General features: G+C 48.9%; 2 protein-coding genes across 2 annotated transcripts; one reads left to right on the forward strand and one right to left on the reverse strand.

Annotated features, from left to right (window-relative positions):
* Window positions 1-15140: 15140 nt before the first annotated feature.
* LOC136492165 (uncharacterized) lies at window positions 15141-17326 on the reverse strand. The gene is made up of 3 exons (XM_066488281.1): window positions 17244-17326; window positions 16527-17160; window positions 15141-15380 (listed from the first exon to the last, which is right to left on the reverse strand). The coding sequence occupies exons 1-3, from the start codon at window positions 17324-17326 to the stop codon at window positions 15141-15143; spliced, it is 957 nt and encodes a 318-aa protein (XP_066344378.1).
* Window positions 17327-27216: 9890 nt separating this feature from the next.
* Window positions 27217-29226, forward strand: LOC136493634 (uncharacterized). Its single transcript, XM_066489734.1, has 2 exons — window positions 27217-27691; window positions 28858-29226. Exon 1 carries the CDS (start codon window positions 27322-27324, stop codon window positions 27688-27690), a length of 369 nt encoding a protein of 122 aa, XP_066345831.1. The 5' UTR covers window positions 27217-27321; the 3' UTR covers window position 27691; window positions 28858-29226.
* Window positions 29227-72089: the final 42863 nt, after the last annotated feature.

The following is a 72089-nucleotide window of genomic DNA, read 5'->3' on the forward strand; positions in this document are numbered from 1 at the left end:
ATTGCACATTCAAGTTGTAATCTTTGATCAATTCCAACCATCTACGTTGTCTCATGTTTAGCTCTGGTTGGGTAAAGATATACTTAAGACTCTTGTGATCCGTGAAAATATTGCACACATTACCAAGTAGATAATGTCTCCAAATTTTTAGGGCGTGCACAACTGTAGCAAGTTCAAGATCATGTGTTGGATAGTTGACCTCGTGCTTTCTCAATTGACGTGATGCATAAGCTATGACTCTCCTTTCTTGCATAAGTACACAGCCTAACCCAGTTTTTGATGCGTCGCAAAACACATCAAATGGTTTCTCAATATCTGGTTGTGCTAGAACAGGAGCAGTGGTCAACAGTTTCCGCAAAGTGTGGAAAGCTGCTTCACACTCGTCTGTCCACACAAATTTATAATCCTTCTGAAGGAGACTTGTCATCGGTTTGGCGATCTTCGAGAAATCTGGTATAAAGCGACGGTAATAACCCGCTAGTCCTAAGAAACTTCTAATCTCAGGAACTGTGGTCGGTGCTTTCCAATTCATAACTTCTTGCACCTTACTTGGATCGACTGAAACTCCATTCTCTGACAGAATGTGACCCAGGAAAGGGACTTCCTTCAACCAGAATTCGCATTTGCTAAACTTAGCATACAATTGATGGTCTCTAAGTCTGGTCAAGACAGTTCTCAGATGCTCTTCGTGATCTTTCTCATTCTCGGAGTACACCAGAATGTCATCGATGAACACTACCACAAACTTATCCAATTCTGGCATGAAAACTGTATTCATCAAAAACATAAAGTATGCGGAAGCATTTGTCAAGCCAAAAGACATGACAAGATACTCATACAACCCGTATCTGGTGGAAAATGCAGTTTTTGGTATATCCTGTGGCCTAATCTTGATCTGATGATAACCGGATCTCAAATCTATTTTTGAGAACACCTTGGCCTTGGATAGTTGGTCAAACAGAACATCAATATGTGGCAAGGGGTACTTATTCTTGATGGTCACAGCGTTGAGTGGCCTATAATCTATGCACATTCTCAACGTGCCCTCTTTCTTCTTTTTCACAAACAAAGCGGGACATCCCCATTCAGACTTGCTTGGCCGAATAAACCCCTTTTTTGACAATTCTTCTAATTGCTTCTTTAGCTTAGCTAACTCATCTGGAGGCATCCGATAGGGTCTCCTTGAAATCGGAGCCGTTCTGGGGACTAACTCAATTCCAAACTCAATCTCCCTATCTGGCGGAAGACCAGGTAGCTTATCCGGGAATACGTCCGGGAATTCACACACTACCGGAATCTGATGAATAGGAATGACTGCTGTAGCGCATGTAACACTTATAAGGTCTGTTCTCCGAGGCAATGGTACTTGGAAAGTACCCTCACCCAGTGGATCCTTAAGGGTAAGTACTCGACTTCCCGTATCTATGACTGCTCCCCAATCCTTCATCCAATTCATCCCTATAATGACATCCAAGACTAACCCAGGCATAACTATCAAGTTTACTCGGAACTTCCTGCTACCTAATTCAAGGGTTGCCCCTCGAACCATCCGGTTGGTCAAAACATCAGCCCCTGCTGAACTTATACGGTAACCATAACCCAATTCTGTGCATAGTTGTTCATGTTTCTGTGCAAATGCTTGACTCATAAAAGAATGCGATGATCCAGAATCAAATAGAACAACTGCAGGGTTTTCATTGACAGTAAACTTACCAGCAGTGACGGGCTCTCCCTCTGGGATTTCATCCACTGTTGTACTGTGCACTCTAGCATTATAAGTCTGCTGCTTCTTCTTGGGCGGGTACGGACAAAACTTCGAGAAATGACCGGGTTGATCACAGTTATAGCAGGGTCCTCTCACTGTCCCGGCAGATCCCACAGCTCCCTTGGAATTGCCTTGTACCGCAGTTGCGGCTGCTTTGTGGGGCTGTACTGCCATCTTGTACGGCTTTTGAGGTCCATGGAAATTCTGGCTTCTTGGCTGAGGTGGCCTGAATCTAGCACCAGGTGCCGATGGGCGATATGGGGGACGACCTCCCATAGGTGCTCTAGCTTGAGACGGCCCACCTTCAAAGGCTCTTTTGCGTGTCTTGGCTGCGGTGCTAGCGTTGTTATTCTTCTCCTGCTTCAGACAGTCGCTGATGAAGTCATTGAATCTGACGCGGTTGTTGGTACTGACATGCTTCATCATTTTTGGATTGAGACCCCTCTTAAAACTGGCTATCCTTTTAGCATCTGTGTCAACCATGTCGGGAGCATAGCGACACAAGTTGTTGAAAGCATGTAGGTATTGCGTCACGGTCTTGGTGCCCTGGTTTAATGCCAGAAACTCTCCCAACTTCATTTCAGTCAGCCCGGGTGGAATATAGACTCCACGGAAGGCCTCAGCAAACTCTCTCCAAGAAATCTGAGCATTTGGAGGGAAGGTGGTGCGATGGTGCTTCCACCACATTCCCGCCGGTCCCTGCAATTGAAGTGCAGCATACTCCGTTTTCAGAACCTCAGTCATCCTCAACACACGGAATTTATCTTCCATCGTGTTGATCCATTCCTCAGCATCGAGTGGCTCTATTGCTTCCTTGAATACGGGTGGCCTGGTGTCCATGAAATCTTTGAAGCTGCTATATTGGTTCACTCCCATGCCACCGCCTTGATTGTTACCACGTTGAACGTTGTTGGCGATGGTGCGCAGAAAATCCTCCATATTCTTCTGGGATTGTTCCGTGTTGCGCTGACTCCCAAGCAGCTGTGCGAGAAACATCTCGGGGGTAAATGGGGGAGGAGGTGGCAAATGTGGTTCATGGGGAGGTTCATTGTTGTTGCCATGATTTCCACCACCACCACCGGTCCCCGTACCGTTAGCACCGGGCTCAGCGGCTTCATACGTGGTTCGGCGAGTGTTTGTCATCTGCATATTTCAGCAACAAGTAACGATTGAGTGAAGCTGTAATAATTGCGAGGGAAGGAAAACTTATGCCGTACTAAATTTACTAGAGAGAATAAATTCATACAATAAAACAGAGGCACAACAATCGCATTCCAATTAAAACAACAGCACTTAATCAAAATACTTAAACGGCAAACATCGCGTCCATAAAATCACATTGCCAGCATACATACACTGGACTTTTTATGCGTTCAGATATCGCATTTGAAACTCAAGTTCCAACCACATGCCAAGTCTCATACGTTCGAAGCAACATACGATAGATTACATGCCAACAAAAGAAAGGTCATCGCGACAAGACATAGATACTAGCGTAAAGCAACTAGCCTACTCCTCGGGGCCATCGTCGGGATCGGAGACATCACCATCGCCTCCAGGTGAAACTACAGGCTCGTTCTGGTTGTCGTCGTCGATGTCCATGCCAGCGGCGTTCGGTGGAGCATATGGGACAACCCCATTGTAGAGCGCGTGAAACTCCTTGTGCAGGTTGCCGTTGTATTCCTCTAGCTCATCGACTCTCTGCAACAGAAGGTTTCTTGCGTTCCAGGCTTCATTCCTTTCCTGAACCAACTGTCCAATCATGCGGTCTGCATTGTTGTTGGCTTGAGTCAACGTATGCACTTGCTGCATAGCTCTATCACCTCTCTCAACCGCCTGATCCTGTTGTAAGTTCATATCAGCCAACTGCTCCTGCAAGCTAGCTATAGCACGTGCCTGTTTCTTCTTCTGCTTCCTCCCTTTGAGCTTATCCTCACTACGCAAGCCAGTCAAAGTCCAGTAGGTACTCTCGAGACCCTCATATGCTCTGATGGCGGCGAACATAGCACTCATTGCCTGGTTGTCGCTAGCCTGTCCTTCAGCTGGACCTCTGACCAATGCACTTCCTCGAGGCTGAACCCAAATGGCATCGCGAGGATCATCCCTAGGAAAAGTACCAGCTAAAGCTGCTGCAAGCTCACTGGGAAATCTGCTCATAATGTCCCTGATCACACGGAAGGCTGCTCCCTCTGCACCCTCAGCTGGAGTGCGACCCTCAAACTCCAAATGCCAACCATCCCAATCTGGAGCATCACCGAGAGTAGGAACCATGATCTCCACCACTGCGAGTCCATCCTCTGCTAACTGGCTTTCATTCCAAGAGTACACCGGCTCTTGACCCTCTGGGTACCCCACATCATGGAGCACTCTCCAAAGCAAGGTCGGCATGCCAAACTCGCTCAAGAAGGTGTCCGTGGTGCGGTGCTCCCTCAGGGCCAACGGACGTCGAGGTGCTCTTCCTCCGGTGGACTTATGGGCGGTCTGCTTCGTGCGGGCCATCTGTAGCAAAAGTTCCTTTATCACTTTGGGGAAACATATTTTAGGTGATACAACTTTTATCAAAATGAGATAGTCAATTTATAAGGGGAGGTATGCATGAGATGAATGAGATGCACAAGTAACATGATGTATGTACGTGTCGTACGTTCTTACAAACTTAGGAAATAATAATTTCTAACGACTAATTCGGTGGCATACACGGTCTCTCAATACGTAGCTAATACGTTCTACACGATAGCGTTGTTATGTACCTGCAGAAAATTCATTTCAGCCCAATTCCCAATGAATGCATTAAAGCAGTAAAGTTTTATCTACACGCTCTACATGAATCCCCAGATACGTGTACAACGATAGTAACTACCCGAACCATCGTCCTATTGACGGCATCGCCTCCATAGACGGAAGACCCATACATGAGATACCTTTGTAAAACATGCGTAGAACATGTAATTACTCCAGCATCATATAAGCATTCACCCTAGATCGGCGGTGTATCCGATCATGCTCTCACAACTCACACTTACCGAGGCGTAGAGGCAAATGATCCATTCATTACCACTCAAACAAGTGGCACTCATACAATAGCACGCCGTATGAGCGACGAAATAGAAATATGATGCAAGAACCCCAGTCAGTACTTAATTAAGCCACCTAAAGTCCTTAACTAGGCATAAAGGATATGATCACCGGCACACTTTATAGTTTTAAAATCACGTTTTCCAAATGCCTTTTTGTTTTAAATACACTTGTGAACAGTAACACGCTAAACCATGCTCTGATACCAGCTGTAACAGAACCGACCAATTATACGAAATTAAGTAAGAAAATCATCCACCAGAGCAGACGATTGAGCAAACTTAAGCCCGTATAACCCGGTAGTCCGTGAAATCACGAAGGATTTCAAACCAACTCGTGTCCCAGCCATGATCGTAATAAGTTTAGCGGTCACCATCACATATTACATAAAAGTTCACAACCTCAGATACATCAGAGTTTCAACATAGTTATTACAAACCAGTTCGAATAAAAGTAGCGGAAGTCATTTGTTCAAACCACACACACACTCACGCGGAGTTTAAATATAGTGCCAGCGAATGATCATTTCCAACAAAAGCATCAGATAAGATGTAAGGAATGACCATGCCCATGGTCCTAAGCATCACCCATCGCAGGATACAGGCAGTTGATACAGTAGCCATAATACATCTGCCCATCTGCAACAAGTGGGAATAAAACCCTGAGTACGAGAAGGTACTCAGCCAGACTTACCCGACATAACCGAAAATAATTGACACCAAGGATTATGAAGGGCTTTATAGTAGGGTAGCTGACTCATTTGCAGAAAGAAGCATTTTTAGCATTTCAAGAACCTTTCTAAAAGCATTATTGCCAAGTTAATTATTATTAACCTGTCAACTAAATTTTTCACCTATACTAGAGTAAACATGTGATTAAGCAGATAATGATAACCAATGATCATTAAGCAACTTCCATACTGTCATATTCATTATAACTGTCCAAGTGTTCCATAACATTTACTACGATGAAGTAACTCAAGTCAAGTGCTCACTATCCAGGAGCGATGGCGATTCGAATTGATTCCTAACCAGCTGGTGATTTGTTCCTTACACAAATCTCACTCACCCGCTAAAGTGAGATATTGATCACCGAGTCAACTTTCCAGGAACCTCGAGTTTGCCAAGAACCACATGTACCCGGGGGCCGACCGACTGCACTTTGGCCTTATCATCCCGCCCCCGTGTCCTACCACACCTGCTTCGGCACAGTGCGCTGCGGGCAATTTACTCGGCCCGAAAAACCTCTCAGCTTCGCGGTCGGAAGGTACTTTATCCGGCCAGCTAAATGTAAGGCATGCGTTCAACATGACTCGAGGCCCAACAACGGCCGGTCCTTAATCGACACAGACAGAAAACACTACAGTCCAAAACACTGCAAGTCTCCGTCCGGTCTCAACTTCATTTAACACTTAGTTATACCATGACTTCAGAGCCATCCAAACAGATCCAGGTAACCACCTATAGCTCGTAGGTGACAGGAAATCACCCGACTTCTACCGGTCTAAGCCAGCTAAGCATTTACTCGACTGCGGATACCAGGGTAACAAGGATATAGTATAACAAAGGTAAGCAAGGTATAATGCAGCAACGGTTGCAAACAACTCCTGAACGTAATGCATCAATTAAAGTAAAGCATTTAATTAAATAATTGCAAACCGGGAGAAAAATGCTCCGGGGCTTGCCTCGCTCGAAGGAGCTCGGACGGTGATCGGGACACTCTGGAAGTTCCTCAACGTCCTCCTCGTCGGCTTCTGGCACTTCCTGCTGCTGCACCTCGAGCTGCTCCTCTGGCTCCTCGGGTATGACGACTGGGTTCTCGGTTTGCGATCCTGTATGATGCAATGCGCGTAAGTGATTATGCAAACGGTGCATCGAAGGAGATGAATGCAATGGATATGTTGAAATGCAAGGTAGCCAACATCATCCAAGAAACTATACTACAAGCACATGTCATCTACTGCATTCTCTTCTACTACTAATATGTTAAGTTAACCTATCTCATGAAATGCTTCAAAGATACACCAAAGCTTTACTAATTTCTTAATCACACTTAAAGCGACACTTGCTTAAACTCTAATTAATAATAGGTTTGAATAGCAACATATATTTCTGATGCTCCTAAAAATCTGAGAAAATTACAGTAGCATAATACTACCCTAAACAGACTACCATAAAAATTTCATGGCATTTGGATAAGTAAACTATCCTACACAAAAATGACAAGCTATAGCATAAAAATGAGCATGAAATTACTTTGTACTATGAAAAGTGTCAAACAACAGAATTAATATTTTTCCTAGGTTCTTAATAGCATATAATGACTGTCCAAAAATTACCACATGCATGTTTTATACAAAGTTTGCTCTCTAGCAAAAATAACAAAAATCAGCCATTAAAAGTACTTGAACTACACCTCAAAATTTTCCCACAGCACACGTATGAAACATATTTTTCCTAGGAAGTACATGACATAATAAGATTAACAAACTTGGAATCATATTTTTCTGAAGACGATAGATTTCTCTACACATTTTTCAAGTTATCAGCAATATTCATGATGAAATAAAATCCTACAGAAAAGTATATCAAAAATGACATGCACTATTTTTCCCAAGTAGATCTGGTGATAAGGAACCTAGCAAATTTTGTTTCAACAAATTTGGAACAAGTTTGATCATCCAAACATTTTTCAAACCATTTTTGATTTCAAATAACAAATAATAAGGAAATCAATTCACTTTAAACAACACTGGGCCGGCCTGAAGGGAACAGCTGGCCCACGGCCATCACCGGCCTGCGTGGCCCGAGCGCGAGGGAAGGAAGACGGCCCAACAGGGCGTCAACCCCCGGCCTGGCTCGGCCTGACCAGCCGAGGCAGAGCGCCTTGCCGGGGCGCGCGCTGGCGCGGCGGCGCAGCTCGGCCAGCGGCCGGCGGCCATCTCCGGCCACGGCAGCGCAAGCGAGCGAGCGCAGGAGACGTGCGAGGAGAAGGTGAGCTCGGTAGGGTAGCTAGGCGAGGCTGGAGGGGAGAAGGAAGACGGATTCCATGGCGGCCGAGCACGGCGGCGCCATGGCCGTCGGCGGCGAGACGCGTGGAGGCCCGACCTGTGCTCGGAAGGCGGAGCAAGCTCGAGCGCGACTTGAAGGAAGGCGAGGCGGAGTTGCGGGCGCGAGGAATTGGAGAATGGCGCGGTGGTGCGGGAGTTTGATGCCGGCGGAGCTGCGGGCGCGGCGAGGGCGGAGCTCGGGGCTCGCGGCTCTGGTGGAAGGAAAAGCAGCGCGGGAGGAGTGAAGGAGGGCAGAGCACGTGCGGCTGGCAGCAGGGCGCGCTCCTCTTCAAGCCAGCCAGCGCGCTGCGTGGTCAGAGCTAGCCGGGCGCGTGGCGGACACGCGGCGGGCGTCGCCTGACGCGGTCGGGACGTGGCGCGGCGACGGGCACGGCGCGTGGGAGAAGAAGGCACGGCGCGCGGAGGCAGGCCGGGCTGGCGCGGCGCGGGGCTGGGCTGGGCCGAGGCGAGGCGCGCGGCGTGCGGGAGCTCGCTGGGCCGGCTTCGGCTGGCGGGCCAGAAGCGAGGCGGCGGCCCAGAAAAATAGAAATGGAATTTTTCAATTTATTTTCAAGAAATTTTTAAATGCCATCTTTCAAACATTATTTTGAGCAAGAAAATGACCTCTTTTGAAAATGTACCAAAAATGAAAGTTGCTTAGTATTTAATTCCCTACAACTTTTCTCGTATGACCAAAGTCCAATTCTACCTAGATTTTAAATTATAGAATCAAAGTTAAATTTTAACTCAAAACCCTAATTTTGGGAAATTACTTTGGAAGCAAAATTTTGAATTAATTTGAATACAAACCTTGCTCCAAAAATTGTGCTAAACAATTCTAGATGATTTACAAGCATAACCAACAGTTTCTACTCAACTAGTAAGCAAGAATCAGAGCAAAACAACTCTAATAAGTGTATGAAACATTCCGGTTTCACAACATGTTTCGTATGTTTCGAAGCAATGTTTCAGTTGTTATTTGCAAGATTATGCATGTATGATTAGCAATGCCTAAATGCAGGCATAACACCGGGGTGTTACACAATCGCTCCTCGCCCCACGAGGAACTTCGACGCCTAGACCTAGAGCAGCTCCATGAGCTTCAGGCCAAGGTCGAACAAGACTGGCTCCTTCTATAGCAGCTCCGAGACACTCTCGAGCAAGAGCAGTGGGGTCACGGTGATGGCGCAGTAGCCCGACGGAGGGCTCACGACGTCAACCACTGCATTAACAACGACGAAGGGGGCGAGCAACCCCCTATCTTCAATCGTGCTAGCCAGACATCGCGGCAGCAGCAATGCTACTCTAGACAATGCCCGAGCCCTCTACCTCGGAGGGGCGATGGGTCCACGGCGAGCTCTGAGACCTCCTCGAGACCACCGCGGTACAGCAGGCCGAAAGTTCTACCTCTTGACGGTGCGGGGGCGCCTTGGAACTACCCGCGGCACCGCCTCAGTAGGATAGAGAGGCCTCGGTTTGTCCTGAGCCTGCTCGGGCACCGACAGCCAACAAGGCCCCCTCAGTGCACGACCGCCTCAGCGACCGACGTGAGGCACAAAGCAACCACGATGTGGTCAGTAGGCGACGGCGCCACGACAACGATGGGCCCACCTAAGGCTACCACCTGCACCGAGGTGGTCGCTATGATAGTGGGGAGGACCACAGTCCTTCTCCTAGGCCACCTGGCCCTCAAGTCTTCAGCAAGGCCATCCGCGGTGCCCACTTCTCGGCCCAGTTTCGGCAACTGGCCAACCTCTCAAAGTACAGTGGCGAGACCAACCCCGAGCTATGGCTGGCCGATTACCGCCTGGCTTGTCAGCTAGGTGGCACGGACGATGACCTGCTCATCATCCGCAACCTCCCCTTGTTCCTGTCAGACTCAGCGCGAGCCTAGCTCGAACACCTCCCTCCCTTGTAGATCAACAACTAGCGCGACTTGGTAAAGGTCTTCGTCAAGAATTTCCAGGGCACATACGTGTGTCCCGGGAACTCCTAGGGCCTCAAGAGTTGTCGCTAGAGGCCGGACAAGTCTCTCTGAGACTTCATCCGACACTTCTCCAAGCAATGCACTAAGTTGCTCGGCGTCGGTGACTCAGAAATTGTCCAGGCGTTCCTCTCTGGCACCTCCTGCTGAGACCTAGTCCATGAGTTAGGCCGGAATATACCGACCATGGTGGCCGTGCTCCTCGACATCACCACCAACTTTGCCTCGGGCGAAGAGGCTGTCGGGGCCATCTTCCCCAATAATGACACCAAGGGAAAGTGGAGGGACGAGGCCCCTAGGCCTCAGCCCCCACCTCCCCAAGAAAAAGAAAAAGGGTCGCCAGGGGAAGTAGGTGGTCCTCAAGGCCAATCTAGTCGTGGCCGTAGATCGCAAGAATCCCTGAGGCCCCACCAGAGGCCCCGGGCTCTTCGACGACATGCTTAAGAAGCCCTGCCTTACCACCAAGGCCTGGTGAAGCACACCCTCGAAGAGTGCACCATGCTTCGGTGTTACTACGCCAAGCTCGGGCTCCCTAATGACGATGCCAAGAAGAAGGGCGCCGGCGATAGGGACGACGACAAGGATGACGGGTTCCCCGAGGTGCACAACACCTTCATGATCTTTGGCGGGCCTTCAGCGTGCCTCACGGTGCACCAGCGAAAGAAGGAGCGCCAGGAGGTCTTCTCGGTTAAGGTGGCCACTCCCCGATACCTCGACTGGTCTCGGGAGGCGATCACTTTTGATTGGGACAACCACCTCGATTATGTCCCAAACCCCAGGCAGTACCCACTCGTCATCGACCTGATCATCGGCAACACTAGGCTCACCAAGGTGTTGATGGACTAAGGCAGCGGTCTCAACATCCTCTACGCCAACACCCTGGAGCTCCTGGAGCTCGACTAGTCACGGCTCCGAGGCGATGCCGCGCCCTTCCATGGCATCGTGCCAGGGAAACGCATGCGACCCCTCGGGCACATCGATATGCCCGTCTGCTTCGGCACTCCCTCCAACTACCACAAGGAGGTCCTCACCTTGAGGTGGTTGGGTTCAAGGTGACCTACCACGCCATCCTGGGGCACCCGTGCTATGCCAAGTTCATGGCGATCCCAAACTACACCTACCTCAAGCTCAAGATGCCAGGCCCCAACGATGTCATCACTGTCAAGTCCATATATGAGCATGCATACGACTGTGATGTCGAATGCATCGAGTACGCCGAGGCTCTCGTGGAGGCCGAGACCCTCATCGTCAACCTTGACCGACTTGGTAGCGAGGCGCCCGACTCCAAGCGTCGTGTCGGGACTTTCGAGCCCACAGAGGCCGTCAAGCTCATCCCGGTCGACCCCACCTGCTCCAACGATCGGGCGCTGAGGATCAGCGCCACCCTCGATAGCAAATAGGAAGCCATGCTCATCGACTTTCTCCATGCGAATGTCGATGTATTCATGTGGAGTCCCTCAGACATGCCAGACATACCGAGGGAGGTCTCTAAGCACGCCTTGGACATCTGGGCTGGCTCCAGACCGGTGAAGCAGCGCCTGCGCTGATTCGACGAGGAAAAGCGTAGGGCCATCGGCGAGGAGGTGCAGAAGCTTTTGGCAGCCGAATTCATCAAGGAAGTGTCCCATCCAGAGTGGTTAGCTAATCCCATATTAGTTAAGAAGAAAAATGGGAAGTAAAGGATGTGTGTAGACTACACCAGTTTGAATAAAGTGTGTCCAAAAGTCCCATTCCCATTACCCCGAATTGACCAAATCATTGACTCCACTACGGGATGTGAAACCTTATCTTTCCTTGATGCGTATTCTGGTTATCATCAAATCAAGATGAAAGAATCCGACCAGCTTGCAACTTCTTTCATCACCCCATTCGGCATGTACTGCTATGTGACTATGCCATTTGGCCTCAGAAACATAGGGGCCACATACCAGCGGTGCATGACCTAGGTCTTTGGTGAGCACATCGGGCGAACCGTCGAGGCCTACGTGGACGACATTGTGGTCGAGTTTAGAAAGGCCAGCGATCTCATCGATGACTTGGAGATAGCCTTCAAATGCCTCAGAGAGAAGGGCATCAAGCTCAACCCCGAGAAGTGTGTCTTCGGGGTCCCCCGAGGCATGCTCTTGGGATTCATAGTCTCGGAGCGCGGCATCGAGGCCAACCCAGAGAAGATCTCGACCGTGACCAACATGGGACCAATCCGAGACCTCAAGGGGGTGTAGAGGGTTATGGGATGCCTTGTGGCCCTGAGCCACTTCATCTCGCGCCTTGGTGAAAAAGGCTTGCCTCTGTACCGCCTCTTGAGAAAATCCGAACGCTTTTCTTGGACCCCCGAGGCCAAAGAAGCCCTCACCAAGCTCAAGGCACTGCTCACCAATCCTCTCGTCCTAGTGCCGCCGACCAAGGGTGAGGCCCTCTTACTCTACGTCATCGCAACGACCCAAGTGGTCAGTGTGGTCGTAGTGGCCAAGAGGCAGGAAGAGGGGCATGCTCTACCCGTCCAACGACCTATTTGCTTCATCAGTGAGGTGCTCTCCGAGACTAAGACATGCTACCCCCACATCTAGAAGCTGATCTACGCCATAGTCTTGGCTCGACGCAAGCTGCGTCACTACTTCGAGTCCCACCCGGTGACCGTGGTGTCGTCTTTCCCTCTGGGAGAGATAATCCAGAACTGGGAGGCCTTGGGTAGAATAGCCAAGTGGGCCGTTGAACTCATGGGGGAAGCCCTGTCTTTTGTGCCTCGAAAAGCAATTAAATCCTAGGTCTTGGCCGATTTTGTGGCTGAGTGGACCGACACCCAACTGCCACCTGCTCAAATCCAGGTGGAATGCCGGACCATGTACTTTGACGGGTCCCTGATGAAGACTAGGGCAGGCACGGGTCTGCTCTTCATCTCACCCCTCAGAGTGCACATGTGCTACATGATTCGGCTCCACTTCGTCGCCTCCAACAACGCAGCCGAGTACGAAGCCCTCGTCAATGGCTTGCAGATCACCATTGAACTTGGAGTACGGCGTCTCGACATACGGGGCGATTCGTAGTTCGTCGTCGATCAAGTGATGAAGGAGTCGAACTGCCGTGACCCCAAAATGGAGGCATACTGCAAGTTGGTACGTCGCCTAGAAGACAAGTTTGACGGCCTCGAACTCAACCACATTGTGCAAAAATTCAATGAGGCCATGGACGAACTGGCAAAGATGGCATCGGCATAGGCCTTGGTCCCCCCAAACATCTTCACCAGAGACCTCCACAAGCCTTCCATCGACTACGCCTCAGCGGCAGAAGAGGGCCCATCGGTCGAGCCCACCGCAGGGCCCAAGGCCCCCTTTGTCACCAAGACCCCTGCGGCTGAGCCCAAGGCCATGGAAATCAACACGGAGCCTCCCGAGGCCAACCAGGGCATGGACTGGCGAGTCCCATTCCTTGATTGCCTCGTTCGAGGAGAGCTTCCTGCAGACAGGACCGAAGCTAGATGGCTTACACGATGAGCCAAAACTTATGTCCTCAACAACGGCGAGTTGTACAGGCGAAGCCCATCTGGCGTCCTCCAACGGTGCATCTCCACCGAGGCGAGCTAGGCCCTACTTTGGGACTTGCACGCGGGAGCCTGCGGGCACCATGCAATGCCTCGAACGCTCATCGGGAACGCCTTCTGCCAAGAGTTCTACTAGCCAACGGCGGTTGCCAATGCCACCAAGCTGGTACGCTCTTGCGAGGGATGCCAGTACTATGCGCGGCAGACACACCTCATGGCCCAAGCCCTCCAAACCATCCCAATTACATGGTCATTCACCATGTGGGGGCTAGACATGGTTGGGCCTCTATAGAAGGCCCCCCGGGGGCTATACCCATTTGCTGGTAGCGATCGGCAAGTTCTCCAAGTGGATCGAGGCCCGTCTGATCACTCAAATCAAATCCGAGCAAGCGGTGTTGTTCTTCACTGATATCATCCATAGGATCGGGGTTCCAAACACCATCATCACTGACAATGGGACACAATTCACCGGCCACAAGTTCCTGACGTTCTGTGATGACCACCACATCCGTGTGGCTTGGTTGGCCGTAGGACACCCTAGGACAAATGGCCAAGTAGAACATGCCAACGACATGATCCTACAGGGCCTCAAGCCAAGAATATATAACCGGTTGAAGAAATTTGGCAAGAAATGGCTTGCCGAACTCCCGTCGGTCATCTGGAGCCTGAGGAACACTTTGAGCCAAGCCACGGGGTTCACACCGTTCTTCCTGGTCTATGGAGTCGAGGCCATCCTCCCCACTGACTTGGAGTATGGTTCCCCGAGGCTATAGGCCTACAACGAGCAAAGCAACCACACTGCCTATGAGGATGCCCTTGACCAACTGGAGGAAGCCCGAGATGTTGCGCTGCTACACTTGGCCAAGTACCAGCAAGCCCTATGATGCTATCAAGCCCGGTGCATTCGAAGTCGAGACCTGAAGGTGGGCGACCTAGTGCTGAGACTGAGGCAGAGCAATAAGGGCCGCCACAAGCTGACCCTACCATGGGAAGGGTCGTACATCATCGCTCAAGTACTAAAGCCTGGGACCTACAAGCTAGCCAACGAGAAGGCCAAAATCCTCACCAACGCTTGGAACATAGAACAACTACGTCGCTTCTACCCTTAAATTCCCAAGCATTGTATACATTGTTTCTCGAAATACAATAAAGAAGCGTTCTTTAGTTGTTCTAATTTTTTGAGAAACCCCCCGAGCCCATCGATGGGGATCGGCGTTACGATAGCGCTATAAGGGAGACTCGACTCTGCCTCTGTAGAGGTGCCCACCACGGGGCCCGAACAAGACTCGGCTCTACCTCTGTAGAACCGAGCCTCCCTCAGGGGCTAGAAGGAGGGACCCCCCTAAGTCCCAGTCACCATTTTTAGTCATTTTTTGAAAAAAATTCTACGCCAAACTCTCTCGCGTGCTTTGACAAATTGATTGTAAAAAAACCTAAGGACCAAAAGTCTATCTCAGGGCCAAAAGGCTGACCTAACCACGAGACGGCCTATGCCTCTAGGCTATGGCAACTCCCTCACCACCTTTTGCCCGACAGGCAGCTTAGGCTCCGAGGAAGTTTTTTGCAAGAGATATGTTCGAAGACGAGACAGAGGGAAGAGGCTCGGAAATACAATAAAAATGATTAAAAAGCATATACACACAAGTACTTTAAAAGGCCTCGATGGCCACAAGCATTATGGTACAATAATGTAAGTCCTAATCTATTTACATGGCCCCTTTGGCCCAGGTCAAAACTCAGGGTCGCCAGCGTCGGCGGTCGGCGTAGGAGGAACCACCTCCTCTTCGAACAACCTGGCCAGTGCCGTGCTAGGGGCCTTAGCCACCTCCACTAGCTTCATGACCTCCTCCTTGGCCTTCTCATCATCCTCAACCACGACGTAACCATCGCTGATAGCCTCGAGGTCGATGCCGGCGTAGTGCGAGGAGACGACGGCTAGGGCACGCTTGATGCCCGTATGCAGCGCCCCCTAGAGCCGCTCATAGACTCGGCCACTCAACGCGATCAAGCGGCTCCCGAGAGAGCTACCTGACTCAACCCCCTGACCTCCAAGGCCTCGCAGGCGGTATGGGCGGTGCCCTGCAGCGCGTTGTGCTCTCAGATCTCGGCTTTGAGCACCGCCTGCACTACGATGAAGGCCTCAGCTGCTCGGGTGACCTCCTTCTCCAACCCTGCGCCAAGACAGGCGGGATGAGGTTAAGCACGAAAGAAAACAAGCCAAACAAGGGTGCAAGCCTATGAGACTCACCCTCGGCTTTCTCCCTCCAGTTTTGGACCTCAACCCGAGAGGCCTCGGCCGCCCTAGAAGCCTCCCTCTCCAGCTCTGCATCGCATCGGGGAGTCAGGGGTCGAATGCAAGAAAAACAAATAAAACAAGGGGCGCGGCTCAACAGGACTCACCCTTGGCCTTTTTCTTCTAGGCTAAGGCCTCGACCCAGGAGGCCTCGGCCACCTTGATAGCCTCCGCCAGGGCACCTTTCGTCAGCCGATGCGCATCCTGCTCCGCCTCTAGCTGACCGGCGATGGCCTTGGCAGAGGCCGCCTCTTGTTTGGCCTGAGACCTAAAGGTGTCCCGCTCACCAGCCACCTAGGTTAGCTCCTCCTCTAGCTCCTTGATCCACACCGCCAAAGGGGCGGCCTACTCCTGAGCCATGGCCGCCTCGGCCTTCATATCAGCACAGCGAAGGCGGAGGTCCTCCACCTCCGCACTCCACGCCGACAGAAGCTCATTAGCATTGGCGAGCAGGTCCTTCTGCTACCGGAGCTAGTCCCAGACGTCCCTCTCCCGTCGGAGGAACATCAACTTCCCGAGGGACTGGGCCTCGAGCTCCTGGATAGGTAGAACAGACGTCAAGCACTGTGAGAAAACTCAGGAAAAAGACGACACAGCACAAGAAAAGAAGGCGCGTACTTGGGCAACGTCGGGCAGGTCATCAACCATGACGGACAGCGATGTCCGCAGCAATCGCTCTGCCAGCTGGCGGAATTGCTCAAAGGATCCCCAGTGCCTCCCCTCATCTATGTCCTCGAGGGCGAACAGAGGTTCCCCCTCAGGGTCATCCCGGCTCCGCCACATGACACACAGGCTATCCCACCCGCGGGGCTCGGGTCATACCTGGACGAGGGCCGAGCTCCCCTCGCTGGAAGTCAGAGCTGGCTGCTCTGCGGTGCTGGCCGCCTCGGCGTCTGCCACCTCCTTTCCTCGGGAAGTATCGCCAGAGGAGATTGAATGAACCTCCACCTCCTGGGCGCTCTCCTGTGAGAGCGACAGGTCTTGGACTAGGGGTGGTACCAAAGCTTGCCCCACCCCCATCTCCGCATCATGGGCTGCCGGCTCTGCCGCGCCCAACCCAGCCTCTGCCACCTCGGCCTTGGTGGTCCCGGGAGCTCTAGCCTTCGCCACCTCGGCCTCGGTGGTCCTGGAAGCCCCGGCCTCCACCACCTCAGCCTCGGAGGTCCTAGGGGCCTCGACCTCGCCCTCGGTGGCCTCAGCGATGGAAGGCGCCTCGGCTTCACCTGACCCGAGGGCCCCGGCCTCACAGGGCATAGGCACCGCCTCCCCCGCCTGCTTCGTGGCCACCTCGGTAGCCTCTCCTTGGGTGATCGGCTCCTTCAGGTTGGCCCTGGCCGACGCCGCGCCACGCTGTATGGTGGCCTGCACCTCCACCACCCATCGGGCGGTAGAGCTGGTGCTCACCTTGAGCACCTTACATGGCGCCAGGGCAGGCGTTTCCGCCTGACGCTTCTGGCTGAAGACAAAGCACTCACGAGGTCAGCATACGACCAAAGAACGAGTGGGAGATGCTGCAAACTCCACTGACAAAACACTTACCTCGAACGGGGACACAATAGCTTCCGCACCGTGTCCCTCATCCTCTGCAACGGTGGTGGCGGCGGCGGTGGCACGGCCCCCATGTCCGCCGGTACCGGCCGGCCCTGGTCGGACTCCGATGCCCCCTTGACCCTCTATGGAGGCGGTTGGGACGCCCCCGCCATCGCCAACGCCCGTGTCTTGGGCGTGTCGGCCTCGGCCCCGGGATGGGCGATCGCTAGCCCCGAGGCATCCTCTCCTCCTCCTCCTAGAGACGCCAGGCCGCTTGCCGACACCCTAGGCGTCGTCTCCCTAATGTTAGGGAGATGGTCCAGGGGACCCCGCCCCGCCTCGCTCTCGTTGTCATCACTCGAAGAATCCATCGATGACGATGATGGAGACAGCTCCTCTGGGAGACCGTCGTGCCTCTGTTGCTGGCGATGTTTCTCTAGCTCATCGCGCTCGAGGCTCTTCCTCTTGCGCCTTGCCTCCTCGATGTCCTTCTGCTCCTTGTATGCCTCGGCGTATGCCCTATTCTCCGCTCACCACCCTGCGTCCTCGGGAATGAGCGGTGGGGAGGCTCGCACATCCCTCATCCCCTGTAGGAACGACAAATGCAAATAAGGGAACAAATTGAAAACATAAGGAGCAAGGAGGCCTTGAGGGCCGCAGCGACGCATGACTCACTAGAGAGATGTACCCCGCAATGGGTGCATCGGGAACGGGGTCAGATCACCGCTCCTCTGCCGCCCCTCCACCGTCTCTCTCACCCGACATAGAATCTCCTCGTCGGAAAGGGCGGCGGCGGACAACTGGATGCCATCGATCAGCTCACCCGGTGTCATCTCGAACAGGCATTATCGCCGAGCCATCAGTGGTAGCACCCTCCGGTGGTGGAAGGTCGCCACAACCATGGCCGTCGTAAGGCCGCGGCTACGCAGCCTCTCCAACGCCTTCAGGAGCGGCTGCAGCTTGGGCTGATCAGCTAATGGGACACCGTACCTTCACCTCTCCGGCTGGCTCTCCACAACCCGCCCGGTATAGGGGGTTAGCCCGCCGTCGTCATTGCGGAGGTAGAACTAGCTGTTGTACTAGCGGCAGTTGGACGACGTGAGCTAGGCTGGGATGTAGAATGACTGCCTGTCTTGGCACACTTGGAGAGTGCAGCCGCCGGCCCTCAACGCCTTCCACGTGCCCACCGTACCCACCGGCTTGGTGTTGAGCCCCGCCCAAAAGAAGTGGAGCCACAACTCCCAGTGGGGAGCAATGCCCAGGTAACCCTCGCAGACGGCGATGAAGATGGCCGCCTACGCGATGGAGTTGGGGTTGAAGTTGTGGAGCTCTACGCCGTAGTAATGCGGGAGCGCCCGCATGAACCGGTCTGCCGGCAAGCCGAGGCCGCGCTCGTGGAAGGCCACGAAGCTCATGATGTAGCCATCGTGTGGCCTCAGCTCTGGCTCACCCCCCAGAGCAATCCACTCTAGTCTGTTGGGGTCGGTGACCGGGCGGAGGAGACCATCATCGACGAGCGACTGCAGCATCACCGTGGACACATCGGATGGACCCCAAGGATCCACCTAGAGGACACCGATGCCGCCGGCCATGGGTGTGGTGCAGAATGTGGCTACGGCGCAACCGCTCGAGGGTAGAAAGGGCGAACGCAGGCAAGGTAAGGAGGGGCGGGGCGCGGCTCATCATGTATTTATGAGGGGGGAAGAGGGCCAAATGGATGGGCGACGAAACCAGGGAAGTTTCCCTCAGATCTAGCGTAGTTAATCCGGATATGACAAAACTGCCCACGCATCCACCTTTTTCTTATTAATCGCACGCACACAGTAACGTCTCATCTGCAGACGTCGCGTCACATTCGACCATAGAACGGCAGGCGCCGTTCCGTCTCCCTGAGGAACCGCCTCAAAAGGCGCACCCGTCATCATCAGCCAGTGGGAAGGGAATATTCCCCAACTGATTCCTTTCAGACTAAGAAACTGGGCACCAAGCACGTTACGGTCCAAGGGTTTGAAGGCTGGGCCCCTAAGGGTCTCGACAGCCGTCCTAGGACAAACAGAGTCAGGGATGACTATGGGCGAGCCTATACATGGCCAAGGCCCAAGCAATCAGTTGCTTAGGATGCCCTAAGTCATGTCCGAGACCGGCAAGGAGGTCTCTGAATGGGATCCCACCGTAGGGAGGCACCGAGCACCCGGGGCTAATCGAACGGCCCTGGGACCCACTAGAGAAGCCCTCTGATACTTTTGGAGTGCATCTCTGGACCGCTAGCCGACCCCTATCGAATGGGGCATGGGCCTCCACTCGGACTTACCTGGTAACAGCTCACCGGAGGTGTCACTGCTCGCCCACCGGAGGTAGCCTGGCATAATCCACCCCTCCTTCTGAATGAAAAGGATGCGCGAGGGCCGCACAAAAAAGACAGAGAAACTCCTGATCGCCCTCTCACTCTGGGCAGAGGCTCGGGGGCTCTTCCTGCAACCAAGCCGAGACCCAGTGACCCGAACTCGCACTCGGGGGCTCGGCAAACGTGATAAAACCCCTCCTTCCAAACGAAAAGGATGCGCGAGGGCCGCACAAAAAAGACAGGGAAACTCCTGATCGCCCTCTCGCTCTGAGCAGAGGCTCGGGGGCTCTTCCTGCAACCAAGCCAAGACCCAGCGACCTGAACTCGCACTCAGGGGCTCGACAAACGTGATAAGCACCCCTCCTTCTGAACGAAAAGGATACGCGAGGGCCGCACAAAAAAGACAGGGAAACTCCTGATCGCCCTCTTGCTCCGAGCAGAGGCTCGAGGGCTCTTCCTACAACCAAGCCGAGACCCAGTGACCCGAACTCGCACTCGGGGGCTCGGTAAACGTGATAAAACCCCTCACTCAACATGAGAAAAGCCCCTGAAGGAATAAATCCACTCCTCCAGGGCCTCGGGGGCTACACCCGGCGGGTGTGCTCGCGCGCACCCATCGAAGCCTCGAGTACGAAATGCCATCCTGCTAGGAGCTGCCACGAGCCAAGTCTCATCAAAACCTCAGGGAGAGCACTCACACTCTCCCCGAGGCTCGGGGGCTACTGTCGGGTACCAATGAAAAGGGGTCCCCTAAGTAAAAACCAAAAAAATTGCTTAGACCTCGTAAATATCGAAGCCAAGAGACAACCACCGGCAAAACCCCCACCTTATCCGAGCCTCGACTAGACCGCCCGGCCCACCTCGAACAATATCCAGGCTCACCCGAAGCGGGCTCGGCCCAGAACGAAACCACGAGGCCTCGGACGAGGTACCGATTCTCCGATTCGCCCGAGGCCCCGCCCGTAAGGCCTCAGATGAGGTACCGATTCTCCACCTCGCCCGAGGCCCCGCGCCACAAGGCCTCGGATGAGGTACCGATTCTCCGCCTCGCCCGAGGCCCCGCGCCACGAGGCCTCGGGCGAGGTACCGATTCTCTGCCTCGCCCGAGGCCCCACGCCACAAGGCCTCGAACGAGGACGTCACATCCAACCAACGCGTCCAACCACTCCCGCGACGTCAGCCAAACGACGGCTCGATACAGTGGAGTGGCCAATGAGATGGGAGTCACATCGACGCCATGCCGTCCGGGACGGGACGGGGCAGGGGTTACCGGCCACTGTGCTCGGCACTATGCCCACGACTGACACCCGTGCTGCACTGTGCTGCCTAACCCCTGCTCCAAGGATAGCGTGGCATGGAGAGTCAAGTCCGGGTCCCTGTAGCCTCAGAATCGACGTACAAGACCAACTGCTCCCTCTGAGCCTCGGCTATCCGCTTCCGGGCTCCTGTAGCCTCAGGACTCGCGCTCGCCGAGCCCCCCACAATGGTTCAGCCTCTGCACCGACTAGGCCTCGGCTCTCTACGTTGTCAGCACTCTGGGACCGGCACGTCGTCCGCAGTACGCGCCATGCCCTGCGTCAAGCCGCAGGAGCTCCCACGTCATGCATAGGGCCAAGCTCCTGTATCCTCGGAGTCTGTACACCCACGTCGTCGCATCTACCCCGCCTTGGCTCTCCACGCCGGTCAAACATACAGTGACCAGCACGCCTCCAACAGAAGAAGGCGCGCATGCCACCACAGGAGCTCCCATGTTGCACAGGATCAGGCGTGACCGGCGCGTCGCTCCAGTGCACCGAGGACAAGGCTGCTCCACCGACCATGCCGCCACAGTGACGAGCTACAGGGCTCGGACATACCGCTTCTGCTCACAAAACGCCATGTAGCAAATCCATGTACCGCCCCCATGCCTCCCTTCGACTATAAAAGGGAGTGACCGGGGCCGCTTCTAGGCAGGACGCACACGTGCAAGCAACGCACAACGATCTGTAACACACACGCTCCCTCACTACAAGAGATCAACATCTCAAGCAACCCACGCCACTCCACGCAGAGACCTGGGACTAGCTCCCTCTCTCACTCAGCTTGTAAGCCTCTACTACAAGCACCTCGGTGCAAGGACGTAGGGCACCTATTGTCTGAACCAGTATAAACCTTGTGTCTCTTTGTATCACCATCCGAGATTAAAGGCACGCAGTACACTTTCACTAGTCGGTTGAGGACCCGCCAGACCCAAAACACCGACACAAAAAATCTCACAATCATAGATTCTTATCCAAACAGGCTATATTTTGTAGGGATTTTATCTCCCAGATTTTTAGAATCTCGAAACCCAAGAAAACTGTTGGGATTTTTTTTATCCAGATTCTCAAAGTCAAACGACATCTTAATCGTCTACTAGTATTATAGATTAGTATAACTTTTGACTTTTGAGAGTTTCCAAAATTTTTGGAAGTTTTTCGGTCATTTTGATTTTTGAATCAGAACATTTCGTGTTGAGTATTTGAAGTGTCTAGTGCCATGTGGGCCCGGCCGCTTGGGAGAGATGGCTCTGAACTTGTGATCTAGGGCCTCGGGTTTTGGCTTACAGGGAAGGCTATTTTTTCTTGGCTCGGTTTCTAGGTGAAAACTGTTTCAGGCTTCGTTTTCTATTTGGTTTTGAATTCACAAACTATTTTTACGTGTGCATAGCAAGATTTTTAAATTAAATTGGTGAAACAGTAATAAAAGCCTTGTCAAAGAGGACTCTTGACTTGTGTTTGAACCAAGGTACTCCCGCCATTTCAAATTATATGACGTTTTGGTTTTTCTAGATCCATTGATTTTTTGACATAAGTGTATCTCTAGTTATATAGAAAATCTATGTATCTAGAAATATCAAAACGTCTTATAATTTGGATTAGAAGGAATATTAAATTGCAGTTATGCCGCAATAGCGGTAGCGGTCTCCTACCACGTAGCGGACTATATTTAGGGTGTGTTTGGTTGAGCTGTGGCTGTGGGAAAAAGCTGCTGTGGGCTGTGAGCTGTGGGAAAGCTGCTGTGGGCTGTGAGCTGTAGAAAAGCTGAAAGCTGTTTGGTTAAACAAGTATAAAATATACCTTTTATCTTTATCTCTCTTGAAACAACAATGGAAGAGCTTTTTATTCCACCAATTTTGAAAAGCAGAAAGCCAAAAGCCAAAAGCAGGGTCAAACCAGCTTTCAAAAATGAACTACGGAAAAGTAGCTGCTTCTGAAAAAGCACCCTCCAAAAGCAGCCCCTTTGGTTGGGCTTTTGGCTTTTGGGGCCAAAAGCCAAAGCCAAAAGCCCAACCAAACACACCCTTAGCAAGTTGGAACTTAGCTTCTGAAAATTTGAGTTAGTAGCGGCCTATATTTCTGCATAGGGGGGTCAACAAATAAATAATCCTAGCCCACTTAAGATATGCAGAAGGTTTAAGTGACCATTAGACTGATGAGGTTGCTATCTTTTTTATAATAATAATGAATGATGGTCTTAATTATGAACTATTTATGACACATAATATATTTCTTAATAAACTCTGATATATCATGGTTTATATGTACTATGTGAAACATCATGTTTTTTTCCTTAATTTAAGTATATGGGACATCGGTTCTTTGAGTATAGTTTAGGCCCTGTTCGCTGGTCTGAAACTTGGCTGAAAAACACTGTTCCGGCTGGTTTGTTGTGAGAGAAAAATACTGTTCGGCTGGTTTGATGAACAGTAAATTGTGAGGGTATTCAGCCGGCCGGCTGGTTGGTTCTAGACCAGCGAACGGCCTCTTAATGTCTATCTATACCCATTATTCACGATATATGCGCTTAAACTTACATGTAATTATCATATGCCGTTATTGAAACTTAGCGAGTTAGCGTCCGCAATCGCATCTGCTATCCGTGATCCGCTACCTCGACATTAATCCGCTATCAACCTGCTATACGCTGGTTTGATCTAGCAATAGAGTTCCAATCAAGCCTACGGGCTACGACTATGGACCTATGGCTTGGGCACTCAACTCAATGACAAACCTGACATCGTGTTAAATTCTGTTTCTAAACAACGTGTTAAACTCTGACCCTATCGATGATTCACACACACGCATGGATGGTTCAATACTAGGAAGTGCTAGCGAATTTGTTAGAGAGAATTATGTATTTGGCACTGAAACAAATCAGTCTTTTGTATTTAGCACTTAAAAATTTGAACTTTCTTATCTGGTATCAAGTTAAAATTTCCTTCCCTATATGGCACTACCGTCCATTCCATCTATTTATCTGTTAGTGGACTACTTTGACTGTGTCAGGTTTTTCATAGTGGGACAGCACTGCCCCTCCTCCTTCATGAATCGCACGAACAGGCACTGGAAGCAAAACGCGTCGGCCTCCTACACTTTCCGTTCCGATTCGCAGCCTAGGGTTAGGGCGGCTGCCGGCAGCAAGGCGGCTCCCGGCGGCTAGGCAGCGCGTCGCCCTTCTCCTCCACCCCCCCTCGGCTCTAGGGGCGGCGGGTGCCCCAGGCGGCGGGTCCGCCCCGGCCATTGGCTGCCGGCGGAGACTCTTCCCGGCGGCAAGGCGGATCCCAGCGGCGAGGCTGCGCGTCTCCCTTCTCCTCCCCCCCGGTTCGCGCCTCAGTTCGCGGCAGGTGCCCCAGGCGCCGCGTCCGCCCCGCCCGATCCCCCCGGCGTCGATGCGGCACGCCTCACAGAAGTTCAGAATTACAGGTAGAGTTTCTTTTTTTTCCACTCCATGTGCTTCTTTGCCTTGTGAGATTAGAAACGAAATGGAAAGCGCGGACCAATTGATCTGTTGTGTGCTAGTAGTAGTATGGTAGTGTGCATCTCAGATTTTCAGTGTTGAAAATCAGTCAGTTGCCTGTTTGTGCTTGTAGATAGTTCTTGCAGTTTGACTTTACTGATCACTTTTGTTTCCCTGCTTTTGTAGAATCTTTGCCTCCACATGGAATGTTGGAGGTAAATCCCCAAGGGGATTGAATCTTGATGAATGGCTTCATTCTTCACCTCCGGCTGATATCTATGTTTTAGGGTGTGTAGCGCCAAGGGTTTCTAAATTTTAAACAAAATTTAACTTCACGATATGGTCTTGAGTGCTGGAAACTGTTTAACTTCTTTTTCTTGTTGTCAGATTTCAAGAAATTGTTCCTTTGAATGCTGGAAATGTTCTTGGCATTGAAGATAATCTCCCAGCCAAAAAGTCAGTATCTGCCATGCCATCTGAGCTCATGTACTGCCTCCAGCGGTCCAGCCCCACCCATCCTGCTGGTGCACTTGCAGGCAGTGGAACCCTTGCTGCCACCTACCACCGCTGCCCACTACTCAGGGCCTCAGGGGACTTTGTGAAAACCCAAGACAAGAAACTCACCAAGTTGCAGCTGGCTGTTGTGTTCAAGTTCAACTATGCTTTCTATGGCTACGGGACAACATTGTTGTGTGAGAAGATAGAGTGTTTACTTTGCACATGAAAAAAAATCTATGCCTCTACGTCCTGGATTGATCTTGTTTACTTCCAACAAAACAAAAAAGAACCAGTCTCATGCAGTCATGCTGTTGAAATTTATTTTTCCTCTTCGGGCAACCAAATTAAATAGCACTTTTTAAGAGATATTTTTCTGAATATATTTCATGTGTTTCCAAAATGAAATGTGTTCTGCTAATCTTTGTGGATGCTTTTCTCCAGTATCGTGCAGATTTTCCTAGTGATCTACAGAAACAGGTTGTTTTTGTGGATTTAGCCCCAATCTTCTCCCAGATGGCAGATGCTGTATTGAGAAGACAAATACAACTCGCTGTTGATACTATAAGTGAGGTCATTAGATCTTTCTAATTATGAAGTTCTATTCCACACACATAATTACTTCTAGTTTTGAGCTTCTATTTAAATTTTCTAGTTCGTTGCATTGTTTTAACAGGCTATAGATGGCGCTGAAGGTTTTCAGAACACACACCAACCTCAGCATTATGAGTCAGCAAAATTTAGGATCGAGCAGATCTGTTCCACTTGAACCCTGAAAAATGATGGGGACTTCATACATATTTACTTCAAGCTTCCCTGGATCTCCAATGAAATAAAAATTGTCTTCTTCATGATGTGCCAAATATCAGCAGCAATCAATTTCCATTGTTGATGATTTTTTTTTTCAATTTTTCATCTAAATGGACATTTGAGTTAAACATCATTATTTACTCTGCTGACCTTAGCCAGAGTTTAAGAGTTGAAGGGAACCATATGCTGCCACACCCAAGGTTGGATCGTAGGTTCAGTGTCTGTGACCCAGTTAGCTTGGGATGCAGGCAACATTGCCTCTCTTTACTAACATAGTTCGCTTTTTTCATATAAAGTGCAAGTGCTTCAGGAAGGGGAACAAGGAGGGAAAGAGGAGCAACTTCTGGGAGGCTTGCTACTTTATTAGCTTTCAATGCTTGATATGTAGCTCACTACTAGTTGCCTAGAGAACTCATTTAGGGACAGAGGGAGTAATTCGTAGTTTCGGTGATTGAGCGAGAAATATGAGTACTTGTATACTTCTGATGTTCAATTGCGGAGAACTCTAGATGATTGGCTAGCTGTGACACCAGATGCTCAAACCTGTACTATTCTAAGCATTTATGGAGAAATATCTGTTTGTTGTTGCCTTCGTGTCTTGCGATGATCTGACAAGAATATAGGATTGATCAAACTGAAATGAGCGAGCTGCTAAATTGCATCAAACAATTTCTGACCAAGCTAACTAGACAGGGCAAATCCCTCCCGTGCTAAGCCTACCCCAGCGGGATCTGCTCTTGCCTTAGATTATCAAAATCCCATGTTTTATTTGAAATTTATTATTTATTTATTTGCATACTTCGATTATCAAAATCTCATGTTTTAGTTCACAATATAATATTTATAATTTTCTTATTTGACAACATGTCCATCTATTATTTCCCTATTTGGCATTATGTATTTCTGCTACAAAGAAGGGCATTTATGTCATTTTACCAACCACTTGACGCCGTTCCTAGCCCAAATGGACGGCAGTGCTATCTAGGGAAGGAAATTTCAACTTGGTGCTGAATAAGAAAGTTCAAATTTTTTAGTGCTAAATGCGAAAGACTGATTTGTTTCGGTGCCAAATACATAATTCTCTCAATTTGTTATTAGCATCCCCCACCTTTTTCTTGTTATAAAATGTTGGCCTAGCTGGTTGTTACATGACATATTGCCGTCCTCCGAGATGAGAAAGATCCAAAGAGTTCGTGTAACGGAATATGTTCAAAACAATCTTGTTGTATTAGAAAGGCACGTTTCAACATTACAATAGACAAAAAAAAACATATAATTCATTAAGTGGCCGTTCGTTTAGAAAATTATATAGAAATCTGATTAGTTAATGGCCTAAATTTGGTTTCAAAACTTGGGCATGCCAATATTTTGAATGCCACTTGGCCTGTTATTAAAATTTACCAACATATATGTTTATTATGAAATATGCTTTATCTAATGATACTTATCATATCTCATAAATATTTATGATGAAAGTTTGATTTTTTTCAGAAGCCAGACGTGTGTTTATTTTGTGAGTAGCGAGTAATTTTTTTTAATGACTCAACCGACCTCAGTACGATCGGCAACACCATAAACGCCGGCGTGAAGCGGCCGCGCGACGTACCGTTTCGATCTCATCATCTCCGTCTCTGTCGACTCTCGAGTCTCCACCCCAGTTCACCCGTTCCCCACTTCCCCATGTCGGACGCGTACAAGAAAGCCAAGCCCGGCCGCCTCGTCTTCAAGGGCGGCGAGGCCGCCTCCATCCACAAGCCAAAGAAGCACAAGAAGAATAAGAAGCCCGCCTCCGATGCCCCCGCCGACGGCGACGTCGAGGCCGCAGCCGCGGAGGGAGCTGAAGGTGGAGGAGGTGCCGCCAGCGGCACCGGCGACGACTACACCATCGACGCGGCGAAGAAGATGAAGTATGAGGAACTCTTCCCAGTGGAGTCGAAGAAGTTCGGGTACGACCCCGCCAACGCCGCCCGCGCCGCCGCCCGGAACCGCACTGTCGAGGAGGCCCTCGACGACCGTGTCCGCAAGAAGGCCGACCGCTACTGCAAGTGAGGTGAGGCGATGGAATATAAGTTAGGGTTTTCGTCCGTCCGAATCAGACAATTGACTCCTTAGATTGCTTTGTCGAGTTGATCTAGGTACCTGTTCAATTGGCTGTTGAGTGATTCGATTTGTGTTGCTTGTTGCTGCCCACTTGTGAATCTGGCCATGCCCTGGTTCTGGTCATGGCCAAATTTTGTCTTGGCGCACTAGTGCTGCAAGCAGACCCTTAGGAATTTTGATGAGCGACAGGTACATGATCGACTGCAGGTCATCTTACTAACTGTTCAAAGTGTTCATCAATGTACATTGCAGCCTTAATTATTGGTAGAAAATCTGCTCTGTGCAATAGACAATTTAGAAATTCTTACATCACTGGTATGGGAAATGTTCTTCTCAACCAATGTTTGAGCATGACCTTGAGGGACACTTTGGACTTGAGAATGCTGTTCCTGTTTTTGCAACAACGTGACTCAAGGAATAAGTCATGATGGGGTGGATTAAGTCATATACATGGTATAATATTGGTGAAAATATTTGGTAAGAACAAGAGGAAAATCAATGGCCTTTTAGGTTAGCTGTAGTGATTTTAGCAATGGCCATATGGCTTAATTGTGTTATCTTTGCTGCTAATGGACACAAGAAAGATGTATTGGATCCTATACCGCATAGATTTGGGCAATCTTGGCGATAGCTTCTTGACCAAACAGGTCACATGTTTTTGCTGCATCACAGAGGACCTAGCTGTGTATCAGGAATTCAGAATACAGAGTTGCTAATCTAGTAATCTAACTCTACACGGAGGATGGAAACCTCCCGTATGCTCCTTGAGTTTAATTATTCTAGGTGCTGTATATGGATCATGTTATTGGATTGGTTGTTCAATACTGACACCACATTTGGGTTCTGCTTTAGGGTCAATATATATTCGACTCTTCATTATTTTTACTTCCTCTCTGTGAAATCTATCCTAGTCAACTTTGTGGAGAACAGAAACATAGGGTTCTTTCATTGTATCCTTTAGCTTCAAGTTAAAAAAATTATGGCTACTAACTTCATCATATTGCTTTATTAGCATGCAAAGCATCTTATGTATGAATTATATAATACGTAGTAGTTATTTTTCTTACTGTTATGTTTATGCTGAATGTGGCCTGATATCCTTTCTCTTCTTGACAGGTCACACTCATTGCTGTTGTTTGCAGCTGTATTGCTCAGTGTATTGCAGATGGTATCCGTAGAGAATTAAGATTCATGGAGAATTAAGATCCTCCATGGCATGTTGTTTAGTAGTCAAAGTACTGGCTAAGCATTTTCCTTATGCATATTTGTTCTAGTAACTAGTAAGCATAAGGATTCTTGCACCTGTTATTCTGATAAACTTGTTCTGCCCTCATTCTGGGTCAATTAAGAGAATACCGCCAGTGTTATATTGCCATATGGCCTGGAAAGTTTTTACTATGTAGTGTTGTGTTTTATGCTAATGGTTAACAACTTAATAGAGACCAGAAGATGAAATTGAGTAGCAACTGTGACTTCTAGTGGTAACTCTGAGTGCTGTTTAACTCTTTGTTTTGGGTTTGTCATGGATATCAACTGCAGAAGAAGCAAGTACCATTCCGATCCATGAAAGGGTTTTTGGAAATGTATGCTTGCGTTGCTTTTAGACATTATTGCATCTTCACATACAAGTCATTGAATTTGTCCAGGTTTGATCTTAGAGGCAACAGGCAAGTTATGGATATGAATCGATTGGGCCTGCAGCAATTGTCTTCTGTGTGAAAAGTGCTTTGGTTTTTGTATATTTGAACAGTTTGGGAGCAGTATGCATACTTGTTGCTAATCTGATTGCCATACTTGTGGGAGTCTAAACATTACTATCTGGATAATTCTTTCAAGAGTACATTGATACTCGATAAGATTTGGAAGGAAGACGATGGTTTTATAGTGCTCTCCATTAATTGTAACAGGTTGTCATTTAATAGTTCTGATATATTGGGCAGAATTACAAGTGACAGATCATGTATGACAACATGTTTTACTTAAATTGAAGACACAAGTTTACGGTTGAGATGAACTTGTTCCTAGTGATTGACACGGAAGGTGTCAACATAGAGTAAACAACAAAGGCGCATTCGGCTTGCTGGTCACTTGACTGTTATGAGGGCTCTTAATACACTTCACCTCTTATTCAGTTATTCGTTTTTTAGATCAAGGTGTAACCCTGCATTTAGAAAGCAAATGATCTATACCTTCACCTCTTTTTCTCCTCAATTAGAATAAATGGTACGCGTGCTCAGGGCTGGATATCCATGCTTTGCCTCTTGTCTCTTTTCTGAAAGTTGACCCCTATGTAGGGATGAAAACGGATCGGATACGGACGGATATCACCGATATTACATTTGTTTTCATATTTCTGTCCGGATTTGGATTCGAATACGGATAGTGTCAACTATGTCGGATATGATACGATTGGATATCGACATCATAAATATGCGATTTGAGTATTCGGATACGGATACGGTATCGGATGTTGGATATCCGGACTCGGATACGGACAGATCTCAACCCCTCTAAACGGATTCGGTTTCGAATACGGTCGGAAAATATCCGTACCGTTTTCAACCCTACCCCTATGTCCGTCTCTTGAAAGTGAAGATTATTGGTAGTTCCGTAGTTGTGATAGCTTCAAGTAACTGGTTTTGGTTCTTGGACCATATCATCTCTAGGATGTTTTTTTCGGGTCTCTAATAAAGGCCGTACTGAAAACTCTGGTTTCAGATTTGAGTTGACATTTCATCAGGCATCATTTATTTCGTATCAATCCCTCTCACACAGCCTCAGGCGCATCCAGCACAGACAAACTCGCCTAAAGTAGGCAATGGACGTCCAGCACCAGCACAACTGGAGGGGCCTAGTTGTGCTCTCTGCGATGGCAACCGGAGCGCGTCGCTCGCCGAGCTAAGCACGTCTGAGGTGCGGTAGCGCCGCCGTAGTCGTGTGCCATGTGAGCGAGGCCAGCCTGCCCCCGCGCCTCGCCGCGTGGGACAAAAGTTCGAGACGCTCGCGGCCAAGATCATGTATCGAGAGCCAGGTGCAGGGCTGCGCCTTCACGTTTGGCCTCGTTAAGCCCGACCTCACCGGCAAGTCCGTGCTCGAGTACACGACCGCGTTTGACGGATGAATCTGATGATGAAGCCGTGCCCGACGACATCAACGAAGATCCGTTCATTCCCTTTGGCTATGGCGACGCGTGGGCGTTTAGCCTCTTCTAGAAGACTTTATAGAGGATGAACATTGTGCTAACGAAGCTCGGTTTGGGCACCGTCAACACGACGCAGGAGGAGAAAGGGCCAATTACGCCTATACTTTTCACCCACTCGCCGATAACCTGGACAAACTGTCGGGCACCTTGAAGGCCGCCTCTAAGAGGAACACGACAGAGCTGATGGAAGAAATTGACCTACAATTATAGCTAACTCTTGTGTGTGTGGATATCTTTTAGTGGGCCTAGCGAGGATTCCTTATTGGTTCAATTATAGTGTTCTTTATAAATTTCGCCATTGTTTCAATAAAGAAAAGTTTTACACTTCCACTATCATGTCTTGAATAATAATTGTTTCACCCTCCACTTCATGCTTAATGCTTAAACATGTCTTTGTGTAAATGTTTTATTTCTGTCACAACATGTTATGTCTACCTTACCTTGCAATTGTAAATATGTTGCTTAATAAACTGTTATTTTTCCACTGTTGTATTAAACTTGTTATAATAACTTTGATTTTGCATCTCATGTGATGTAAGAAATAGTGTTGATGTTTAGAATTTTTATTCCCTCGTTTATGGATTCTGGATTAAAAGTGCATCAATTCGAGTTCGCTCTTCAGGTGCGCTCGACAGAGTACTGGATTTGGCTACGTCTCTTGGGCACTTAGTGTCAAATGGTTGATAAGTGTGTTCAGGATTAGGTTAAAATGGGCATTCTGTCACATTGTGTATTTTTATGAAGCCTCCAATAAAAACTTTGCCTAAATTTTGCGAATTCTGGTAATTTTGTTGGTGGCTAAAAAAATTGAAAAATGAAATAAACAACTCTGGATACAATCATATATAATAATGTCTTGTAACTGGAACTTTTTCTTGTCCTTATTTAGGTTGATATATACAGCTTGGCTGTTATATTTCTGGAGATTTTCCATCCCTTCCAAACAGATTTTGAAAGATTTTCTATTTTGTGGGGCATAAAACAAAGTAAATATCTAATAAATTGGGTTGGTAACAACGTCGTCTTCAAGAAACACTGCTCTAAGTTCTGTTGAGCGTGCATCTATAGATTAAACGATATACTGCTAATTCTTAGTTTGAGCTTTATTTTCAGCATCTTGATGTTAATCGAGCTTGATTTATTTGCAATGAACGCGCCATAAATCATATCATTTTTAGTTGCAGCAAAAAGATGAAATTTGACTGCATAACTAGTACCTTTGTGAACTAATGAAAACACAAAACAGTAACCATTAAGTAATAGTGTTGCAGGTAGCTAGACAGTACAAAAATGAACTAGAAATCTCTTGCACATACTTAAGTACCACTTTTTCTAATTTTTTTCTCGAACACGCACACACTAATAGCATGCTCTTTCTCTCTGTCACGCTCCTTCTGGCAGGTGGCTGGTTGGGCGGCGCAGCTAGGGCTGGTGGGCAGTATGGGGAGTGGTAGTGGCTAGCGGTGTGCGGTCAAGGAGGCAGTGACGTGTGCGTGGGCGCACGAAAGAGGGGCGGCGGCACTTGTTGGAACAAGAGAGAGAGAGAGGGAGGTGATTTGTTTAAAGAGCAAGCCTCTATTTCCTTCTTAAGTTGGAATAGTCACAATACCCCTATATTTATAGTCCCTAGCGTAATTACACACCAAGCAATCTATGAAGAAGTCCTTATAGGTTTTGATTCTCCTTTTCCTAAAACAAACTCTCTCTTTTCCTATCAAAATCTAAATCCTTTTTCTAAACAAAATATTTATCTATTTTTCCTAAATATCTTTATTTCCCTAAACATCTAGAATCCAGGATAATGTGGAGGTAGAGGGGCCGCCGCCCCCTAGGCCGCGCCTCCTCCCGGCGCGTACGCAAATGCCACGGCCATGGTTGCCACCGGATTGCGGGCCCTCGCCGGCCCGCTCGGCACGCTATGGGGGGTCCCTTTGGGAGCATGACATCTCCCTCATCTCCACTCGGTTCGTCCTCGAGCCGAATCATTAGCCAGTCATCAAGGCCTCGAGGTGGTGGAACTGATCTACGGACTCACTCAATGTGGACGAGTAGGTCACCATGGAGGACTCCTGTGGATAGGAGGTTGCGATGGTCGCTGTTGATGATGAATTCGAAGCAGTACTAGAGGTTGTTGATGTGGCTGTGGAGCCAGTAGTGGTGGGCATCTATGTCTTCCTGGGGGTGGAGCTTCTGCTGTGTTCCCACGAGTGTTGCCTTGGAGATGCTGGCATCGATGTGGAAGTGCTCCTTGGGCTACGGTGGTCGCTCGAAACCTCGTGCCTTATTGCTCGCGTTGGGGAGGATGTAGCTGGGAATCTTGTGGCAGATGGCAGGCGAAGGTACATGAGAAGCTAGCGTGGTTGTCAAGTAGAGCATCTCACCAAATATGAAGTTCACACCGTTGAGATCGTACGGCGAGATCGACTGGAGGCGACCGTTGGCGTTGATGTCGATGGTGGCATCGATGACGGTCATGCAGCGGCACCCCATGTTGTCGAAGAAGGTGACTGCCGCCATCAGTGGAGTGCCCCTATTCCATGGGTGATAGGTAATGAACTATTTCAGTACGGGAGTTGGCCCAATCTTCACGACAGTAGGTCACGATCAAGATAACTTGCAACAAGGCAGCGGGGATAAAAGGATAACTTGCTGAAGAATAGCGGAGTAACTAGCTCTATACCTGACCAAGGTTGGATGCGACCAAGCGACGGGGAGAGAGACACCGAAACCACGAAGACTTCGACTCGATCTCAGAACGACCGTAGAACCACAACCAGAGCTAATCCACACAAGGCGGGGCAGCCATACTGGAACCCGCAGAGCACAAACTAGTGGATTCCAGAGGAATCTATTCACAAGTCCAGGAAGAACAAGGAAGAATAAGGGTTTGAGTAAGCACTCGATAGCTCGGCTACAATATCACTAGGATTATCAAATCATCAAAAAGTCCTTTTCTAGTAGCCTCGAGGTCGTATTTATACTTCGAGAAGTCTCTTAAGATAGATGTGAACTGAAGCAACCACGTTGGGGAGGTGGAAGATCAACTGACTAGAGCTTTTATGAGGTGGCCTTTAGTTTCCGTGCGTCTTCTGGGCTTCTGTGCAGTCTTCATTATTTTGGTCATAACTCCTTTAGTTTTGCACGGGATCTTTAGCTTCATGCAGACTGTTGAGCTTCGGAGCAGTCTTCACTAAAACTGGTCGGACACCACACTAGATTGACTCGAACGTAGCTCTTCTCTCTGATCCATCCTTGATGTATCCTTGTCTTCCTTCTCGAAGAACCTGAGTAATAACAACATGCACGACTTAGGTAGCTCGAAATTACCATCAATGTTTAATTGAAATTCACAAAGTAGCGCGTGCACCTCTTGTTGTATCTTTTTAGCGCGGCTACGAGTGATTGGTCTAGTAGGGACTTGGAGCGGTGTATCAGCCGGTGAGGTGGTCGGAGAGGTCACCGAGGTCGGTGAAGTGGTCGGAGAGGTCGCCGAGGTGGTCGGAGAGCTCGCCGAGGTGGTCGGAGAGGTCGGTGAAGTGGTCGGAGAGGTTGCCGAGGTGGTCGGAGAGATCACCGAGGTGGTCGGAGAGATTGCCGAGGTCCCCGACGCTGGCGTGGTCACATCATCCTCCCCCCTTGAAAAAGAGTCATCCTCGACTCTTCCAATCCAAAGAATGGAGATAAATCGGCCACATTAAAACTAGAACTCACACCATAAGTACTAGGCAGATCAATTTCATAAGCATCGTCGTTGATCTTGCGTAGCACTTTGAATGGACCATCAGCTTGGGCTTGCAACTTGCTTTTGCGTTGTTCAGGAAATCTGTCCTTGCATAGATGCACCCAAACCAAGTCTCCTAGTTCAAATAACACCTTCCTTCGACCTTTATTGGTGTGCTTCTCATACATCGTTGTCATCTTTTCAATGTTTGTCTAAGCTCTATCATGAAGGTTCTTGACAAACTCGGCTCGCTGGCTTGCATCGAAGTTTACACGTTCCTGCATAGGTAAAGGCAAAAGATCTATGGGAGCAGTGGGTTTGAACCCATATACAATTTCAAATGGACAAAATTTAGTGGTCGAGTGTACTGCCCTGTTGTATGCAAACTCGACATGTGGCAAACTTTCTTCCCAAAGTTTCAAGTTCTTGAGGATAGCTCGCAGTAGCATTGATAGAGTACGGTTCACAACTTCAGTTTGTCCATCCATTTGTGGATGACACGTCGTAGAGAACAGCAACCGTGTTCCAAGTTTCCCCCACAAAGTTTTCCAAAAGTAACTCAAAAATTTGGTGTCACGATCAGAAACAATGGTTCGTGGCACCCCATGTAGTCGTACAATTTCTTTGAAAAACAATTCAGCGATATGTGAAGCATCATCGCTCTTGTGGCATGGGATAAAATGAGCCATTTTGCTAAAACGATCAACCACAACAAAGATGGAATCCCTTCCCCGCTTGGTTCGAGGTAAACCAAGAACAAAATCCATGGAGATATCTTCCCAAGGCACACTAGGGATAGGCAGAGGAGTGTATAATCCATGAGGATTCACACGAGACTTAGCTTTGTGGCATGATTCGCAGCGAAGAACATGTCTCTCCACATCTCTTCTCATCTTTGGCCAAAAGAAGTGGTCGATAAGGACTTGTTCTGTCTTCTTGGCGCCAAAATGGCCCATGAGTCCTCCTGGGTGGGCTTCCTGCACAAGTAAAATTCGAACAGAGCAATCTGGAATACATAGTTTGTTAGCTCGAAACAAAAACCCATCATGCTCATGAAAGTTTTTCCATCCTTTGCCATCTCAACACTTGAAATATGGTTCAGCAAAATATGAATCAGTTGTATATAAACCTTTTATGCTTTCTAATCCAAGAATCTTAGTGTCAAGTTGGGTTAGCAAAGTGTGACGTCGAGACAACGCATCTGCTACAACATTCTCTTTTCCTTTCTTGTACTTGACAATATAGGGAAATGATTCAATGAATTCACACCATTTTGCATGTCTTTTATTCAGTTTCAGTTGTTCTTTAAGGTGTTTCAATGATTCATGATCTGAATGTATCACAAATTCTTTAGGAAAAAGGTAATGTTGCCAAGTTTCCAGACTCCAAACAAGAGCATATAATTCTTTATCATAAACTGAATAATTTAGAGTTGGACCACTTAGCTTTTCACTGAAGTATGCAATTGGCCTTCATCCTTGCATGAGCACACCTCCAATCCCAACTCCACTTGCATCACATTCTATTTCAAATGACTTACCAAAATCTAGAAGTGCAAGGACTAGTGCTGTTGTTAACTTCATCTTCAATTCTTCAAATGCCTTCTGTTGTGCTTCTCCCCACTTGAAAATCACTTCTTTCTTTGTCAGCTCATTGATTGGTGCAGCAATAGTGCTGAAATCCTTCACGAACCGCCTATAGAAACCAACAAGTCCAAGGAAGCTTCTTACTTGGCTCACGTTCTGTGGAGGCGTCCAATCCCGGACAGCCTTGATCTTTTCTTCATCTACCTCCACTCCTTGTCCTGTAACAACAAATCCAAGAAAGACTACCTTGTCGGTGCAAAAGGTGTACTTTTCAAGGTTAGCATACAATTTCTGTTCACGTAGGACATCAAGCACACATTGGATATGTTCAACATGTTCATCAAGAGACTTGCTGTAAATTAAGATGTCATCAAAGTAAACGACAACAAATTTGCCAATAAAAGCTCTAAGCACATGATTCATCAATCTCATAAATGTACTTGGTGCATTGGTTAACCCGAAAGGCATTACCAACCATTCATACAACCCAAATTTTGTTTTAAAGGCTGTTTTCCATTCATCTCCTTCTCTCATGCGAATCTGATGGTATCCACTTCTTAAATCAATTTTAGTGAATATGATAGCACCACTAAGTTCATCAAGCATATCATCTAACCGAGAGATGGGGTGTCTATACCTTATGGTAATGTTATTTATTGCTCGACAATCCACACACATCCGCCAAGACCCATCTTTCTAAGGCACTAAAAGGACAGGAACAGCACAAGGTGACAGACTTTCTTGTACGTACCCTTTTCTCATCAATTCTTTCACTTGTCGCTGAATCTCCTTGGTTTCTTCCGGGTTGGCGCGGTAGGCTGCACGGTTTGGGAGTGAAGCACCGGTCACAAGATCAATTTGATGTTCGATTCATCTCTTAGGTGGTAGTCCTGGTGGCACTTCATCTGGAAAGACATCCTCATATTCCTATAACACATCAAAGATAACACTTGGCAAAGTAGAGGGTAAGTCGTTAGTGAAAAGAAAATTGTCCTTGTACAGGAGTACATAGAACACATCATTGGGTTCACTCAATTCTTTTAAATCCCCTTTCCTAGCCATCATAACTAAACCCTCTTTTCCCGGTGTCTTGGTTCTTTGAGGCTGTGGGGTTTTATTTGGCTTTGGAATCTCTCCCTCACTATTTTTGTGGGTCACTCGTAGGTGGTTCTCGCTCTCTCGCTGTTTTCTTTTAAGATCATCTCTCACAATCTCCTCCGGTGACAAGGGAAGCAAAGTGATTGTAACACTCCGGTGTTACGATCCTTTTTAGCGCCTTGATTTAGGCCTAAGTCGGATTTTCAAAACGAGTTCCTCGGAATTTTTAATTTAACGTACGTGAAGCGATAAGCGAACCTTGTGTGACTTAGTTTCGCGGACTCGAATAAACGCTTAAGTTGAATCACGCCGGGCGTACAAATAATTAGGAATGTCGACCGGCAATTCGAGCCAATTGATAACGAACGGTTCGTTCTATTAGATTAAACATGAAAACAATGTTTATAAACAAAAATATAATAGTCGGCTTGTTAAATGAATAATTGAGAGATAAAATAATAACGAAAGTATCACTGGTCTATTAGCTCGCCTATCAACATCTTGAGTTTTATTGCCACGGTGATTTTGATCCACAGATGGTCACTATGGCTTATGATCTCCTTAATTATGAACTATGTATGCCATTGTTATCATGAGCACTTCACACCAGTCATTTGCCTGTTCCTTCCACGTGTTACACTCCGGGTCTCCTCAGGTTGTTTTTTTTAGCGCTCCTCATTTACTCAGGACACCATGGGGCACGTGGCTTTGCAGTAAATCTGCTCAGTTGTTCTGCATTAATTTCTGCGCCTGCACGTTGTCACTGCCGTGCCAGTGCACCACACCACGACACCGGTCACTATTTCTCCGCAGTGACCCGCTGCCGTGATTGATGAGAGCCGCGTCCTTTTTCCTTCGCCTGTAGCTTGATTAGTCCACTGCCTGCCTCTGCCTTGGCTTCTCTTGGGTCAGGTCACCCTGTCCCACGCCTTTCTTTTTCTTCCTCGCGGACGCGCTGGATGCAGTCCCAGCGCTGCTCATCCTTGCCTTCCGGGCGTGAACGCCGCTCCTCCTTTTTCCCCACCGCACTCGGCTCCCTTCCGTGCGTCTGCGCCCCTTCTCCCTTCTCTTCTCACGCTGCTCGTGCACGCTCCCATGCCCGACCGTGCTTTCCTCTCGCGTGCGCGCCGCCTGCTGCTCCTCGGCCGCATGCCTAGGCCCGCGAAGTGCCTGCGCTATTGAGAGGCCGCGCCTCGCCAGCCGCTGTCCACGCCACTGAGCCGTGTTTCCGTTCGCCGAGCGCCCGGCCAAACGCAACCTGCCCACAGCGCTGCGTCCCCACCCCGGACCGCGCTTGACCGTCGCCCTCCGCGCTGCTCCTCCCAGCGCGACAGCCGCCGCGCCCCCTGTCATCCGTGCGCCCGCGCCCCGCCACTACGCCGTTGGCCTCCTCGTCGTCGTCAACGAGCGCACGACCGGGTTTCGCCGCCGGCCGGTGCTTCCTCTGCTCCGCGCGCGCAAGTCTCCGTGGCCCGCGCTGGAACCCCGGCCATGGCTCCGACTCGCCTCTTTTTCCCCCATCTCTGCTTCTTCGTCGGGACACCGCTGCCGCGCATCCCAAGCCGCCGTAGGTCGCATGCCGCCGCTGCTCAGCCGCGCGTGCCTGGGCCGCGTTGCCCCGCAGTGGCCACCCCGATGCCGTCCGCCTGGCTTGCCCTGCTGCTGCTGCCACCATGGGCCCCGCCTCCCCGGTCCCCTCCGATGCCGTAGCCGCCTGCTGCCGTGGCCGGGCCGCCACGGACTACTGCGGACCGGGTTAGGACCGGGTGTGGATGTAGTCGGTCACCGTCCTGCCGTGCAGCCGTCCAGCTCGCCTTCATCGCCGCCGTGCCGAGCTCCCTGCCGCGGCGCCACCTCTGCTTCGCCGGGACACGGCCGCCTCCGTTCCGGTCTGCTTCCGCGCGTGAGCCGTCTTACTGGGCTGGCGGGTGGGCCGTTCGCGCACCGCACCTAGGCTCACCGTGCCGCGGGCCATGGCTAAGGTCGTCGGCCGCGTGCCCAGTCCGTTTCGGCTAGGTGAGGCTGGGCCATGCGCGCTATACTGTCGCCTGGGCCGCCGTTGCTCTCGCTCGTTGGGCCGGCTGGTGCCGTCCCGCGCTGGGCCGGCCGGTTGACCGGGTGTTGGGCTGCTCGTGCGGTTATCACCGCTGCTGGGCCACCCATGCTGTTCGCTGCTGCTGGGCCAAAAGGGGATGTCGCCGGCCTTTTTGAATTGTAGGGCACTTCCTAATTTAGCTTGCAAGGTAAACTTATAAACTTCATAGTAAATCGCCGAAAAATCACAAAAATGCCAAATCAGTTTTATCGAGTTTCTAAAATCATGGTCTACCGAATAGTGTATTTTGTTCACATAGGTGGGGTATGCTTTTTAGGTTGCTCTAATTATTTAAAATGATTAATATTGTTAAAAGGAGAACTTGTAGGAATTTCTGTGGTAAATTGGTAATAGCGTTAGCTCGGAAATTTCGACAGTAGATTTCTAGCAAGAATTAGTTGCTAGATAGGCAATGATATCCTAATTCGAATATAGTAAATCAGATGGAAGGAATCAAGAAACAACGTTGGTTTATATAACTAAACTAATTGTTGGGAAATAACGCCTTATCCGACAACGTGTATATGTAGCCTAAGTACGGTCGTCGTTTGAACTAGCTCGTTCACTTGAGAGACGTAGAACGTATTTATACGAGTCACGATTGCAGTCAGTTGATCATACCCTTGCATTTCATTACATTGCAAATCATGATAGGGACGTCGATGGATCACGGAGTCATCGGGAGTTGTTGGAGAACTGGTGCTTTTGGAGATCATGTCGCCATGATGGAAAGCTAACTTCTGATTATATTTTACCCAGGCAAGCCCCGGTGCATAACCCCTACTTTCTGCAGATTAAATTATATTTGTGCATTAAGTTTTAAGGAGTTGAATGAAACCACTTGCATATATATCTTTACCCTATGAGTCTTACTAGTATGACAGGATCGTGTAGATTGCTATGCTACAGGACTCCGGTAGAAGTCGAGTGATTGCCTGTCACTCGCGAGAGATAGGAAATATATTATTGGATTACTATCACTTGGAAAATATGAAAATGGTGGAAAGGAAAATGGTGACCGGGCAGGGATATGGTTTGGGTATTGGTGGGTGTAAGAAGTTGTGTCGCCGCGGAGGCGGGTCATAGCTTGGTTACACCGTTTCTCCCTGTCTGGTCGATTAAGGACCGATCGTGCATATGACTCTAGGCAGGTCATAGACTTATTATCCCGAGCACATACTTGTGTATGGGCGCTTGGAAAGCTTGTTGCTCTCTTGTCGCGGATCCGGCTCTTTCCGTACCGACTGTCAGGGTTTTATTTTGGTGGAGGAGGTCCTTGCGCCGCACTGAGTCTGGGACTCAGGGGCGGGGGCTTGGAGTCCCAGTTTGGACGGGGACCTGGACACCCGGGACAGGAGAGTGATGGGTTGGTCCTGCTTGTGCCCGGGGTACAAGCGGGGCGTGTGTTTTCGGGGTACCCAGCTGGGGGCATTGATTCGCGAATCGCCGGGCTATCCGGTACGGCTTGTCTACGGTTTAGCATCGTAGTAAGAATTGAAAGATGAAAGATGGACAAAGGAAATCTGATTGCTTACCACTTGCTTGAAAGTAGCACAGGTACTTACATAGAATGGTTAGTTAATGAACCAATGCGGCTTTTAATAAAAATCGAATATAAGGACACACGCTTAGTAATGCTTTCTGCAAATGCAACCCACAAACCAGATAGCCTTGCATATCCTTGGAGTCTTTTCTATTCTCCTATCGGGTAAGTCTTGCTGAGTACAATTGAGTACTCAGGGTTTTATTCCCCCTGTTGCAGGTGACAGGTGGACGCTTGAGCTGACCTTTGTGTGTGGATTCCTCCTGGTGGGCTCAGAGAGCATTTCCTTTATGCTGCGATCGTAGTTTTTATTTATAACTCTCACCAAATGCTTTTATAAATGGAAGTTTAATAATCTATTATCGTAGTCTATATATCAATACTTCACCCTGTCATTAATAGATATTCATTTCCGCTGTAACTCTGTTCACATGTTTCTATTCCGCTGTTCCATTAAATTATTTATAACTCTGATAATATGATTTTATTCCGCTGTTATATTAATAAATATTATACTCTGATGTTGTATTAAAAGTGATGTAAGAAATGGTTACGAATGATGTAAGCTTTATTCTCTCATTTGTGATCCTGATGGCAAAAATGTGGATTTTCGGGTTCTCCCCTGGGGTGTGCCCGACGGAATCGAGTAATTTAGTGTTCTCCCTCGAGTGCTTAGTGTCTAATGGAAGACAAGCGCTCCTGCGAGGCATTAAATTAGGCGGTTCTGCCACAGGTGGTATCAGAGAATAAATGAGGAAATAAAGCTTCGAAAACCTTTTCTAAACTAAAATTTGACAACCCATTGTTGCAAAAAGTTAGGGCGTTTGTATGCGAAGTTATATAAGTAGCCCTATTACTATGGTTATGTATCCAGGATAGATGGCACTCAGCTGACTTAGATAGGGTTAATCAAGTTTCTGCAGGTACACTGACTCGAGCATAGTCCGATAGTATCGGCTAGTTACAGGAAGAGAACGATGTGCCAAAACTTTAAGAACGGTTGCCCTATATGTGGCAACAGTGAAAGGACGTATAGGACATGCATTCATGCATATCTTGCCTATGCATTGTAGTACTCGTATTACTTGCAGATACGCCATCCATAGGTGTCACGCGTGTCGTATTGTGCACGACTAACTCGTCCTGTTCTAGAGTTAGGTCTGAACTGTGGCTTCGTGTTTTGCGTTCGCCCATGGTTCACGCCGGCCGTGACCCACATCTCCCCATACCCCTTTCTGCGCTCTTGTCGAACCCTTGCCCTGCAGTCGTACTAGTCAATAATGGCATCGCACGTCGCTCGCCTCGAACGCGCAGAATTTGGCCGATTCATCGTAGTGATCTCGCGCGGGAACCCTGGTGAACCACGCCAGGACCACTGAACGCTCTGCCTTTATAAGTAGAGCCTGACTTAGCCATTGGTACCACCACTCGGTGCACTTTAGCTCGCTTAGCTTCTCCTTTGAGCTAGCTTTTCACTCAGCCTTCATTGCAACCACCGCCAGAGATGGCAGGAGCCTGGGTTAGCACCTACTGCCTGAATGTTGAGGGGTTTCCTAAAATCCTGCATGCCACCCTGCAAAAGCTCGGAGTCAATGATCGCCCCGAGTATGAGGGCCGTGAGTATGAGGAGCATGGCACCGAGCGGTGTGAGGTTACCGTCTATATCGGGAAGAGTGAGGAGTTCCCCGACCTCACTGAAGCCTGGAGTGTGACCGCAACCGGGTTTCGCTTCACCGACACCTACCAGGTTGTGGCCCGCAAAGCCTTGCGGTACCTCTGCCAGATCTATGAGGGGCCCATTGCCTGTACCCCCATGCGGTTCTTTCCACCTTTGGACAGGAATCGGCGGGCATGGAGGGCTCGCATGGAGGCCTTGCAAGGGTGGGATGCGCAAGAGGACAGTCCCACCGTGGTGCACTTGACCACGTACCTGCTTGCTCTAGATGAGCAGTACGACCGGCGAGCCTTGGAACTAAGGATCTGCCTCCGTCGAGCCGAGGAAGCCGAGATCTTCAACCGGATGCTCCAGGTGCAGCTCGCCGAAGCGCATGCCAGCGCTGCAGCTGCTGAGAGCCGAGAGGCCACCATGGAGGAATCTCTGAAGGAGGCTAAAGATCGGCATGTCCATCAGCTGGGTGAGGCCTATCTGTTCACTAGGGCCAGGCGGAGGTCGCTGGTTGATGGAAGGCAGGATGCCCCGATCTTGGAAGGGATCCCTCTCCACCCGCCAGAAAGAAGAAGAACTGGTGTTATAGCACCGCCCGCACCTCCACCCTCGGAAGTGTCAGATGAAGAGCCCTTGGTTCCTCTCACTCAGCCGTTGCCCCGTGAGGATGTAGACTAGTTGCCTTGGGACGTTGTGCCATAGTAGTAGTGTTTTTTTTTGTTGCTGTCCCCCTATATTGTACTCTTGCCGTTGTTGTCGTCCGTAGTTGTTGAGATCGTTCGACCGTAGGTGAATGCTATGCCGTGAATGTGAGCCTAAATGCCTGTACGTTGTACCCGTATAAGACCGTTGGAACCTGCATTTTTTCTAGTTCACTGTGTTTATTGCGTTCATCTACCTCAAAGTTTCGTTAGATGTGCTTAAAGTTTTCATGGGTGATATCAAGTGGGTTACAAGAGAAGTTGCCATTCAGATGCCAAGCAGATCAGCCATGATTGGATGTTATTGGACACTGTATCGACTAACTATGGATGCTCCAGCAGAACACTTGAATTTCTTTAAAACAAATCCGTCATTGGATTTGAATTCCTTGTCCCTTGTTGTGAAGGGAACTTTTGTTGTTTGAATTTTCCCTTGCAATACTCCCATTACTCTGTGGTCTATGACCCCCACTGCCTTCATGGCATGTAAGTTGGTAATAGTTGCCTGGTTAATAGCTTATGGTGCCGCGACGACACCGAGGGCTCCCTGTGGAATAGCTGCCACATGTGACGCTGCTTGGCACGCGCTGGTATCGAGGTTGTTAACCAAGTACCTTTGCCGGGTTACACCGCCGTACCATTTTGTTTTAAAGTTTTTTTTTCCTTGGAAATGTTCAGGTGTTCAAACAGGAAATCCACAACGGGTTGATGCAGAGGTGTTCTCTCTAGTAACCAAGAGGAGATGGTTTGGAGAAAGAAAGTATGACATGATCTGGGTTTACAGAAAAGACGGATGTGGTTAAGGAAGGAAAGCAAAAGAAGAGTAGTAACGGAAGGTTAGCCGTGGATAGTTGTAAAAGTCTGAGTGGACGTCTTGCCCAAAGCCCTGTGCTTAGTTGACCGCTACGCATGTTGGGTCATTTTGCTGCGTGCCCTGCGAACGCCGTCGGTGTCGGGTCCATTATCATCCCGTTTTCGCGTGGCCGTGGCAGCATGCAGTGCTCGCCGTCTTTGTGCACTGTGCGTTGCTCCTTTTCCCCAGCATCTGGTCGGCTCTCGACTCTCACGCCTCGTCTCTCGTACCGGACCCCCTTCCCTCTCTTTTTCCTTCTTCTTTTGGTGACACGACCGCCCGCACGCCTACCTCGTCGAGCGGACCCCTCCCCTCCTTTTATTTTCCCCTTCGTCGCTCACGCAGGAAGCGCACCATATCCTCGACCTTATCTCCACAGCACTCACCGTCTGTGTATCCCGTCCCCGCCGCCTCCGCCGTCGGTGTGTTGCTTTCCCCTCTCTGTTTGCCTCTATAAATACCCTTGGTCCTTGCTCTTCTTCGTCATCCCCATTCCTCTCGCATTCCCAGCAGAGCTACGAAATTCAGTTATCGTTGTGAAGCTAGGTTCGGCAGTCGGAGGTGATAGTGTGATCTGAGAAGAAGGGAGGATCTGATTCGTCGAAGAAGTTCAAGTTCTCTTTTTGGGTAGTCAATCTTAGGGTGCACGATGTTTTACTTCTCCGTCGACTGTTTCTGGATCTGTTGGTGCTACGCCATGTTTTAGATAATCATGATCTTGTTGTTTCTCCATTGTCCTCGTCTATCTCGACTTCTGGAGTAGGACTCGGTTGTACCAAGTTGCTCTTAACCATGTATCCCTAGATCCCCGTGTGGTTTAGTATTCGAAGTCTTTCGTGTAATCCCTGATCTACGGAATGTAATCGCGTTCCCCTTTTCTGGTTCCAGTTTCGAATCTCGGGACGAGATTCTTTTTAAGGGGGGTTGGTTGTAACACCCCGGTGTTACGATCTCGTTTAACGCTGCGATTTAGGCCTAGGAATAATTTTTGAATCGAGTTTTCTCGGGTTTTAAATTAAAACGTATTCGACGCGATACGAGAATCCGTGCGACCTAGTTTTTTTTTCAGACTCGAATAAACGTCCAAGTTAAATTACGCCGTGCGTAGGAATATTTAGAAATGTCGAACAACGATTCTGGCAAATAAATAGCGAACGACGTGTTTAAGTGATTAAACACGAAAAACAAATTTTTATAAACAAAATACGATATGACTAATATACAGTACTTAAATAAAATCCTGGAATGAAGTAAGTATCATTTTCGTTGTTATGACAAAGCACGTACTAGTTATCCATCGTGGTATGCAGAGGAAACTGAGAATGGTAAAACAATAGTACTAATGTTCCTGTAGTATTTTGAGCACTTCACACCAGTCATTTGCCTGTTCCTTCCACGTGTTACACTCCGGGTCTCCTCAGGTTGTTTTTTTTAGCGCTCCTCATTTACTCAGGACACCATGGGGCACGTGGCTTTGCAGTAAATCTGCTCAGTTGTTCTGCATTAATTTCTGCGCCTGCACGTTGTCACTGCCGTGCCAGTGCACCACACCACGACACCGGTCACTATTTCTCCGCAGTGACCCGCTGCCGTGATTGATGAGAGCCGCGTCCTTTTTCCTTCGCCTGTAGCTTGATTAGTCCACTGCCTTGCCTCTGCCTTGGCTTCTCTTGGGTCAGGTCACCCTGTCCCACGCCTTTCTTTTTCTTCCTCGCGGACGCGCTGGATGCAGTCCCAGCGCTGCTCATCCTTGCCTTCCGGGCGTGAACGCCGCTCCTCCTTTTTCCCCACCGCACTCGGCTCCCTTCCGTGCGTCTGCGCCCCTTCTCCCTTCTCTTCTCACGCTGCTCGTGCACGCTCCCATGCCCGACCGTGCTTTCCTCTCGCGTGCGCGCCGCCTGCTGCTCCTCGGCCGCATGCCTAGGCCCGCGAAGTGCCTGCGCTATTGAGAGGCCGCGCCTCGCCAGCCGCTGTCCACGCCACTGAGCCGTGTTTCCGTTCGCCGAGCGCCCGGCCAAACGCAACCTGCCCACAGCGCTGCGTCCCCACCCCGGACCGCGCTTGACCGTCACCCTCCGCGCTGCTCCTCCCAGCGCGACAGCCGCCGCGCCCCCTGTCGTCCGTGCGCCCGCGCCCCGCCACTACGCCGTTGGCCTCCTCGTCGTCGTCAACGAGCGCGCGACCGGGTTTCGCCGCCGGCCGGTGCTTCCTCTGCTCCGCGCGCGCAAGTCTCCGTGGCCCGCGCTGGAACCTCGGCCATGGCTCCGACTCGCCTCTTTTTCCCCCATCTCTGCTTCTTCGTCGGGACACCGCTGCCGCGCATCCCAAGCCGTCGCAGGTCACGTGCCGCCGCTGCTCAGCCATGCGCGCCTAGGCCACGTTGCCCCGCAGTGGCCACCCCGACGCCGTCCGCCTGGCTCGCCCTGCTGCTGCTGCCACCATGGGCCCCGCCTCCCCGGTCCCCTCCGATGCCGTAGCCGCCTGCTGCCGTGGTCGGGCTGCCACGGACTACTGCGGACCGGGTTAGGACCGGGTGTGGATGCAGTCGGTCACCGTCCTGCCGTGCAGCCGTCCAGCTCGCCTTCATCGCCGCCGTGCCGAGCTCCCTGCCGCGGCGCCACCTCTGCTTCGCCGGGACACGGCCACCTCCGTTCCGGTCTGCTTCCGCGTGTGAGCCGTCTTACTGGGCTGGCGGGTGGGCCGTTCGCGCACCGCACCTGGGCTCACCGTGCCGCGGGCCATGGTCAAGGCCGTCGGCCGCGTGCCCAGTCCGTTTCGGCTAGGTGAGGCTGGGCCACGCGCGCTATACTGTCGCCTGGGCCGCCGTTGCTCTCGCTCGTTGGGCCGGCTGGTGCCGTCCCGCGCTGGGCCGGCCGGTTGACCGGGTGTTGGGCTGCTCGTGCGGTTATCACCGCTGCTGGGCCACCCATGCTGTTCGCTGCTGCTGGGCCAAAAGGGGATGTCGCCGGCCTTTTTGAATTGTAGGGCACTTCCTAATTTAGCTTGCAAGGTAAACTTATAAACTTCATAGTAAATCGCCGAAAAATCACAAAAATGCCAAATCAGTTTTATCGAGTTTCTAAAATCATGGTCTACCGAATAGTGTATTTTGTTCACATAGGTGGGGTATGCTTTTTAGGTTGCTCTAATTATTCTAAAATGATTAATATTGTTAAAAGGAGAACTTGTAGGAATTTCTGTGGTAAATTGGTAATAGCGTTAGCTCGGAAATTTCGACAGTAGATTTCTAGCAAGAATTAGTTGCTAGATAGGCAATGATATCCTAATTCGAATATAGTAAATCAGATGGAAGGAATCAAGAAACAACGTTGGTTTATATAACTAAACTAATTGTTGGGAAATAACGTCTTATGCGACAACATGGATATGTAGCCTAAGTACGGTCGTCGTTAAAACTAGCTCGTTCACTTGAGAGACGTAGAGCGTATTTATACGAGTCACGATTTCAGTCAGCTGATCATACCCTTGCATTTCATTACATTGCATATCATGATAGGGACGACGATGGATCACGGAGTCCTCGGGAGTTGCTGGAGGAACTGGTGCTTTTGAAGATCATGTCGCCATGATGGAAAGCTAACTTCTGATTATATTTTTACCCAGGCAAGCCCCGGTGCATAACCTCTACTTTCTGCAGTTTAAATTATATATGTGCATTAAGTTTTAAGGAGTTGAATGAAACCCACTTGCATATATATCTTTATCCTATGAGTCTTACTAGTATGACAGGATCGTGTAGATTGCTATGCTACAGGACTCCGGTAGAAGTCGAGTGATTGCCTGTCACTCGCGAGAGATAGGAAATATATTATTGGATGACTATCACTTGGAAAATATGAAAATGGTGACCGGACAGGGATATGGTTTGGGTATTGGTGGGTGTAAGAAGTTGTGTCGCCGCGGAGGCGGGTCATAGCTTGGTTACACCGTTTCTCCCTGTCTGGTCGATTAAGGACCGATCGTGCATATGACTCTAGGCAGGTCATAGACTTATTATCCCGAGCACATACTTGTGTATGGGCGCTTGGAAGACTTGTTGCTCTCTTGTCGCGGATCCGGCTCTTTCCGGACCGACTGTCTGGGTTTGTTTTTGGTGGAGGAGGTCCTTGCACCGCGCTGAGTCCGGGACTCAGGGGCGGGGGCTTGGAGTCCCAGTTTGGACGGGGACCTGGACACCCGGGGCAGGAGAGTGATGGGTTGGTCCTGCTTGTGCCTAGGGTACAAGCGGGGCGTGTGTTTTCGGGGTACCCAGCTGGGGGCATTGATTCGCGAATCGCCGGGCTATCCGGTACGGCTTGTCTACGGTTTAGCATCGTAGTAAGAACTGAAAGATGAAAGATGGAAGATGGATAAAGGAAATCTGATTGCTTACCACTTGCTTGAAAGTAGCACAGGTGCTTACTTAGAATGGTTAGTTAATGAACCAATGCGGCTATTAATAAAAATCAAATATAAGGACGCACGCTTAGTAATGCTTCTGCAAATGCAACCCACAAACCAGATAGCCTTGCATATCCTTGGAGTCTTTTCTTTCTCCTATCGGGTAAGTCTTGCTGAGTACAATTGAGTACTCAGGGTTTTATTCCCCCTGTTGCAGGTGACAAGTGGACGCTTGAGCTGACCTTTGTGTGTGGATTCCTCCTGGTGGGCTCAGCGAGGATTTCCTTTACGTTGCGATCGTAGTTGTTATTTATAACTCTCACCAAATGATTTTATAAATGGAAGTTTAATAATCTGTTGTCGTAGTTTATATATCAATACTTCATCATGTCATTAATAGAGGTTTATTTTCGCTGTAACTCTGATCACATGTTTATATTCCGCTGTTCAATTAAATTGTTTACAACTCTGATAATATGATTTTATTCCGCTGTTATATTAATAGATATTACACTCTGACGTTGTATTAAAAGTGATGTAAGAAATGGTTACGAATAATGTAAGCTTTATTCTCTCATTTGTGATTCTGGTGGTAAAAATGTGGATTTTTGGGTTCTCCCCTGGGGTGTGCCCGACAGAATCGAGTAATTTAGTGTTCTCCCTTGAGTGCTTAGTGTCTAATGGAAGACAAGCACTTCTGTGAGGCATTAGATTAGGCGGTTCTGCCACAGGTGGTATCAGAGCATAAATGAGGAAATAAAGCTTCGAAAATCTTTTCTAAACTAAAAATTGACAACCCATTGTTGCAAAAAGTTAGGATGTTTATATGCGAAGTTATATAAGTAGCCCTATTACTATGGTTATGTATCCAGGATAGATGGCACTTTGCTGACTTAGGTAGACTTAATCAAGTTTCTGCAGGTACACTGACTCGAGCATAGTCCGATAGTATCGGCTAGTTACAGGGAGAGAACGATGTGCCAAAACTCTGAGAATGGTTGCCCTATATGTGGCAACAGTGAAAGGACGTATAGGACGTGCATTCATGCATATCCTGCCTATGCATTGTAGTACTCGTATTACTTGCAGATACGCCACCCTTAGGTGTCCCGCGTGTCGTATTGTGCACGACTGACTCGTCCTGTTCTAGAGTTAGGTCTGAACTGTGGCTTCATGTTTCGCGTTCGCCCGTGGTTCACGCCGGTCATGACCCACGTCTCCCCATACCCCTTTCTGCGCTCTTGTCGGACCCTTGCCCTACAGCCGTACTAGTTAGTAATGGCATCGCACATCGCTCGCCTCGAACTCGTGGAATTTGGTCGATCCGCCGTAGTGATATCGCGCGGGAACCCTGGTGAACCGCGCCAGGACCACTGAACGCTCCGCCTTTATAAGTAGAGCCTGGCTTAGCCATTGGTACCACCACTCAGTGCACTTTAGCTCGCTTAGCTTCTCCCTTGAGCCAGCTTTTCACTCAGCCTTCCTTGCAACCACCGCCAGAGATGGCAGGAGCCTGGGTTAGCACCTACTGCCTGAATGTTGAGGGGTTTCCCAAAATCCTGCATGCCACCCTGCAAAAGCTCGGAGTCAATGATCACCCCGAGTATGAGGGCTGTGAGTATGAGGAGCATGGCACCGAGCGGTGTGAGGTTACCGTCTACATCGGGAAGAGTGAGGAGTTCCCCGACCTCACCGAAGCCTGGAGTGTGACCGCAACCGGGTTTAGCTTCATCGACACCTACCAGGTTGTGGCCCGCAAAGCCTTACGGTACCTCTGCCAGATCTATGAGGAGCCCATTGCCCGTACCCCCATGCGGTTCTTTCCACCTTTGGATAGGAACCGGCGGGCATGGAGGGCTCGCATGGAGGCTTTGCAAGGGCGGGATGCGCAAGAGGACAGTCCCACCGTGGTGCACTTGACCACGTACCTGCTCGCTCTGGATGAGCAGTACGACCGTCAAGCCTTGGAGCTGAGGGCGTGCCTTCGGCGCGCCGAGGAAGCCGAGGTCTTCAACCGGATGCTCCAGGTGCAGCTCGCCGAAGCGCATGCCAGCGCTGCAACTGCTGAGAGCCGAGAGGCTACCATGGAGGAATCTCTGAAGGAGGCTGAAGATCGGCATGTCCATCAGCTGGGTGAGGCCTATCTGTTCACTAGGGCCAGGCGGAGGTCGCTGGTTGATGGAAGGCAGGATGCCCCGATCTTGGAAGGGATCCCTCTCCACCCGCTAGAGAGAAGAAGAACCGGTGATGCAGAACCGCCAGCACCTCCACCGTCGGAAGTGTTAGAAGCAGAGCCCTTGATTCCTCTCACTCAGCCATTGCCACAAGAAGATGTAGAGTAGTTGCCTTGGGATGCTGTACCCGTAGTAGTAGTGTTTTTCATCACTATCCCCCAGTATTGTACTCTTGTCTGCTGTTCGTCCTTCGGAGTTGTTGAGATCGTTCGATCGTAGGTGAATGCTGTGTCAGGAACAGGAGCCTGAATGCCTGTACGTTGTACCCGTGTAAGATCATTGGAACATGCATTTTAATTATTTCGCTGTGTTTATTGCGTTCATTTACTTTAAAGTCTTGTTAGGCTTGCTCTAAGTTTTCAAGGGCGATGATAAGTGAGTTACAAGAGAAGTTGTCATTCAGATGCCAAGCAGATCAGCCGTGATTGGATGTTATTGGACACTGTATCGACTAACTTTGGATGTCCCAACAGAACACTTGAATTTTTTAAACAAATCCGTCGTTGGATTTGAATTCCTTGTCCCTTGTTGTGGAGGGAAACCTTTGTTATTGAATTTTTCCCTTGCGATACCCCTTACTCTGTGGTCTATGACCCTACTGCCTTCATGGCGTGTAAGTTGGTGATAGTTGCCTGGTTAAAAGCTTATGGTGCCGCGACGAAACCGAGGGCTCCATGTGGAATAGCTGCCACATGTGATGCTGCTCGGCACGCGCTGGTATCGAGGTTGTTAACCAAGTACCTTTACCAAGTTACACCGCCGTACTGTTTTGTTTTAAAGTTTTCTCCTTGAAAATGTTCGGGTGTTCAAACGGGAAATCCATAATGGGGATGCAAAAGTGTCTTTCAAGGTAAAAAGGAGATGTTTTGGAGAAAGGAAGTATGACATGATCTGAGTTTACAGAAAAGATGGATGTGGTCAAGGAAGGTCAGCAGTGGATAGTCGGGAGTAGTTGCAAAAGTCAGAGTGGACGTTTTGTCCCAAGCCCTGTGCTTAGTTGACCGTGCTACGCATGCCGGGTTATTTCGCTGCGTGCCCTGCGAACGCCGTCGATGTCGGGTCCATTATCGTCCCGTTTTCGTGTGACCGCGGCATCGTGTAGTGCACACCGTCTTTGTGCACTGTGCGTTGCTCCTTTTCCAGCATCCGGTCGGCTCCTGACTCTCGCGCCTCGTCCCCGTACCGGACCCCCCCCCATTTCCCTTTCTTTTCCTTCTTCTTTTGGTGACACGACCGCCCGCACGCCTGCCTCGTCGAGCGGACCCCCCTCTACTCTCCTTTATTTCCCCCTCCGCCGCTCGCGCAGGAAGCACGCCATGTTTCTGACCTTATCTCCACATCATGCACCGTCTGTGTATTCCAGCCCCGCCGCATCCGCCGTCGATGTGTTGCTTTCCCCTCTTCGTTCGCCTCTATAAATACCCTTGGTCCTTGCTTTTCTCCTTCATCCCCATTTCCCCTCACCTTTGGAGCAGAACTATGAAATCCAGTCGATGTTGTGAAGCTATGTTCGTCTGTCTGAGGTGATGGTGTGATCGAAGAAGAAGGAAGGATCCGGTTCGTCGAAGAAGTTCAAGTTCCCTTTTGGGTAGTCAATCTTAGGGTTCACAATGTTTTACTTCTCAGTCGACTGTTTCTGGATTTGTTGGTGCTACGCCATGTTTTGGATAATCATTATCTTGTTGTTTCTCCATTGTCCTCGTCTATCCCGACTTTGGGAGTAGGTCTTGGGTGTATCAAGTTGCTCTTGACCAGGTATTCCTAGATCCCCGTGTGGTTTAGTGTTCGAAGTCGTGTAATCTTTCGTGTAGTCCCTGATCTACGGAATGTAATCGCGTTTCCCCTTTTCTGCTTCCAGTTTCGAATCTCGGGACGAGATTCTTTTTAAGGGGGGTTGGTTGTAACACTTCGGTGTTACGATCCTTTTTAGCGCCGTGATTTAGGCCTAAGTCGGATTTTCAAAACGAGTTCCTCGGAATTTTTAATTTAACGTACGTGAAGCGATAAGCGAACCTTGTGTGACTTAGTTTCGCGGACTCGAATAAACGCTTAAGTTGAATCACGCCGGGCGTACAAATAATTAGGAATGTCGACCGGCAATTCGAGCCAATTGATAACGAACGGTTCGTTCTATTAGATTAAACATGAAAACAATGTTTATAAACAAAAATATAATAGTCGGCTTGTTAAATGAATAATTGAGAGATAAAATAATAACGAAAGTATCACTGGTCTATTAGCTCGCCTATCAACATCTTGAGTTTTATTGCCACGGTGATTTTGATCCACAGATGGTCACTATGGCTTATGATCTCCTTAATTATGAACTATGTATGCCATTGTTATCATGAGCACTTCACACCAGTCATTTGCCTGTTCCTTCCACGTGTTACACTCTGGGTCTCCTCAGGTTGTTTTTTTAGCGCTCCTCATTTACTCAGGACACCATGGGGCACGTGGCTTTGCAGTAAATCTGCTCAGTTGTTCTGCATTAATTTCTGCGCCTGCACGTTGTCACTGCCGTGCCAGTGCACCACACCACGACACCGGTCACTATTTCTCCGCAGTGACCCGCTGCCGTGATTGATGAGAGCCGCGTCCTTTTTCCTTCGCCTGTAGCTTGATTAGTCCACTGCTTGCCTCTGCCTTGGCTTCTCTTGGGTCAGGTCACCCTGTCCCACGCCTTTCTTTTTCTTCCTCGCGGACGCGCTGGATGCAGTCCCAGCGCTGCTCATCCTTGCCTTCCGGGCGTGAACGTCGCTCCTCCTTTTTCCCCACCGCACTCGGCTCCCTTCCGTGCGTCTGCGCCCCTTCTCCCTTCTCTTCTCACGCTGCTCGTGCGCGCTCCCATGCCCGACCGTGCTTTCCTCTCGCGTGCGCGCCACCTGCTGCTCCTCGGCCGCATGCCTAGGCCCGCGAAGTGCCTGCGCTGTCGAGAGGCCACGCCTCGCCAGCCGCTGTCCACGCCACTGAGCCGTGTTTCCGTTGGGCCGAGCGCCCGGCCAAACGCAGCCTGCCCACAGCAACTGGCGTCCCCACCCCGGACCGCGCTTGACCGTCGCCCTCCGCGCTGCTCCTCCCAGCGCGACAGCCGCCGCGCCCCCTGTCGTCCGTGCGCCCGTGCCCCGCCACTACACCGTTGGCCTCCTCGTCGTCGTCAACGAGCGCGCGACCAGGTTTCGCCGCCGGCCGGTGCTTCCTCTGCTCCGCGTGCGCAAGTCTCCGTGGCCCGCGCTGGAACCCCGGCCATGGCTCCGACTCGCCTCTTTTTCCCCCATCTCTGCTTCTTCGTCGGGACACCGCTGCCGCGCATCCCAAGCCGCCGCAGGTCGCGTGCCGCCGCTGCTCAGCCGCGCGCGCCTGGGCCACGTTGCCCCGCAGTGGCCACCCCGACGCCGTCCGCCCTGGCTCGCCCTGCTGCTGCTGCCACCATGGGCCCCGCCTCCCCGGTCCCCTCCGATGCCGTAGCCGCCTGCTGCCGTGGCCGGGCCGCCACAGACTACTGCGGACCGGGTTAGGACCGGGTGTGGATGCAGTCGGTCACCGTCCTGCCGTGCAGCCGTCCAGCTCGCCTTCATCGCCGCCGTGCCGAGCTCCCTGCCGCGGCGCCACCTCTGCTTCGCCGGGACACGGCCGCCTCCGTTCCGGTCTGCTTCCGCGCGTGAGCCGTCTTACTGGGCTGGCGGGTGGGCCGTTCGCGCACCGCACCTGGGCTCACCGTGCCACGGGCCATGGCCAAGGTCGTCGGCCGCGTGCCCAGTCCGTTTCGGCTAGGTGAGGCTGGGCCACGCGCGCTATACTGTCGCCTGGGCCGCCGTTGCTCTCGCTCGTTGGGCCGGCTGGTGCCGTCCCGCGTTGGGCCGGCCGGTTGACCGGGTGTTGGGCTGCTCGTGCGGTTATCACCGCTGCTGGGCCACCCATGCTGTTCGCTGCTGCTGGGCCAAAAGGGGATGTCGCCGGCCTTTTTGAATTGTAGGGCACTTCCTAATTTAGCTTGCAAGGTAAACTTATAAACTTCATAGTAAATCGCCGAAAAATCACAAAAATGCCAAATCAGTTTTATCGAGTTTCTAAAATCATGGTCTACCGAATAGTGTATTTTGTTCACATAGGTGGGTATGCTTTTTAGGTTGCTCTAATTATTCTAAAATGATTAATATTGTTAAAAGGAGAACTTGTAGGAATTTCTGTGGTAAATTGGTAATAGCGTTAGCTTGGAAATTTCGACAGTAGATTTCTAGCAAGAATTAGTTGCTAGATAGGCAATGATATCCTAATTCGAATATAGTAAATCAGATGGAAGGAATCAAGAAACAACGTTGGTTTATATAACTAAACTAATTGTTGGGAAATAACGTCTTATGCGACAACATGGATATGTAGCCTAAGTACGGTCGTCGTTAAAACTAGCTCGTTCACTTGAGAGACGTAGAGCGTATTTATACGAGTCACGATTTCAGTCAGCTGATCATACCCTTGCATTTCATTACATTGCATATCATGATAGGGATGACGATGGATCACGGAGTCCTCGGGAGTTGCTGGAGGAATGGTGCTTTTGAAGATCATGTCGCCATGATGGAAAGCTAACTTCTGATTATATTTTTCCCAGGCAAGCCCCGGTGCATAACCTCTACTTTCTGCAGTTTAAATTATATATGTGCATTAAGTTTTAAGGAGTTGAATGAAACCCACTTGCATATATATCTTTATCCTATGAGTCTTACTAGTATGACAGGATCGTGTAGATTGCTATGCTACAGGACTCCGGTAGAAGTCGAGTGATTGCCTGTCACTCGCGAGAGATAGGAAATATATTATTGGATGACTATCACTTGGAAAATATGAAAATGGTGACCGGACAGGGATATGGTTTGGGTATTGGTGGGTGTAAGAAGTTGTGTCGCCGCGGAGGCGGGTCATAGCTTGGTTACACCGTTTCTCCCTGTCTGGTCGATTAAGGACCGATCGTGCATATGACTCTAGGCAGGTCACAGACTTATTATCCCGAGCACATACTTGTGTATGGGCGCTTGGAAGACTTGTTGCTCTCTTGTCGCGGATCCGGCTCTTTCCGGACCGACTGTCTGGGTTTGTTTTTGGTGGAGGAGGTCCTTGCACCGCGCTGAGTCCGGGACTCAGGGGCGGGGGCTTGGAGTCCCAGTTTGGACGGGGACCTGGACACCCGGGGCAGGAGAGTGATGGGTTGGTCCTGCTTGTGCCTGGGGTACAAGCGGGGCGTGTGTTTTCGGGGTACCCAGCTGGGGGCATTGATTCGCGAATCGCCGGGCTATCCGGTACGGCTTGTCTACGGTTTAGCATCGTAGTAAGAACTGAAAGATGAAAGATGGAAGATGGACAAAGGAAATCTGATTGCTTACCACTTGCTTGAAAGTAGCACAGGTGCTTACTTAGAATGGTTAGTTAATGAACCAATGCGGCTATTAATAAAAATCAAATATAAGGACGCACGCTTAGTAATGCTTCTGCAAATGCAACCCACAAACCAGATAGCCTTGCATATCCTTGGAGTCTTTTCTTTTCTCCTATCGGGTAAGTCTTGCTGAGTACAATTGAGTACTCAGGGTTTTATTCCCCCTGTTGCAGGTGACAGGTGGACGCTTGAGCTGACCTTTGTGTGTGGATTCCTCCTGGTGGGCTCAGCGAGGATTTCCTTTACGTTGCGATCGTAGTTGTTATTTATAACTCTCACCAAATGCTTTTATAAATGGAAGTTTAATAATCTGTTGTCGTAGTTTATATATCAATACTTCATCATGTCATTAATAGAGGTTTATTTCCGCTGTAACTCTGATCACATGTTTATATTCCGCTGTTCAATTAAATTGTTTACAACTCTGATAATATGATTTTATTCCGCTGTTATATTAATAGATATTACACTCTGACGTTGTATTAAAAGTGATGTAAGAAATGGTTACGAATAATGTAAGCTTTATTCTCTCATTTGTGATTCTGGTGGTAAAAATGTGGATTTTCGGGTTCTCCCCTGGGGTGTGCCCGACAGAATCGAGTAATTTAGTGTTCTCCCTTGAGTGCTTAGTGTCTAATGGAAGACAAGCACTTCTGTGAGGCATTAGATTAGGCGGTTCTGCCACAGTGATGCGCTCTCCTTTGTAAATGAGAACAATCTTGTTGGCGCGACCGCAAATCTAAGCATCTCGGTCATACAACCAAGGTCTTCCTAACAGCAATTGGCATGCTTCCATTGGAACCACATCACACTCCACATGATCATTGTACCGCCCAATGGAGAAGGGAACAGTCACAATATTTGTTACACGTAGCGCACCACAATCATTTAACCATTGCATCTTGTATGGAGAATGGTGGCGCCGCTGTTTCAGTCCCATTCTTTCAACTAATTCTCGACTTGCAATATTATTGCAGCTGCCATTGTCAACAATGATTTCAGCACAACTTGTCCTTGATCATGCCTCGGGTGTGAAAAAGATTGTGCCGCTGATTATTCTCTTCTTGGACAGCCGTAACACTAAGCACTCGGTGAGAAATGAAGCAATTGTTGTCTCCATCATCAGGTTGAATTTCATCACCTTTATCTTGCATAATTTCTTCATCATATATTGGAGCTTCTTCCTCAGGTTCACTTTCAGATTCCCATTCACCTTGCTCATTTATAATCATGGTCCTTCGACTAGGACATTGAGCAGCAATATGTCCTCGACCTTAGCACTTGTGACAAATAATGCCTCGGGTATGGGAAGAAGAGGCAGCAGCTGATGCAACAGAAGGGGTTGCTATGCTTGCAGCAGGACGTCGTTGTTCTTGCTGAACTGCAGGTGAAGAAGCAGTAGAAATCATGGTCTTTGCAGCACCAATGGATGGAGAAGGCCTAGTAGCAACTCCTTGTGATCTTCCCCCACCAACAGAGATGCCGGGCTGCTGTCGACGCCATGGAACTAAAATTGATTGGCTCCCATAAGACCTTCTTCGTCCCTCTTGCTGAATTTTCCTCTCGGTGCGCACAGCTTGATCAACAAGGTCTTGCAAATTATGATATGGAAACATCTCAACAAAACCTGAAATTCTTCATTGAGACCATTCAAAAACCTTGCCATTTTTGACTCTTTATCTTCTCTAATTCCAGATCTCACCAAGAGTAACTCCATCTCCTTGAAGTAATCATCAACAGATTTTGATCTTTGTCTCAATGTTTGTAACCTATTGCGGAGGTCACGCTGATAGCTTGATGGCACAAAGCGTCTTCTCATCACTCTCTTCATCTCAACCCATGTGTTGATATGATCACGTCCCAACACACGTTGATTTTCTTGAACTTGGTTCCACCATGTGAGAGCGTAACCTGAAAACTCAACAGAAGCAAGGTTGACACGCCTCTGATCAGAAAGATTATGCACTCTAAAAATCTGATCACATTGCTCCTCCCATTCAAGATAAGCATCAGCATTTTCTTTCCCTGAAAATTTTGGAACACTCAACTTTACACGAGCAATGCTATCTGGATCATCTCTATTGCGACGACCACGATGATTTTCCCCATCAGGACCAGCACCACGACGATGTTCATGTGGCTGTCCAAAATGCACATGGTGACCAAAAGGATTTTCATTATCATCAAATCCCACCTCATACTCATCATGAACCTCATCTTCATCTTCAAATCGTACACGACGTCCATGTGCACGACGGCCTCCACGCTGATTATCAAAACCAGCATGGTGACCACCACCATGTCCTCCATGGCCATCGCCGAAGCGATCAAATCCATGGCCAAAACCAGAGTTCTCATCACCAGACTCCTCCCGGTGATTTTCTTCATGACGACGATGTGGTCCTCGGCCTCCCTCCGTGGGAAGACGAGCGTCAAGCATCCTCTCCATCGCCTCCACTAGCGAGTTTGCCATGTGGTGCACCTCAGCCCGTGTGACAGGGGCCTCCCCATCTCCATGGTTTCCACCATGAATACTCGAATTGGATCCTGCCATGTTAGACTAGTTGCAAGAAAAAAATGGAATAGGTAAATTTGTGAAAACACTCGATCTCACCTTTTACTTACCCAAGTTGTTTCCTGATCTCAAGGACCATGACAGTGCTGGTGTGGCAGCTTCAACGGAGGTGGTAGAGAGGTCGTAAGGATTACGAATCGAACGTCCCGGTTTAGGTTTTTGGTGGAGCTATAGGTGGCTATCAAGGAGGGCTACGGTACTGCCAACCGAGTGGTTTGATGCGCTCAAAGATACGACGTTGCTGCTAACAAGATCACCACCAACTCAAATATGTAAACTGAAATTTTTAGCAATACACCGCAACACAGATCCTTCAAAATCTTTTCACTTTTCTCTTTTTTTTTGAAACTAATCTTTCTTTCTTCCTTTTTTTCTTTGATCTATATTTTTTATAACACCGACAGTGGTAACGAACAACACAACTCAATTTTTATATAAATGGTGGTGACTAGCAACTTGATGAACACAAAAATACAACGTAACAGTACCGCAAAATGGTTATAGGTACTTTTTGTGTGGTCTTGGACTATAGGATATGAAAAAACACAAATATATGAAGTAGATTAATCAAGGATAACGATGTGGATGATGGCAAGACCTACCGTGTCAATCCGAAGCTCTGATACCAGATGATAGGTATTGAACTATTTCCGTACAGGAGTTGGCCCGATCTTCATGATAGTAGGTCACGATCAAGATAACTTGCAACAAGGCAGCGGGGATAAAAGGATAACTTGCTGAAGAACAGCGGAGTAACTAGCTTTATACCTGACCAAGGTTGGATGCGACCAAGCGATGGGGAGAGAGACACCGAAACCACGAAGACTTCGACTCGATCTCCGAACAACCGCAGAACCACAATCGGAGCTAATCCACACAAGGTGGGGCAGCCGTATTGGAACCCGCAGAGCACGAATTAGTGGATTCCAGAGGAATCTCTTCACAAGTCCAGGAAGAATAAGGAAGAACAAGAGTTTGAGTAAGCACTCGGTAGCTCGGCTGCAATATCACTGGGATTATCAAATCATCAAAAAGTCCTTTTCTAGTAGCCTCAAGGTCATATTTACACTTGGAGAAGTCTCTTAAGATAGATGTGAACTGAAGCAACCACATTGGGGAGGTGGAAGATCAACTGACTAGAGCTTTTATGAGGTGGCCTTCAGTTCCCGCGCGTCTTCTGGGCTTCTGTGCAGTCTTCATTATTTTGGTCATAACTCCTTTAGTTTTGCACAGGATCTTTAGCTTCATGCAGACTGTTGAGCTTCGGAGCAGTCTTCACTAAAACTGGTCGGACGCCACACTGGTTTGACTCGAACGTAGCTCCTCTCTGATCCATCCTTGATGTATCCTTGTCTTCCTTCTCGGAGAACCTGAGTAATAACAACATGCACGACTTAGGTAGCTCGAAATTACCATCAATGTTTAATTGAAATTCACAAAGTAGCGTGTGCACCTCTTGTTGTATCTTTTTGGCGCGGCTACGAGTGATTGGTCCAGTAGGGACTTGGAGCGGTGTATCAGCCGGTGAGGTGGTCGGAGAGGTCACCGAGGTCGGTGAAGTGGTCGGAGAGGTCGCCGAGGTGGTCGGAGAGCTCGCCGAGGTGGTCGGAGAGGTCGGTGAAGTGGTCGGAGAGGTCCCCGAGGTGGTCAGAGAGATTGTCGAGGTGGTCGGAGAGATCGCCAAGGTGGTCGGAGAGATCACCGTGGTCCCCGACGCTGGCGTGGTCACATCAATGGGCGGGTGAAATGTCCTAATATGGCTAGAGGGGGAACGAATAGGCTATTTAAAAATCTACAAGATCACTAGAGCAAATTGATTAGGATGACAAATAGTGAAATACAAACTTGCTCTAGCTCTACAAGGGTTGCAAGCCACCTATCCAACAATTCTAGTTGCTATGATCACTAGGCACACAATTTGCTAAGTCACTACTCACTAAGAGCTCTCACACTTGCTACACTAAAGAGCTCCACTAGATGAACTTAAACTATAAAGCAAGCTCTCAATTCTAGCTACACTAAAGAGCTTGCTACAACTAGTTTGTGAGAATATAAATGAGTGAGTAGGGTGATTATACCACCGCGTAGAGGAGTGAACCAATCACAAGATGAATACCAATTCAATCACCGAAAGAATACCAATGGGCAAGGGACAACCCATTTTTCTCCCGAGGTTCACGTGCTTGCCAGCACGCTAGTCCCTATTGTGTCAACCAACACTTGGTGGTTCGGCAGCTAAGAGGTGTTGCACGAACCTCATCCACACAATTGGACACCGCAAGAACCTACTCACAAGTGAGGTAACTCAATGACACGAGCAATCTACTAGAGTTACCTTTTGGCTCTCCGCCGGGGAAGGTACAAGACCCCTCACAATCACTGGAGCTGGCCACGAACAATCACCAACTCATGCCGAAGCTCCTCCGCTGCTCCAAGCCATCTAGGTGGCGGCAAACACCAAGAGAGACAAGAAATCCACAGCCACAACGATCCCCAAGTGCCACTAGATGCAATCACTTAAGCAAATGCACTTCGAATCACTCTCAATCTCACTATGATGAAGAATGAATGATGGCGATGAGTGGGAGGTATTTGCTTAGGCTCACAAGGATGTTTGGAATGTCAAAGTGTTAAGAGAAATGTCTTGGAGCTGGCCAAACACTATTTATAGATGTCCCCAAACGAATAGAGCCGTTAGAGCCAAAGAGGGGCGCCCTGCATACTGATCGGACGCGCCGGTCGAGTTAACCAGACGTGTCCAAGCCACCGTCCGGTCATGGATCCTACGCCACGTGTCCACGGTTCAAATCCCAGCCATCAGATCTCAACGGTCAAAACTCTGATCACTAGCGCTGTTAATGATTGACCGGATGCGCTGCTCACACAACCAGCCCGAGTTCGGTCGAGTCTAGAGACAATCCAGAGCGTAGAAAACATGACCAGACACGTCCGGTCAGAGCAACGCTCCTACGCACGCTCATCCAAGGTTGATGTCACGGTACGTCAGCACACACCTGACTCAGGGCTTGCGCGTCCGATCGCATGGAACCGCCGCCAGCCAGAAGATGATCGGACACCCAGGTCAAACCAGGCCTGCGTCCGATCGCTGCCTCACACTCTCGGCCAGCTGCGCTGCCTTGCCTATAAATGACCGGACGCGCTCGGGGTGAGTCCAGTCACCCCACGGCCAGCGTCCGGTCGTGGACCTTCCCCTCCTTTTCTTTTTCTAAGTCCACAACCACTTTGCCCTTGCTTCTATATTGCTAACCACAAAGTGTAGAACTTGTGTGCACGTGTGTTAGCATTTTTCACTGCATTTTACAAGGGTCAAAGTTAGCACACTAGGTTCCTAAATGCATATGCAAAAGTCATGTCACCTAGTGGCACTCGATAAACCGTTTAGCCAAAGATTCCCCTCTTTATAGTGCGGGTATTGATCCTAAGTCACTCACACCCTCTATGGTGTCTTGAGTGCAAAACAAAAACCTATCATATACCTTTGCCTTGATCACTCGGTTTTTGTTTTTATCTTTCTTCTTTTCCAAGTTGAGCTTGATCATCTTCAACATATGTCTCTCTATCTCCATGGACTTCATCACCATGCTCCACACTTGGATTGCACCAACCTAGCTCATTTCACAACTTATGACAAAGGTTAGTGCTAGGTTTCATCAATTATCCAAAACCAAACTAGGGCTTTCAGCGGGTGAGCAAGATGCTTGATGGTAAGCTGTACGTCTGTGTCGCTGACGCCGGTAGGGTATGGAACCCCACCTCCAGGTGGTTGAGGTTGTGGGCGTGGCCGCCGCTGATGAGTGCATCGATAAGGGCCAAAAGTAGTGGTGAAGCGGCTGGTATGTAAAGGCGCCCATCGAAGAAGATGTAGCCGGTGTTGATCGTCCAGGCTTGGGCCGTCGCCTTGTTGATGACGCCGGTGGCAATGTCGTGAAGTTTCGCCTCTTGCAAGGTTGTCTGGCGGAGTGCGGCAAAGACTGGTGTGCTCATGACGGAGTTGTCGAGGCGGGAGGGTTGACGAGGTTGAGTTGCCCGACTAAGGTGGCAGTGTGCCGGTGCTCGTGGTGGAGGTGAGGACCACGGCCACTGCATGGCCGGTCCAAGTGTTGTCGTCGCCAGAGTCGAGGAAGGGAGTCACAGCGGTGTCGCCGCCCATGCGGCAGGCTTGGCTGGCTCAGTAGTCGTTGCCCATGCAGTATGCTCAGTTGCCACCCATGCGGCTGTTATCAGGGTCACCGCCCATGCAGGTGATGCTTCTGGTGCCATCCATGTGGTCAGCGCTGCTACTACCGCCGATGCTATCGGTGCGGGAGTCGCCGCCCACATGGCTGGTGCTAGAGGTGCCGGTGTCGATGCCGACGGTGCTGGTAAGGCGAGGTGCTGCGATGATGCTCGGTAGTATGGAATGCTAGTGAAGGTAACCATCTGGTTGTCCCGCCAGAATTGCATTAGCAAAGATGTGAAATCCCAGAGGGCGTTGCCCACATTCTTCAACCATGGAGGTCCCAAGATGATGTCGATGTTATCACCAATAGGGAGGAGGAAGGCATTAATCTGGAACGTCTCGCCGTCGATGCGTAGCGGGACGGTGAAGCAGGCTCCCCGGCAGGTGAGTTCCGTGTCGCTCCCAACGAGCACGGTGGTGTTGATGCGACGCTCGGTGAGGCCGATGATGGGGCGGTGCTGGAGTCGATGACGTAGTGGGTGGCGCCAGTTTCGACGATGATCCGAACGCCCTGGCTAAGGATGGTTCCCGCCAAGAGCATGGTATGTCCTTCTCGCACCCCTGAGTTTGGGGCGCTTGGGAGCAGGGGCGGAGCCAAGATCCAGAGATAGGAGGGCGGACCCGCCAAGGTGCCACTATGGCCTCATAGGCCTTGGGCGTCGTGTGTCGGCAAAATTAAATATACACATATATATATTGTCGTATAAATTCAATCATAACACATATGTCAAAATAATGTAGCATATTTCTAGTAACATAAAAGAAAGGTACTTAAATTACATCTCCACAAATTTTGTTATTCGTTTTGTCAGCAATGAAGGACATAATGGAGCGTTTCCTTGACCTTATTCATGTAAAAGACACAGCTGCAATGACGCTTAAGCTCGGGATGAATCTAAAAAGGAACATATGGCTAGGGAGGGAGCAAAAGTACCTTGATTGGGAGCTTGCTCATCAGTCAGCTTAAAAAAAACTATCGATCGTTCTTGATCTCTTCATGTTGAATTCTTCATCAAATACTAAATGCCTAAATTGAAGATAAAAATTGAAAAGAAAATCAACCATAGAATTAACAGCCGTTTGTGATCACTGAAACAGACAAACAATGGAAGGAATAAACAAATAAACTACTAGACATAGTGGAGATTAGGAGATGTACAAGTACTGTAGAGTCTGTGCCTTGGCACCTTGTCGGTTGCCGCTATGGCTTGCAGAGTTGCAGGCTTGCTTTTGCTTGCCTCGCGCTTTGCCTCTGCCGCTCTGCGGGACTGCGGCTATGCCCTCTAAAATCTGCTTAGCTTTGAGTCTTTGCCGGCTTGTTCAGATGCACGACGAGATGGGTGATGAAGATGAGAGATGAGTCGCAGCACAACAGCAGCCGCGCGGAGCCGCGGAGGAGTCGTGGAGTCAATTCGCATTCCCAGAACAGAGTAAATGTGGACTCTTCGTTTCCTTGTGTGGGCCTAATTAAAGGTGATTAAGGAGTCCTGTTAATGCATCCGGTGGACCATTAGGGCAGTCCCAATGAAAGAAATAGTAGTTTCTATAACATAGGATACCGCACCAAAAAAGTACTCCTTTCCAACCCATGGTTTCTATGAGTAATAACTATTTTCTCTTTCTCTCTCCCAACTCTATCTTTTCCTCCAATGGGAGTGCGACACGAGCTCCCTAGAAACTGGTGGTTTCTCCCCAATGGCGATTTCATGGTTTCTTAGTGCATTGGGTCAAGAGTAGACCTGGTTTCTTCATGAAGAAACCATTTCTATGATTTTTGCTCTCTTTCTTCATTAATTACGTTGCCACATCAGCGTTTTGCCTACGTGGCAAGTCATTTAATGAGGATAGAAACCATCATCAATGCACCATTGGGACTGCCCTTAGGGGGACCAGGCCCCTGCGCGCCCCCCTTGTCGCCGCCCCTGCTTGGGAGCATTAACAGGCGAGGCTCGATGTCGGTGTAGTAGTCGTCGTCGTCGCTGTCGCTGTTGATGATGATCCGCGATGAGGACCATGGTGTTGTAGCGGTGATGTCGGCGGTGCTCCTCTGTGGCTCCGTAGATGGAGAAGCTATGGTGAACAGCTTGCTTGCCACGACATGCACAAGATCAGGGGGTTGGTGGTGGTCGGAGCCTCTTGCTTCCTCTTGAGGAACGCATGGCCGGCGTCCTCCGTGATGCTTGGTCTCCTCCTCAAGCTCCTCGGCTGTGGCCTCACGTGCCTTAGGATAGCGTTGGCGTTCAATGTCAGCGAGGCGGAGGTCGAGCTTGATGAGCTTCGTGTTGAGCTCGTCAAAGCGGTTGCTCATGTTGACGGAGAAGATGCCCATCATCTACTTCATCTCGGCGATCACGGTGGTGATGGACGTGGCCATAGGATTGATTTGGTCTCTGGATACCAGGTGTCATGCTCCTTCTCGGGGGTGGCCAGTTGGGTGGCACGGTTAGGGCTGGTGGGCGGCGTGGGGAGCGCTGGTGCCTGGAGCCGTGCGGCCGGGGAGGCGACGGCGTGTGCGCGGGTGGGGGGGGGTGTGTGGGGGGGGGGGGGGAGATTTGTTTAAAGAACAAGGCTTTATTTCTTTTTTGAGTTAGAATAATTATAATACCCATATATTTATTGTTCCTAGTGGACATGCACATCAAGCAATCCAGTAAGGAGTTCTTATAGGTTTGGATTCTTCTTTTCTAAAATAAACTCTCCTTTCGTAACAAAATCTAAATTCCTTTTTCTAAACAAAATCTCTATCTATTTTTTCCTAAATATCTTTATTTTCCTAAATCATCTAGAATCTGGGATGGTGTGGAGGTAGAGGGGTCGCCGCCCCCTAGGCCGCGCCTCCTACTAGCGCGCGCATATGCCGTGGCCGTGGCTCCCGCCGGGTTGCAGGGCCCCGCTGGCCCGGCCGTTCGGCCCGCTATGGGAGGGTCCCTTTGGGAGCGTGACACTCTCTCATCCAAATATTGAGCAACCAATTTGCAAACTCTTCTAGTTGATTACTATCTACGATTCCCTGATTAGAAATAAAAACTTCTTAGGATATAACAAGGACATAAGGATATCATTTATCATTCCCGTCATTGTTTTGTATAGAAAACAACACTTAGGCATAAAAGTAATTGCTTTAATATATTTTTAACAACACGAGTAACCCTTGTGACTAAGTTACCTCTTTGATAGAAAGTATGAGACTCGGCCACTTAGGTTATTACTAGGCCTTGTGGTTTTCTTTCTATTAATTCCAGATTTATATAAGACCAATTTGAGTTGAATAATATAGCATGTAGCATGGCATTGTAAATAAGAAATATGCACCCAATTTGAGTCGAAGAAGACTCAAAACTTTGGTGATAGTTAAAAAACAAACTTTGGTGATAGTTGTGTACAACGACGCCTCCCAACAATTGAAACAGTATTTTTCTCTCACAACAAATCAGCCGGAATAGTGTTTCGGCTTGTTTTTTCAGCGAAGCGAACGGATCCTCAGTTCCTATAGCTTCAAAACAGATGTATCTTAGATCTAACATATATAAAATATAATGCACATCTTTTGAAGTTTTTTTAGATCTTTCTATTATTTTTATTTCAGGACTACGTTGGAAGCAGACCAGTGAGCTTCCGAAAGAATTCTCCTAATTAAGTGTGCGATCCTTACCCCGTGGAGAAATAAAGTGATGTACAGTCAGCTGAAAGAATGGCCGTGGAGAAAAAAAATCATTGGTCTGTGTTTCCCACTTCTAAATCTTGCATGTTCCACTTTGACTTTATTGGCGCAGTCTCAAAACATCGCTTTAGGGGAAGTTTAACATGATTAGCATCTTAAAGTGGCGGATGGTACATAAGATACCATGTCAGTGACTCATGTGTCAGTGACACATGTTATGCTAGTATTCCTTATGATGATAAAAAATTAAATGTCCCCACTTTAGGTATCGTAACACGAAGAATTATAGTGCGCCCACACTTCTTTTTTTCTCTCTTGTATTGTGCCCTTCCAATAGTAGTGAGGTCACCAAATTGCATAATGATTGCTTCACGCTGATTATTACCGATTCCGGGTGATCTCAGTAATAGGGTCGATCAATTCCTTACCATTACAAATGGTTGTGCCCACTCATTTTTTTTCTTTAGTATGGCCCCGTTCGCGTGCCCTTAAACTCGGCTTGATCCGCTTCTTTTTTCATCCGGAACAGTGTTTTTCTCTCATAAATTCCTCCAAGCGAACAGGCCCAATACTAGTCAGGTTTGAATAGTTAGTATGCCTTATCAAATTGCATGATGGCTTTGCGTTGATATGACAGATTCAGGGTGACCTAGACCTCCGCGAGAAGGTTGTTCAATTCTTTACTACTAGGTAACGTGCCCATGCGTTGTTATGGGACAACTAAACTTTTGTACATAAAATACACGGATCACACGATAAGATAATAATATTGTGAAAATAAATACCGACATTAAAGTGACATTTAATCCAAAAAAGCAAAGTTCGTGCCCGTGCATGGCTACAGAAACGCAACAAATAAGACCACGGCAATCGAAGTCTAAATGTGTGTTATACATTTACCAAAAACGATGTTCGGAGTGTGTTTTTCGCGATGTGCCGTGGCAAAGAAAACAAAGGCAATAAGAGGGAAAACATATGATAAATGAACATGGCAAAACTTAGCAAATAGACTTATTAATTCTATATATAGGTTTATACCCGTGTGTTGCTACGGGAACAAAAAAAAAACAAATACAATCACAACAATTGAAGTCTAATAATGTTATACCTTTACCAAAGAAAAAGGGATGCTTTGAGTGTGATTTTCGTGATGTGCGGTAGAGAAAACAAAGACAATAAGAGGAGCATGGAAAATATATGAGGAATAAAAATAGCAAAACTTAATTAACAGTGTTGCAAGCACAATCTTATAGAAAAGCATGAGTGGACACAACGACTAATCCCTTCTTGAAAAAATATGCACTAAACAGAGAAGTTCCGAACCAAAACATCCATAGGCTACATGTGCTCTTTGGCTGCTTGTTAAAGAGCCAGTGGCATGACATGTGAAAGTGTCATAGAAGAGTCCACCCTGCTAGGAAGCTCTTGTTGCAGACTATGCCAATGCTTATGAAGCCTACGTGAATCCTGATGCCATATCTGAATCAATGAAGACAACAGTAAGTCACACTTGATAACATTAAGAAGAAACAATACAAAAGTGTGATGAGGACCACAAATTATAGGAAGAACAACTTTTACTTTTATACAGGGATGCTTATATGCATGCAATGCATAGGTTTAACATCACAGTTATGGTAAGAAGACAAAAAGAATAGGTAACCTGGATTTTCTTTGGGAAAGTAACACAAAATAGTATGGTCTATAGCCTGAAACCAGGTGGAGCCATGCCCATTTGCTCAACAATTCTCATAACTTGGGTTGGAAACCCATATCAAGCCCTCTATCTTCCGTGCTTATAGGTCAAGATATCTAATTAATTGCAAAGATGCTCTTGCCTTTTCGACAAATCGACTAATCGACCAGGGGTGGCCACTGGCCACAAGAAAGTAAACAACGCTCTAGAAATCTCTTAACTACACAAAGAGAAAACAAAGGTAAGAAAATAATTTATGTCAAACACATTGACCATTCCAGACCAAATGTGTGGTGTTAAATTTAAAATGGTAAATCTGGGTACTATATGCTGTAATTCATAACATGGAACTTCTTAAGGGTGCAATAATGCATCTGAGCTAAATACACCTTCATTAATGTCCATGTTCAAGGATTGAACATAAGGTTATCTAGGTTAAAACTTGTATAAGCTATTACTGTTAGCACATATGACAAACTTAATAGGCCTGAATGATGGTGTTTGGACCATGCTCCATTTTAGTTGTTAAAATAAGCACATGACTAATGCAGCAAGTAATAGAACTAATCACACCAATATAAAACACGGCACAGGAGCTACACCAAACATGGATATGAAGAAACAAAAAAAAAGGATATGAAGAAACAAAAAAAAACTGATTGAGCACCTAAATGTGTCCATTCCCAGGATTTTTTTAGCATTTTAAGGTCTAGAGTACAAATAAGTTGACAGTCAATAAGCACAAGAAGCTAGCTCTAGTGCTTAAAGCTTAGCTTGATAAATGCTAAAATCTCCCTCATGTGCACACATGACCAACAAAGCAGTAAAGCACCTTAGTCCAATAGGAGTTGTCCTAAAGCCTTTCATCTGCAATTTTGACACTATCCAGCTTTACCCGTTGAAAAGGAGTCAGAGTTGCAGTAGATGAATAAAAAGAAAATTTATCACAATTCTGACATTGGTCAGACTAATGATGCATACTTCAACTTGCTCTGAACAGAAAAGGCTGCTGCTGGTGCTTTTTGTCACAAGATTAATGACAAAATAACATCCTCCAATAGCTAATGGACCAAATAAGATCACCCAACATAATAAAATATAGGCAATGCCTTAGGTTTTTGTTAACGTTGACTGGGATCCTATAAATTCTAATGTGATTTTTGTTTACCATAGTGTTTAATCAAGATCCTCTATCAGCTCAATATTGCCTACTAAGGCCCTGTTTGGTTGGGCTTTTGGCTTTGGCTTTTGGCCCCAAAAGCCAAAAGCCCAACCAAAGGGGCTGTTTTTGAAGGGTGCTTTTTCAGAAGCAGCTGCTTTTCCGTAGTTCATTTTTGAAAGCTGGTTTGACCCTGCTTTTGGCTTTTGGCTTTCTGCTTTTCGAAATTGGTGGAATAAAAAGCTCTTACATAGTTGTTTCAAGAGAGATAAAGATAAAAGGTATATTTTATACTTGTTTAACCAAACAGCTTTCAGCTTTTCTACAGCTCACAGCCCACAGCAGCTTTTCCACAGCTCACAGCCTACATCAGCTTTTTCCCACAGCCACAGCTCAACCAAACAGGGCCTAAATTTGTAAAAATTGTTGGTGACCCATTGGACTGAATAGCTGAATCCTCAGAATACAAATCAGCAACAAAATCCATATTTGATTTCTATCGGTATTTTTTCATTTAAAATGGAAACATGACTCAGAAGGCAGTAAAATAGATGAATACTTGGTCACATACTCACATCCAAATTTTAGTTTTGGCATATCAGCTCAGGAAGCAAAAACATAACAATCCTGGTTGCAATAGGAAAACATTTTTACAATAGGGGCATGCCTTCACTTGTCATATCAGCATCAATGACAAGCAAGGCCTTTGTAATATCTCTATTTCTTCTACATACATATATGGCTAAATAGAAGCAATCCGACCCAAGCCATCTAATTGCATCAAGCATGAATGCCACTGAGCACTTAACATTTTAACTGAACTAAATTTTCACTGCGCAGTTCACACTCATGAGTTCTGAGCCATGAAATGGACAATGATTAGCAAGTATGCATTTTACCTCATAGTTGTAATGAACCACAACAATTAACAAGTAAGCGAATGATATGTCTACACCTGTGTTCTGAAGCCCGCACATTCAATTGTCATGCAAAGGAGGTAAACTACTATGAACACACTCTAGTGATGACACCACCAACCTCCCTCTAATATCTTGGCTGAGCTGAGCACCAAGAACAGGTACAAGTGTACGACGACTACAACCTCTTCACCTTCAGGACGGAACTTACTGTCGTCGAGCCCTTCTCGGCGTGCTTCTTGCACAACACTACAAGGAGTATGCAAATATTTTTGCTAGAGACTCTGAATTTGAGACATCAAGTAGGAGTTGATCCAGGGCTAGGGTCAAAGCATTCCACCATGTGATGGTTCAGAAGCTTACAACGCAATAGATGCTGGCAAAGGGGGTGTCGCCGGACTTGGGTGACATGAAAGGCGGCATTGAGACTGGCCGACGGGAGCACGAATGGCGAGGGCAATCCCATATACTCTTCGACCCAGGTACTCCCAGCATCGAGCTCCTGTAGCAGTCCCTGTGCTGCGTTCTCCTCCTCAGGCAGCCACCCACGACTTGTTCTCCGCGGCCTCCTCCTCGCTGAGCAGCCACGCCTTCGCCTGTTCCAGCTCCTCCACTCACCGGAGCAGCTCCTCCACCGCCTGCTGCGTCAAGAAGGACACCACAAATCTAGGAGAGGGAGAAAAAGGGACATGGATAGGGAGAGGAGAGGAGGCAGTGGCTCACCTCAGCCTAGGGTTTGGCATGGTGACCAGTAGACCTTGGTCATGTCACGCGTGTAGATCCTTCATGCCTGCCTCACACTTGGAATTGTGGTGGGGCGGGCGCCGCCGGAGCAATGGGCAATGGCGGGGCAGAGCTGGGAGTCCCTAGGGCCATCCCTATCGTCGATTTCTCCTTCCATGCGCCCCTCTCCGCCACCACTGAGGTCGTTTGCTGCTGGGGCTTCTTCCGCCCTGTGAACCCCCGTGGTAAAGGAAGGACGACGGAGACCAAACACCCTTCGTAGATGGGATCGAAGCCGAGGTTGGGGTAGGCGATGGCCTCGACATGGTAGCAGCGACGCGTCAGCGTCGGCGGGGTAGGCTGGTAGGAGCAGGCCATGGCGGCACGCGCCGGTCCCAAGTCTGCACCGGGTCATGGCCAGCTAGGTCGTGGCTGCAGCTGGCGGCCGAGGAGAGGGAGGAGGCGCCCGCTGGCCAGCGGATGGAGGGAGGGGCGACGCGGTTGCGCCTTGCTGTGCCCGGTGAAAGCATCTAGGCCCCTAGTTAGGTTTCGGTGATTAATGACAATGCGTGATTACTATGACTAACGTGTGTTTTGCAGAGGCAATTAAGTTAGGTCATGGTAATGGAGATCGATTGGGCTATCATGGTGGTCATGCCCCTACGATGGAAATTGTTTTGGTTTTCAAAGGATGGACGACAAGGTTAAGGATGGACTAGTTCTAAGTGTCGATTAGAGTTGAAGAGACACTTAGAGTAGTTTAGGACTTTGTTTTTCCTTTGGCCGTACTATTAAGGGGGGTATAGACGGGTAGCTTGACCTAGGTGAGTCTAGTGGGTTAGG

The sequence above is a fragment of the Miscanthus floridulus genome, chromosome 11 (genome assembly GCF_019320115.1).
Source record: "Miscanthus floridulus cultivar M001 chromosome 11, ASM1932011v1, whole genome shotgun sequence".
In the NCBI taxonomy this organism is placed as follows: Eukaryota; Viridiplantae; Streptophyta; class Magnoliopsida; order Poales; family Poaceae; genus Miscanthus; species Miscanthus floridulus.

Coding starts and splice junctions, on each gene's coding strand:
- LOC136492165 (XM_066488281.1), bottom strand. CDS start 17,326: ATGGGGGCCGTGCCACCGCCGCCGCCACCACCGTTGCAGAGGATGAGG. Junction 17,161..17,243: donor CTATTGTGTCCCCGTTCGAG/GTAAGTGTTTTG, acceptor CTTTGTCTTCAG/CCAGAAGCGTCAGGCGGAAA. Junction 15,381..16,526: donor GGAGCTCGGCCCTCGTCCAG/GTATGACCCGAG, acceptor GAGCGGCTCTAG/GGGGCGCTGCATACGGGCAT.
- LOC136493634 (XM_066489734.1), top strand. CDS start 27,322: ATGTCGGACGCGTACAAGAAAGCCAAGCCCGGCCGCCTCGTCTTCAAG.